This window comes from Ricinus communis, chromosome 2, assembly GCF_019578655.1.
Source record: "Ricinus communis isolate WT05 ecotype wild-type chromosome 2, ASM1957865v1, whole genome shotgun sequence".
In the NCBI taxonomy this organism is placed as follows: Eukaryota; Viridiplantae; Streptophyta; class Magnoliopsida; order Malpighiales; family Euphorbiaceae; genus Ricinus; species Ricinus communis.
In genome coordinates this window covers 13,000,440-13,072,528 of record NC_063257.1, presented here as the reverse complement: position 1 = coordinate 13,072,528, position 72,089 = coordinate 13,000,440, and the positions used below count along the sequence as shown (strand labels likewise).

Sequence of the window (72,089 nt, the reverse complement as noted above, 5' to 3'; positions counted from 1 at the left end):
AAAACTTTAGTTGCATCATTAGCTTAAGTAATTAAAGAAAAAGGAACATTACTGTCTCATTCATTAGATCTATACTTAAGGTTAAAACAGAGGTTTTACTAAGTAATTAGTTATACTAAATACTATTTTTATCATATAGTTTATTTAAATCGTATCATGTATATCTATTTTATTAGTTTATTTTATTTATTTTATGAGCTTCATATTCTCTCAAAATATTGATTTAGAGTATTTAGATTTATTTCTAGTGTTTTTATGTTGATAATTAGTCTATATAATAAGTGACCTCATAGTTCATTGAGAGATTAATTTCAAGGCGAATTTACTGTTTTACTATAAGAATGATTCGTACTCTTGTGAATATTAAGTTTGACACATCATATTTTTTGTGTCGTTGCTGGAGAACTGTGTATAAAATTTATTATATTAATTAATTTTCAAGTTTTATTTTGTGTTTTATATTATGTTTATGTTTTTATATTTTATTTTTAAAAATAAAAAGTTTTATTATGACTCTGAATGAAAACGCAAAAATATGTAGACATAAAAGAAAGTTATTTATAGATACTAAGCGTTGCAAGAACATCGAAATAATCAAAGATATTCAACGACAGTCATCAACTATTAGGACATCAACTAATCAAGAATTGGTAAACGTGGATCAGTTATCCACAAGAAAAAAAAATTATATCGCAGTCTGATTAACATCAAAATCTAGATAAACTATTAACTTAAACTTTCTTTTTATTGCATATTCTATCATTAAAAATATATTTTTATATTATTTATTATTTTCACATAATTCAAAATTTGAACGAACTATGAGAGCTGAAAGAAGAAGAATTCTAAATGAAAAATGAATAACCGGAGATTCCTTGCAAGGTATGTATATAATATTTTTTATTTTTATCATTAATTTTATGCTACAATTTATTAATACCACTTAAGTTATTTTAAATTAAATAAAAATTGCACGATTAGTGAGAGTTAAAAGAAGAAAAATACTGGATGAGAAAAGAAAACAGAATCAAACTACTACTACGGGTATGTTTATTATTATTGTAATTTCAAATCTTAACTGTAATTAGTATTAATTAAATTTTCTATTGAATTATTATAATAATATTAATATTAATGAATTTTACCAATCAAATCGTAATGTAGGTACTTGTTTGATATTTGTTGTTTTTATTATACATACTACAATATAATAGTATTAAATGCAAAAATCAAAGGGACTTCATAAGGGTTGGCTTCGGAAAGGTATGATAAAAGGAAAAATTAAAGTGTTTCACAATCAAGACAAAAAGTTATTTACTAGGATGATAACTATGCCACATAACCACAAAACGCACTATAAAAACTTTGAGATTTATCCCCACATCTTATTTAGCACTAAAAATTTTGGAGAAATAACATGTAACAATTCAATTTAACATATTTGATAAACACTTCTCCAATTATCCTCTATCATGAAAGGAATAAATATCAACATTTTCTTCTCTTTTTTTCAATATTTTCTTCTTTTTTTTTTTGTTTTTTTATATTTTTTCGAATTTCTTTCCATCACTACTTTTTTTTCTTTTTTTCTGTTTCTTTTTATACCATGCAACACTTTCCCTCTTGTCTTGACAAGGGTAGAAAAATAGAGGTAACAAACGAAAGGTCTTGCACTAAAGAATATGTGTTAAAAAAATAAGAAAAAGAATGAAAAATTGGTTCAAAGTGGCTAACTAAAAGGAAAATCAACAAGATAGGTCTTTAAGAGTCTAAGAATTGGTTAATCCTAATTGCCTTTATCATATTAAAGCATCAATCCAAAAATATGGTGTCAATTTACATTCACAAGTAAGTTCTAGAATAAACACATTAAGTTTGATAACACTCAACAAAAATAATTAGAGCAAAATATAACGAACTGCTCTCAGTTTTAGGCTAAAAAGCTCACTTGAATGTTCAAATTTGCATCAAGTCTTGTGCATTTTTCAATCAACAAACCAATAAGATACCATCAAATAATTTCAAAGAAACATTAATCATGTTTATCCCTTTCATGCATTAAAACTCAAACAAAAAATATATCTCTAACTTACATGGTATTCTAAGTTATAAAAAAAAAAACTCAAGGTTGCAAAAAAAAAATTAGCATATATAAATTAAAGCACATATAATTTTAAGCATAAAAAGAACACAATTTTCAAAAAGAAAAGGAAATCATATAATTAACAAATTCCTCCCCCACACCTAAACTATACATTGTCCTCAATGTATCAAAAAGAAAATGGCTCACAAAAGAAATAAAAAGAAATATGAAACTCCCTTACTTTACGAGCAACTCGGACTAAGTAATCTATGGTGATGGTGGGCAAAGAGGTAGAACTCCCTAATGCTCTATCAAGGTGTCCAAATTTTTCTCTATCTTTGAAATTTTATGTTCCACCTTTTCCAAACGAGCTTTAAAATCCAGTTCAATTGAATCATCAAAGGCATGAAAAAAAGGTAGCGGGAAAAAGAGTAGAAAATAATCATAATAAAACATTTTTTTGGTTTTTTATTTTTTTATCATAAATAAAATATCCTAAGAAAATAAAGTAAAGAAGTCAAATTTTTAAGGGCTATTGCTAAAAAAAATCAGAAGGTAGTTTTAGATAAGGCGCGGTCATGACTTATAAAAAATGATTGTCTGAAAAAAAATTGGTTGATGCATCTCGGAGAGCTGTAAAAGGAATAGTCACGCCTTATCAAAATTAATCTCCTGCTCAAAAATTGAACTTCTTCATTAGAAAAAACTAAAAACTAAAAACAAAATAAATTAAGTGAAAGAAAATAAAAAGTATAAATAAAAATAAAGAAAGCATTTGGGTTGCCTCCTAATAGCGCAATTGTTTAATGTCGTTTTGCTCGACGGAATGACGAAACATTTTAGTCATCCAAATAAGTAGGGTAATCCAAAGGAAAACTAATGAGACATGGAGAAATTTCACCCTCTTGGAAGATTTTTAATCTATGACCATTCACTTTGAAAATTTTATCTGAATCCAAGCTTTTAATTTCCACTGCACCATAGGGAAACACATTAGTAATAACAAATGGACTGAACCATCAAGAACGAAACTTATCAGGCATAAGCTTCAATTGAGAATTATATAACAACACTTTTTGACCAATCTCAAATTATTTCCTAATAAGTATGTTATCATAGAATAACTTGGATTTCTCTTCGTAAATTCTCGAATTCTCATAAGCATCCAATCGCAACTCCTCCAATTCTTGCAATTGCAGTAGCCTTGACATCCCAACTTTGTCTATGTCCATATTGCACCGCCGAACTGTCCAATAGGCTTTTAACTACAATTTTGGTGCTTGCACAATTGAAGGTAACATCTTGTTATTAGTATTAGAAATTTCAGCATTGGAATTTATTGGTTCAGGTAATGTTGCTGAAAATATTTTTTCTACACCAATCTCATAACCAATTTCTTCTAAATTGGATTGTGCATCTAATCTTGTTCATCACTAATACTTTCTTTTACAAATACATCATGTACAATTGAATCAATCATATCAATATGACAAAGAGAATGTACATCATTAGAATATTTCACTGCATCAAAAATATTAAATTTAACAATCTCTCCATCAAACTCTACGGAGAGAGTACCCTCATCTACATTAATCTTTGTCTTAGTTGTTTTCATGAATGGTCGTCCTAACAAAATCGAAGCTGATTTTGATGAGGAATTACTATCCATTTTCAGAATGTAAAAGTCAACAGGAAATATGAGCTCATTAACCTGCACCAAAATATCTTTAACAACTCCAAGGGAATGAATATAAGAACGATCAGCTAATTGAATCACTACACCAATCTTTTACAAGTTATTTAATTTCAACTCTTGATAAATAGAAAATGACATGACATTAATAGAAGCTCCTAAATCTAACATGACATGCTCAATTTTTTTATTACCAATAACACAAGGTAATGAAAATATACTTGGATCCTTGCATTTTTCTGGCATATTCTTTTGTAAGATAGCCGACACATTTTTTACTTACCATCACTTTCTCCTTTTCCTTCATCATCATTTTGTTTGTGCACAATTCCTTCAAGAACTTTGCATATTTAGGAATTTGCTTAATAGCATCCAATAATGGGATATTTATTTCCACCTTCCTAAATGTATCCAAGATCTTCTTTTCTTACTCATCTTCTTTTGGCTTAGCTAATCTGCTAGGAAAATAGGTAATGGAGTGTGGGATAAAAGAGATAGAGGATGACCGAATTTTATCCCATGTGATGCTTTAGAGGAAGCTTTTTCTTCCTTTTCCTTGCTCAGTTCACTTTTCTTAAGTGGAACTGATCCTGAAGGAATCTCCTTTCCACTTCTTAGTGCAATTGCATTAACATTCTCCTTTGGATTTACCTCCAGTTGTGAAGGTAGTTTTCAAGAATTTTAAGCCTCTAATTTACTAACCGACATAGCTAATTGAGTAATTTGATTGCCTAAATTTTGAATGCTTGACCTTGTTTTCTATTGAAGTTGAAGAGTACTGTTAGCAAGATTTTTAACAATATCTTCCAAAGACATACCTGAATTTGAAGCTTGAGGTTTTTGGGAAACTTGAGGTGGTCTAATGAAGTTATGGGAATGATACTTTTACTATCCTTCTTGGTTTCCATAGCTCAAATTCAGGTGATTTCTCCATCCATGATTATATTTTAGAATAGGGATCATACTTCCTTTGAGGTTGACCAGTAAACCCGCCTAAAGCATTAGCCTATTGTATCAAGTCTTATTGCAATATAGGGTACATATCAGTGGGATGTCCTTGAACTTAGCATATTCCATAAACTTTTGTTATGTGCAATTGCCCTACAGCCATTTGACGAACCAAAGTAGTTAAATCAGAAATTTGATTTTCAAGATTTTTAGTGCTTACCTCATTAACTCGCCTAATAGCTCCATTATCTCTTATACCAAATTGCTGAGAATTTTCAGCCATTTTTGAAAACAATTTGCTTGGCTTCTTCAGGTATGATATGGACATGGCCAAGCTTAAAGATGGACTTGATGGAGAGGACAACAAGAAAACCAAAGATAAAGCTAAGGATCCATTGAGCATGCTACAAGGCCCAATTACAAGGTCAAGATCCAAGAAGCTACAAGAAGCCTTAATTGGCTATATGCAAGATTGAGCTAGTCAAAGAAGCTCAATTGGTCATGCTAGGATAGGCCCAAGTAAAGACACATCTGAATGGGCTTTATTTAATATTTTGCAAGTCCAAATACATGAAGACTAATGTGGGCTAATATTTGGGCTGAAATCTCTTATTTAAGTTCAGAATAATGTTATTGCCTATTTTTCTTATGTGGCAGCTAGGGTTAATAGTTTTACTAGGGTTTCTTATGTAAGGTGGCTATAAAAACGCCCCTTAAGGTGTGTTTTAAGGAAATCCGAATTTTGATTAAATTATAGTAGTTGTTTCCTTTGCATATTTGCTTGAATTCTTGAATTCTTGTTGAATGCATAAACCACTTATCAAGGAATTGATCTATCCTTGTGGCGTGTTAAGGGTTAGGGTTTAAAGAACTTAGTTTTCTTTAGGTTCTGATCTTGATTAACCATACCTTGCAATCTGATTTAAGCGGTTCTTGGGTTTTGAAACTCAATTTGTTCTTGGGTTTCTAAGATAGTAATTCACGGGTTCATAATCATTAGGGTTCATGGTTCTAATCCTTGGAGGTTCTTAACATTTGGTATCAGAGCTTTGGCTCTTAAATCAGGCTATTTATCCCTTTTCTTTAAGTTATTGTTTGTTTTCCTTGAGTTCTTGATATTGTTCTTGAAGTATTCTTGGTATTCTTGAAACCTACATTGTTTAGTTCTTGATTCTGATTAAAAAAAAAACGAAACAAGAAAAAAATCAGATCTGAATTAGCAAAAAAAAAAGGAATAGGTCTGATTGGTTTGATTGTCTTCGTTAGTGGAAAAACGTGTTTGGTGTTGAAATCATTGTCCTTAGGGTGATTATATAGATATTAGGGTTGTTAAAAGGTTCCTATTACAGCTGGTCTTAAAGGTTTCCTAAAATTAAGAGGAAATTAGGGAGATTTTCACAATCCTACACAAATAAGGATTAGGTGGCTATTTGGGAAGATTCAAAGGGACATTAAATTCCAATGACCTGAGCCCTGTACATACCATCTTATTTGAATTAATTCAACTCTAAATTTGTTTTTGTCCTTCATTTATTCTCCTCTTTGTGTGTCTTTTGAGTTTGGGCAGATTTGACACACATTTAAAGCATAAAGAGGTAACCTCCTTTCTTGATCAACCTTCCTTATGATTTTTGCTTCCTAAATCTGTTCCTTACATGTCTTATACATCAAATTGAAGTTTTAATTCGTTCTTGAGCTTTAAAATCTTGTTTCCAATGCTGTTTGGTTAGAAATTTCCATTCGGATTGAAACTTGATTGCTTGGTTCTTAAACTTAATTTCTTATTTCTTTCACCTTATTTTCATTCCTTTTACATGCCCATTGCTTCTTTTTGAGTTTTTCATTGTTCTTGATTCATTAAACACTTGTTTTTATTACTGTTCCTTCTTTTCCTATTTCAAGCTGAACTGCATCTTTCTTGTTTCTTACATCTAGATTGTTTCTTCATATGTCATTTGTATCCGTTTGAAGTTTTCGCTTGTTTATAGTCCTAATTTTATTGAAAGCATGACTATTTGTTTAATTTTCTTGACTTTTGCATTTTGCCTCAACTAAGCTTTTTATATCATAATTCTCGGTGCATTGCAAGCATAGTGAAATAACTTGATGTGTGGTTATTGATTCACATAAGAATCCTTGAAAACAAGCTGAGTGGTGTGAGTTTTCAGCCTTGTGTGATCATTCTTGATTGTGCGAAACACGAGTGACCATCCCCATTAATTGAGAGTAAACACGTGAGGGAGTGTTGGTGAGGTCCTTAATTTCCTTCGATTTTTTTATTTCATACTAACTTTTATTGCAGCATGTCAAGTCGTTCTAGTAGAGGTAATAATGTGCCAACTACCGGCATACCCGCAGCACAAATGCATGAAAATGAGAGGGTGCAACGAAGCATAAGAAATATGAATGAGCAAATGGAGAGGTTGCAACTTGACATGGCAGCCCAACGAAGGGAAATGGCAACCAATCAACAAGCCATTATAAACCAAATTAATGCACTTTCCCTAGGTCTAGGAAATAGGCTTAATGAAGGGGGGGTGTGCAAGGTAATCATAGGCAGCCAATTGGGGCGAATGAGGATGACTTTGATGAGGGTTTTGAGGAGTATGATAATGCAGCCTATGGTGGGGTTGGTAGAGGCCTGGGTAGAGGAGCTAGGAGATATCAAAATCTTGGTAGAGGTAGAGGACACTTTGGTGGTGAGTTTGGTGGTTATGGGAACTATGATGACGTTGATAGAAACTTGGGTAGTATCAAACTTAGGATTCCTACCTTCTTGGGGAAAACTGATCCGGAGGCATATTTGGAGTGGGAAAAGCGAGTTGACCTTATCTTTGATTGCTATAACTTTTCAGAGGAGAAAAAGGTGAAATTGGTGGTTACCCAATTTAGTGACTATGCTATAGTTTGGTATGATCAGTTGGTGGTTAGTAGGAGGAGGAACATGGAAGAGCCTATTGGTAGTTGGATTGCACTCAAAACTATCATGAGAAGGCATTTTGTACCCAGACATTACCATAGGGAGTTACATCAAAGACTCCAATCTTTGCGGCAAGGTACAAGGAGTGTTGAGGATTATTATAAAGAGATGGAAATGCTCATGACTAGGGCTGATTTGGATGAGGATAGAGAAGCTACCATGGCACGATTCATTGGTAGGCTTAATAAGGAGATTGTTGATAGGGTAGAGTTGCAACATTATGTGGAGCTTGAGGAGTTAGTTCACCTTGAAATTAAGGTGGAAAAGCAACTAAAACCTAGAGGGACAACAAGGTTTGAATATAAGGGCACTTCGAGTGGGAGGCCACATTGGTCTAATTCTTGGAAATGAGGTAAGAAAGGTGATGATAAGGTTATTCCCAATGACAACAAAGGGAAAAGCATTTCAGGCAACAAAGACACATCTAAACCCGAAATTAACAAAAAAAAGAATAGAGACATCAAGTGTTTCAAATGCTTGGGGCGTGGCCATATTGCTTCACAATGTCCAAACAAGCGGGCAATGGTGGCTAGAGACCATGGGGAGATTGAAACAGCAAGTGAAGAGAGTGATAATAATAATGAGATACCACAATTGGAAGACGGCAGTGATGATTGTATTGAGGGTCCTATGGGAGGTGAGCTCTTGGTGGCTAGGCGCACACTAAGTGTTCAAATGAAGGAAGATGATACCTTGGAGCAGCAAAGAGACACCATTTTCCACACAAGATGCCATGTACAAGATAAGACTTGTCTTGTTATTATTGATGGTGGTAGTTGTACAAATGTTGCTAGCACTTTAATGGTTGAAAAATTGGGTTTAAATCTAATTCCACATCCTAGACCTTATAAATTATTATGGTTAAATAATTGTGGTGAGATCAAAGTGAATAAGCAAGTTGTTGTACCTTTCACAATTGGTAGATATTCAGATGAGGCGCTATGTGATGTAGTGCCAATGCATGCTGGCTATATCTTGTTAGGGAGGCCATGGGAATTTGATACAAGGGCCTTCCATGATGGCTTTCTAAATAGGTACTCATTTGTGAAGGATGGGAGAAAAGTTACTTTGACACCTCTTTCTCCTAAGGAAGTGTATGATGACCAATGTAAGTTGGAAAGAGAGAGGCGTGAGGCTGAAAATAATAAAAAGGAGCATAAAAACCTAAAGGGTGAGATTCAGCCTAAAGAGAAAACAAAGGCAAAGGGTAGTTTTTTAGCTAGGGAAAGTAAAGTTAGGCATGCATTTCATTCAAGTCGGATGTTATTTGTTGTTACTTATAAAGATGTATATTTGAACACTACTGAACTTGATCTTTCCTTGCCGAGTGTGTTTGCTAATCTTTTGCAGGAATTTGCTGATGTCTTTCCCGAGGAAATGCCAAGTGGATTACCTCCTCAAAAAGGGATAGAACATCAAATAGACTTCATACCCGGGGCTTCCATACCAAATAGACCAGCCTATAGAAGTAATCCAGAGGAGACAAAGGAGCTTCAAAGGCAAGTGGAAGAACTAATGTCAAAGGGGTATGTGCGTGAGTGCTTAAGTCCTTGTGCGGTTCCAGTGATTTTGGTTCCAAAGAAGGATGGCACATGGAGAATGTGTGTGGACTGCCGTGCAATCAATAAAATAACGATAAAGTATCGTCATCACATTCCTAGGTTAGATGATATGCTTGATGAGTTGCATGGTGCATGTTTGTTTACTAAGATTGATTTACGTTCTGGTTATTATCAAATTTGCATGAAAACTGGTGATGAGTGGAAAACAGCTTTTAAGACTAAATATGGTCTATATGAGTGGTTAGTTGTGCCGTTTGGGCTTACAAATGCACCTAGTACTTTTATGAGGTTGGTGAACCATGTCTTGCGTGAGTGTCTTGGTAAATTTATGGTTGTGTATTTTGATGATATCTTAGTTTATTCCAAGTCCATTGATGATCATATCATGCATGTGCGTAGGGTTCTAGACATTCTTAGGGTAGAAAAATTGTATGCTAATTTGAAAAAGTGTGTTTTTTGCATGGATAAAGTTAATTTCCTTGGTTTTGTTGTTAGTTCAAAGGGGCTCGAGGTTGGTGTGGAGAAAGTGAAAGCAATTAGGGAGTGGCCAACACCTAAAAACATTAGCCAAGTTAGGAGTTTTCATGGCTTGGCTAGTTTCTATAGGAGGTTCATTAAGGACTTTAGTAGTATAGCTGCACCTTTGAATGAAATTGTCAAGAAAAATGTTGGGTTTACTTGGGGTGATGCACAAGAACATGCTTTTAATATGCTTAAAGATAAGTTGTGTGCTGCTTCTTTGTTGGTTTTACCTAACTTTGACAAAACCTTTGAGATTGAGTGTGATGCTAGTGGCATTGGGATTGGGGTTGTTTTAATGCAAGAAGGCAGACTTATATGCTATTTTAGTGAAAAACTAAATGGAGCAGCCCTTCGGTACCCAACCTATGACAAAGAACTCTATGCTTTGGTTCGGGCCTTGCAAACATGGCAACACTATTTATGGCCTAAAGAATTTGTCATCCACACAGATCATGAGAGTTTGAAGCATCTCAAGGGGCAAGACAAACTGAACCGAAGACATGCTAAGTGGATTGAGTTCATTGAGACATTCTCATATGTGATCAAATACAAGAAAGGTAAGGAGAATGTGGTTGCTGATGCACTATCTCGCAGGTATGCTTTACTTACTACTCTTGATTCTAAATTGCTGGGCTTCGAGTTCATAAAAGAGTTGTATGTGAGTGATAATGATTTCAGCGGCATGTTTACAACTTGTGTTAATGGGGTTGTTTCTGCTGATTTTTATGTGTTTGAGGGATTTCTTTTCAAGAAAAATTGTCTTTGTATTCCTAATTGTTCTTTGCGGGCTGTATTGGTTAAGGAAGCACATGGGGGCGGTTTAATGGGTCATTTTGGGGTGCAAAAGACTTATAATATTCTGATTAAGCATTTTTATTGGCCATGCATGAAACATGATGTGCATAAAATTTGTGGTCAATGCATTGTGTGTTTGAAAGCTAAGTCCAAATTGCAACCCCATGGGTTATATACACCTTTACCTATTCCTGATGTTCCTTGGACAGATTTGTCTATGGACTTTGTACTTGGTTTGCCGAGATCTAGGAAAGGTAGAGATAGTATATTTGTTGTTGTGGATAGGTTTAGTAAAATGGCTCACTTTATCCCTTGCCATAAAAGTGATGATGTTGTCCATATTGCTGATTTGTTTCTTAGAGAAGTTGTGCGTTTGCATGGAGTACCTAGGATCATTGTTAGTGATAGAGATGTTAAATTTCTAAGTCACTTTTGGCGTGTGCTATGGGGTAAGTTAGGAACTAAATTGCTTTTTTCTACTACTTGCCATCCACAGACAGATGGACAAACTGAAGTTGTGAATAGGACTTTGGTTCAATTGCTTCGTGCTTTGATTTCTAGGAATTTAAAATCTTGGGAGGATTTGTTGCCATATGTTGAATTTGCATATAATAGAGTTGTTCATAGCACTACACACACTTCACCATTTGAAATTGTATATGGCTTTAATCCTTTAACTCCTATTGATTTGATTCCTTTGCCTCTTAATAAGCTTGTTAGTGTTAAAGGTTCTTCTAAGGCAGATTTGGTTAAAAAGCTACACAAACAGGTTAAAGAGAGAATTGAGAAACAAAATGCAAAAGTAGCCGAGAGGGTTAATAAAGGACGAATTCCAATGGTATTCCAACCTGGAGATTGGGTTTGGGTGCATTTACGCAAGGAAAGGTTCCCAAATCAAAGAAAGTCTAAACTAAGTCCGAGGGGTGATGGTCCATTTCAAGTCCTTGAGAGGATCAATGACAATGCCTATAAGATTGATTTGAAAGGTGAGTATAATATGAGTGGTACATTTAATGTAGCTGATTTGAGTCCTTTTGATGTAAGTGATGAACTTGATTCGAGGACGAATCATCCTAAAGAAGGAGGGAATGATATGGACATGGCCAAGCTTAAAGATGGACTTGATGGAGAGGACAACAAGAAAATCAAAGATAAAGCTAAGGATCCATTGAGCATGCTACAAGGCCCAATTACAAGGTCAAGGTCCAAGAAGCTACAAGAAGCCTTAATTGGCTATATGCAAGATTAGGCTAGTCAAGGAAGCTCAATTGGTCATGCTAGGATAGGCCCAAGTAAAGACACATCTGAATGGGCTTTATTTAATGTTTTGCAAGTCCAAATACATAAAGACTAATGTGGGCTAATATTTAGGCTGAAATCTCTTATTTAAGTTCAGAACAATGTTATTACCTATTTTTCTTATGTGGCGGCTAGGGTTAATAGTTTTACTAGGGTTTCTTATGTAAGGTGGCTATAAAAACGCCCCTTAAGGTGTGTTTTGAGGAAATCCGAATTTTGATTAAATTATAGTAGTTGTTTCCTTTGCATATTTGCTTGAATTCTTGAATTCTTGTTGAATGCATAAACCACTTATCAAGGAATTGATCTATCCTTGTGGCGTGTTAAGGGTTAGGGTTTAAAGAACTTAGTTTTCTTTAGGTTCTGATCTTGATCAACCATACCTTGCAATCTGATTTAAGCGGTTCTTGGGTTTTGAAACTCAATTTGTTCTTGGGTTTCTAAGATAGTAATTCACGGGTTCATAATCATTAGGGTTCGTGGTTCTAATCCTTGGAGGTTCTTAACAAGGTGTCTTGTTTACTAAAACTCCACCACTTGCTGCATCAATTATACTCCTATCCATTAACAACAATCCTTATTTAGAAGTGTTGGATTAAGAGTTGATCAAAAATTTGGCAACTAGCACATAATTGCTTGAACCTTTCCCAATACTCATACAATGTTTCTCTAGTAAACTGTGTTATGCCATAAATTTCTTTTCTGATGTTGGCAGCTCTTGTTGCAGGGAAAAAATTATCTAAGAACAATCTCTTCATCTCATTCCATGTTGTTATTGAACCGGATGGTAAATAATAGAGCCAGTCTTTTGCTTTATCCTTCAAAGAAAAGGAAAAAGCTCTAAAATTTATTTGCTCTTCGGTCACACCATGTGACCTCATTTCGGAGCATACAATATGGAATTCTTTCAAGTGTTTATGAGGATCTTCACCTGCACATCCATGAAAAGAAAAGAGTAAGTGAATTAAGTCAGATTTTAGTTCAAAATCAACTGCAATATTATAAAATGTAATGCATAAAGGTTATTGATTCAAATCCGGCACGGCTAGCTCTTTGAGAGTTCTGTTTGCCATATTTTCTGCAACTTCTTAAAAAATAGACGTGTCACCAATAGCCAAATCTATCTCCAAAGTCAATATCAAATTGAGTCGCCAGTTCAATCAATATCAAAAATTCATAAACAATAAAAATAAGAAATAACCAATATATATGATGTTATATATAAACTATTAAAAAGAACCAAATTAATTTATATATAAAACATGGATGTCGTGTTGTATGCATAGACAACAGTCATGATATTAACTATATGTATGATGTTTGTAGAAGAAAATAATAAAATTGAATTTGTATTCTAAACTGTATATTGCTAGTGTCTATTTATATACATAACTTTAGCTAAAATAGGAAAACTAAAGTAGCGCCTAATTAGGCAATAGGAGAATATACTAGAATATATGAGAATATACTAGAATATACATATCATCATCCCCCCTCAAACTCAAGATGGATGAGAATCAAAAAGCTTGAGTTTAGAAATAAGATCGCGAAACTGATGAGCAGAATGCGCCTTAGTGAATATGTCAGCAGCCTGATTTTGAGAGGAGACAGGAACAAGCTCAATTGTGTGATTTTGAACATGATGACATACAAAGTGGCAATCAATCTCGATGTGCTTTGTCTGTTCGTGAAATACATCATTATGGGCAATCTGCATAGCACTTCAATTATCACAGTGCAAAAGAGTAGCAGATGGAGAAGAAATTCCTATACTCTGAAGTAACCAACGGAGCCATAGAAGCTCAGAAGTTGTATCTGCAAGGGCTCGATACTCTGCTTCAATACTAGAGCGAGAGACAACAGTTTGCTTCTTACAGCGCCAAGAAATTAGTGAATTGCTAAGGAAGAAACAATAACCAGTAGTAGATCATCGATCGGTGGGATCACCTACCTAATTAGCATCTAAATACCCTGGCAATTGAAAAGAGGATGAACTGGAATAATGAAGTCCATGAAATAGAGTCCCTTTAATATAGCAGAGAATACGAAGAACTGCTGCATAATGTATGGTACAAGGAGCTGCCATGAACTGATTAACAATATGGACAACATAAGAAATATCAGGCCGAGTGACATTAAGATAAATAAGATTGCCAACAAGTTGGCGGTACAAAGTACAATCGGGAAGAGTAGAGCCATCTGAAGCAGAGAAATGAGCATTAGCCTCAATAGGAGTGTTGGCAATCTTATCATTAGTAAGTCTAGCATGAGATATAAGATCTGTAGCATACTTAGCTTGAGATAGATAATAACTAGTAGAATTAGAAGCAACCTCAAGACCTAAAAAAAAAGCTCAAGCAACCAAGATCTTTCATTTCAAATTGACGACTGAAAAAGTTCTTAAGATCTTGAATACCCTGTGTATTATCACTAGTAATAATCATGTCATCGACATATAGGGAGCAACAGTATAGTACCATCCTTAGTTGTGCGAAGAAATAAGGCATGATCATGAGGACTGGATTGAAAACCATGCCGACAAATGATGGAACTAAATTTCACAAACCAAGCACAATGAGCCTATTTCAATCCATACAAGGCCTTGCGAAGAATACATACTTTGTTTGGTGGATGATCATAGCCGGGAGGAGGTTACATGTATACTTTCTTAGTAAGATCTCCATTCAAGAAGGCATTTTTGACATCCATTTGAAATAAAGTTCAATGCTTCACAGCGGCAATGGCTACAAGAGTACGAACATAAGTAATACGAGCTGCAGGGGCAACCGTTTCTTCATAATCTATCCTATATTTCTGAGTAAAACCTTTTGATCCATCAGCCTTGGTCTTTATTTTGTAGACCCATTTACAAGCAATCATAGACTTATTTGAGGGTAAATCAACCATATCCCACGTATGAGAGGAAGTAAGTGCCTTGAGTTCTTCTACCATTGCTTGCTGTCATAAAGGGTTAGTACTAGTCTCGTTGTAAGTGCAAGGCTCATATAGAGAAACAAGAGTAGAATAACAATGATAATCACGAAGAGTGACATTTGATTGACTTACACGGTTAGGACGACGAAGTGTGGACTCGTTGGAAGGTTGAATAGTAAAAGAAGTTTGAGGATCCACAGGGGGAAGGTCATCAAGTGCAGGTGGAGGTGCCATAGAATTATTGGAGCTAAGTGAACCTGTAGAAGAATCATCATGAAATAAAGGAATAGTAGGGTCGGATAAAAATGAAGGAGACAATGGGACTTTGAAGGTGGATAATGAAGAGAACGGTTTATGTTCCCAAAAAGTCACATGACGAGATAGGCGAAGACATTGAGAAACGGGATCCCAACATCGATAACCTTTATGTTCAATACCATACCCTAAAAAATAACACAACCTAGCTCGAGACTCCAATTTGGTGTATTCATGAGATTGGAGATGGACAAAACAAGCACAGCCAAAAACATGAAGATTATGATAATCAGGACAATGGCCATGAAGACATTCATAAGGAGAAATATTATTGAGAACAAGAGAAGGAATCTGATTAATAGTGTAAACCGCAGTAAGAGATGCTTCTCCCCGAAAGGATCCAGGACAAGAAGATGACAACAAAAGAGATCGAACAATATCTAAAATATGTCGATGTTTTCTTTCTGCATGACCATTTTGTTAAGAGGTACCAAGACAAGAACATTATACAACTGTGCCACAATTGGCAAAAAATTGACAAAGGGTAGTGTCTTTATATTCCATAGCATTATCTGTATGAAAAACTTTGATATTGCAAGAAAATTGAGTTTTAATCATATTAGCAAACTTGATATAAATTTGAGGCAATTCAGAACGATTTTTCATAAAATAAATCCATGTATAACGAGAGTAATCATCAACAAATATAATAAAATATTTAGAACCACCCATAATAGCAGTAGGAGCAGGTCCTCAAATATTAGAATGAATAAGATTAAATGGTGCAGGAGAAACAGAATTACTAAGATTAAACGGCAAGGCATGATGTTTAGAAAGTTGACATGGGACACAATTAAAATGATCATTTTTAACAGATCCTAAACATCCATTGGAAATTAAAGATCCTAATCTAGAGGAGGAAACATAACCAAGACGTGAATGCCAAATGGAAGAGGTAACGACAGCAACAATGTTAGATGGCAGTTGAAGCGAAACAAGCTCAAACAGTCGTCCAACTTTATGTCCTGTCCCAAGAACCTTCCCCGTCTGTGTATCCTGTACAATACATTCAAGACTCAAAAAAGTTACATCAGCACCAAGTTCACATAGTTGACCAACGGAAATAAGATTAAGTGATAATTTAGGAACATGAAAGGCATCGACTAGAGATAAAGAAGAATTAGAAATATTTTCTACATTCTTAATTTGTAAAATAGAATTATCAGTCATGTGAACAACTGGTGTATGTGAGGGAATAGAAACAGTATGAAACAATGTAGAGTCAAAAGTCATATGATTACAACAGGCAGAATTAAAAAACCAAGAAGATGATTTACCTGGAGTAATAGACAAGACAGGAGAAGCTGAAATATTAGAGTTAGGCTGAAGTTGTTGAAGCAGACCTTGTATCTCTTTTAAAGAGTAACGAGGATAAATATCCTCAGAAGAAGAACCCTCAGTTGCAGCAATTGTAATAAATCAAAGAAAATATGCAGAAATAATAAGATCTTATCCAAACCGGAGACAGGAAGTCTAATTTTGACAAAACATACCTCAAAAAAGGATTTAGAAGGGTCAAAAACCTTAGGAACCATTTCGAGTTGAAAAAAAAAACTGACCAGAAAATGGATGAACCGGACTAACCAAAGTGAAATGGTTCGGTTAACTAGTTTGATTGAACCAGACAACTACAAACAAAGAATCAAAAACTGTAGGCAGCTGAATAAATGGCATAAAATATAACCACCCTTAAAAGGAAGCTCTGATACCATGTAGAAGAGAATAATAAGATTGGATTTGAATTCTAAATTGTATATTACAATGAGAGTGCTAGTGTCTATCTATATACACATCTTTAGCTAAAATAGAAAAAGTAAAATTAGTGCCTAATTAGGCAATAGGAGAATAGTGCCTAATTAGGCAATAAGAGAATATACTAGAATATATGAGAATATACTAGAATATACATATCATCAATGTTAAATATATGGAAGTCTAGATGTGAGGCATAGTAGACATACTTGTATGGGTATATGCACATACATAAGCCACACATCTCATTTAAAAGAACGTTGAAAATCTATAAATAGATACAATAATTACAGCCTGAACCATATTGACAAAAGTGATAATTTTTGCTGAGTAGCAATAACAATTATACCCAAGCTGATTATTACTCAGACTAATTTATAAAATGACAGATGGACGCATGTGGAATTGGTATAGTTTGATCTAAAGGCAAGCGAATGGAAAAACAATTCAAAAAAGTAAGCGTATTAACAATAATTAATATATCTTAAATAATCGACCAATACACTTAAATGAAAGTAAAGAAAATATTCAGTTCTAAAATACATATATCATCAATATGGAGCATAGAATCTGAAATATAAATAGATAATTAGATAAATGGATAACCAATTATGAAAACTCACCTTTAATATTTTAAAATAGGTAATAATACATTCAATTTAAAAAACAACAATAAATGATTAAAACAATTTGAAGAATTTACTATGATTTATATCAATTAGTCATCTAATATAAAATTAGCAAAAGCAAAACACAAATTATGATGACAACAAAAGCAGCCAATAACATGTCACATAGATTCAATTACATTATTATCCATATTAAAGTAATTGACAACTCAACCAAAAAGTATATATCCACCGCTAAGTAACTGTTTCTATTTCCATTATTAAGATTTAGGCTATTAAATTCCAAACTGGTCCAGATGAGAAAACCATACATTAGAGCTTGTCCAACAAATATTAGAAATATAATTTTTTTTCTTTTTAAAAAAATATAAAAATTAAGGAATCGAGAAAATATTTAACAATTTCAGCACGTTTTCATATAAAATAAAACCAACAACATGGTTCAAAAAACTCAAGTACAGTTAGACATGCCAAAGAAAACTATAGATTCAAAGAAATATTTAACACATACATTGAAAAATAGTAAATAGAAATTTTATCATATACTTAGAGAAATACAGAATAAAGCCATTTTGTTTGGATCAACAATTGAATAATTAAGAAAAATAAAAGAAAACCAATTAAATGTTACCATCTCACTGTGAAAGCTAACATGCAAAAGAGAAGCCAACATGCAAATGTGATGGAAAGGAAAAGTATTTCAAACGGACTCGTAAAAGGCACATTTTTGTCTTTTTTACTATAACTGATAGTTCATTTCAAAAATGAACAAATCAATAAAGCAGTCCACAAATTTGCAGATCTAGAAAAAAGAAGACCACCATTTCAAATGCCCAATCTATAAAACAATGGACATGCATTCTAAAACTATGTATGTCGGTGCGACCAAGCAAGCAAACATCCTTTTGGAAAATAAATCCATAAATGTTTCGGAGTAAACGTCTCTGTATGCTTTTCCATAGTTAAAAACAAACATTTGCAGAAGGCAAGTGGGAGTTGTAGATGAAATATTATGGAGTGTAAAAGCGAGTAGGTGTTCCGTAATTTGGCCAATGAACGTGTAATCTAGATACAAGGTGTAAATGGAGCTAATTTTACACAAATGCGATAACGATGGCAGTGAGATTTTAGGGTATTAGAAATCTATGGTTAATGGTTGGTGAAGATGGTGTAAAGAGATAAGATTAGAAGAGTATAGATTAAAGAGGTAAGAGAAGATAAGATAGAATCTTTTTTTATTAACTTTGTATATCAACATGTGTGGCAAAAGACATATAAAGGATAAAACAACGTGTTGTGTTCAATAATGGGGCTAATGTATATGGTGTGTGTTAGTTACTGCAGTGCTTTAGTTCTCTTAGTGGAATGACATTGTTTCTCTATGTGAAGAGCAAGGATGGTAGGATAATTTCGATAGATGGACGATGTCATTTCTTTGAGTGGGGATGGACAATCAAAATTGAATTGCTATTATATATTACAGTAAAGTGGTATTATCAGGTTTATATATATAAATAAATTACATATAAAAATATTTTATGTAAATTTGATCTGAATTTTATAAATTTCTTTAAATAAACACATGAAGATATTGAAAGTCACTATAACTACGACATCCAAAATTTACTTAAATTCTATATAAAAGAAATTTTATTTTTAAACACAAATTGTTACTATAAATTAATATAATCCATTACACATATAATCTTCTCTTACAAGATATAAACTTGATAAGAAATTATTTTATTTAAAGATAAATCTACCATGTTCATGCAAACTTAGTTTTTTCTCATATATATTTTAACTTTTTAATGTGTTATGTATATTGTTATGTAGTATTTATATAACAATAATTATATATTAATTAACTGTCGTTTGCTAAAAGGATTGAATATTAATTAAACTATTATAAATTTTTAAGATCATTACAGTAATTTTGCTTATTCTCCCCTTTTTGCACTTTTATATATTATATATTATATATATGTAAATATTTTATGTAAGTTTGAATAAAATTTTATAAATTTTATTTAAATAAACATATAAAGATATTAAAAATCACTATAATTACACACTCTAGAATTAGTTGATGTTATATTTGGTTGAAATCTATAAAAGGATTCATTGCGTTTTAAAAGAATATGAGAAAAATTAAAAAAGAAATGATTAAGTAGAAGAAACTTTTTAGGACTTATGAATATGAAATTCATTTGGAAATTCTACATATTTTATTAGAATTTAGTTTAATTTTAACCAATTCTACATAAATTTAATTATGTAGAATTTTCACTTTATTCAAAGCATATAAATTTTAGATTTGCAAATGAGATATTGATTTTTCAATCAAACACAATGGAAATTCTATATAGAATAAATTTTATATTTAAACATAAATTGGCACTATAAATTAATACAATCCACTGCACATATAATCTTTTCTCACAAAAAAACAAATTAAACTATGTACACTTAATTAAAATTTATTTCATTTAAAAATAACTCTATTACATTCATACAAAATTAGTTTTTTCTCATATATATCTCACCTTTTTATATATTATGTCTATTGTTAAGTAGTATTTATATAAGAATGCATATATTAATCAACTACCATTTTCTAAAGGGATTGAATATTAGTTAAACTATTATAAACTATTAAATTAACTAATTAATTTAAGGCCATTACAGTAATTTTACCTGTTATCTTTCCTTTCGCATTTTTATTTATATTATGCTATGATTATGATTATGATATATTAAAAATAGAAAAGAAATTGAGTCTTTTTATATAATAATAATAATAATAATAATAATAATGTTTTAATTGATTTATATTAGCCTCATGTTGATCTAATATTAATCCTAATTAAACTACAATTTAAAACTATGTAAACTATTTAATATTAACATTTCAATTAAAATACATAATGCAAATTTATTATTTTAATTCAATCACTTATTTATTTAATTGAATAATATATAATATTTACAATTAATAATTCATTTAGTAAAAATCTAATTTCAAAATCCAACTCTTCAGAATTTTAAATCAACAACAATTCTAATTTTAGATTATGTCATTTTAATTATAATTTTAATATTATATTAAATAATAAATTAGTTTTCTAATTGTACAGTAACTTTTAATCCTAAAGTAGTGTATTAATAATATTTTTTATATTAATTATATCTTTAATCTAATATTAATTTGTTAAATAAATTGTCATATTAATTACTATTTTAAATAATTCTATTTCTTATTATATAAATAATAACGAGACAAATTATTATAACTTATGAGTGATGCATGTGAGTAAAAGAAATAGTTATTACTAAACAAACCTTACTAAGAGCCTATTTAGTTATGTATCTAAAATTATTTAAATTTGAACAATAATGCGTTAAATTATTTAAATTTATAAACAATACATATAAATAAAAATATTTTCTTCATTCAAAAATGTTTAATTATTATTATCTAAAAGTAAATGACTTGAATATATTTTAGATATTAAAACTTAAATAGTATATTAGAATTAAAAGGCTTAGTTTTATAAATTTTTAAAATGTCAGCTATATTTTATCTTAGTAAAATAAAATAAATTATTTGTATATAAGTCTTTAACTTAAATTAATACATTTTTACAATATTTTTGAATCTTAATTTTTTTGTGATATTGTATTAAATTTGTTTATTGCTAACTATAAAATCATTAGTATAGAATATTTGAGGTATAAATATATTAATTTGTAGATAAATGTACTATAACTTAAGGATTTTGTCTTTATCTTAACACTAAACATATTTACGATGATGAGATTAAATATAGATATATATATACTTATATATTAATTATTAATTTTTTTCTATTTATTTTATATTAATTTATTAATTCTTATTAATTTAATTCTTAATTCTATTTAATATTCTTAGAACTATTGATTATTCTTAGAATGGATAATGGCGAATATAAGAATAACAAAATTCTATCGAATCATGCAAACAAAAAAAATTATTTTCTTCATCACAGATATATAGTCCACTTTTAGTTTATATGTGGATTAAATTTATTTATGAAATTAAAATTTTAAGATATTAATTTCTTTTTTAAATAAAAAAATAAAAATGTTACCAATTGAAAATGAGAAAAAATTAATTGATGTTTCTAATTTGTAATATATATAAGCCTCGCATGGTAATAATAAATATGAGTGCTACAAGAATTAATTGATTATGAAATTTTAACCAATAAACTAATTTATTATGAATATATTATTCTTTAATATAAAACTAATTAATTTTATCTTTATGACTTTTTTATTAATTTGATTGTAATAAATTATAAGAGTTATGGATATATGACATTATATTTATATAAATGCATTAAAGGAAACATATGCATATAAATATATTAATATAGAAAGTAAAGTATATTTTAACTTATTACAATATTTTTTGAGATAAAAATATAATCTTATAAAAAAAATAAGGTGGAAAGAAATATTAAAAATTAAAATTAAAATAATGAACATTATGAATTTTAATTATAAAATTTGTAATTTTTAAATAATAAATATTGATTTTTGTTATAATTATTTTAATTTATTAGTATGTGAATATTAACGAATCAAATTACTATAATTAATGTGCAATGCATGTAAGGAAAAAATCTTATATTAAGATTAAAAATATATGTTTTAATAATTTATTATGATTAGAAAAAATATAGTCGGATACTAAATTAGTTAAGAATACTTATTTTATCAAGAATTAGTATTTCTATTAATATTTACAATCTGAAAAATAAGAAAGACATGGAATGTATCTGAAAAATACTAAAGAAAAAGATATATTACTTATTTGATAAAAAGAATTACATTTATTCCTCAAATGTAAAAGCGTCCAATCACATGGTAGTTTTCTAAATTTTATCCTTTCTTTTTATTATAAAAGCATCATTACTAAAAGTCGACAATCCATTAAATAGTCATAAAAATAAAAAATAAAAGAAACATACCATTCTTAATCTATCATACTTTAAAGTCATAATAATTTAATTTAATTTTAAATTTATTTTTCATTGACCAGCTTTTCTAATTATCTAATAATATTAAGAAAATAAGAGATTTTTATTATATGTGAGTTAAATTATATAATTTAAACTAATCTAGAAATTTTTTTAACCATTTAAACTATTGACCAATTATTAAAAAAATAAAGTACAAAATAATTACAAAAAAAAAAAGTGGTGATTACAATCCATAAGGCATCGTTGTAATTCGTGAGGTTATTTCATTTATTCTCCTATCTCCAAAATATGAGCTAAATTACCTCCACTGTCGTTTGACTATAAAGCTAATATCACTAAAATTTCTAATTTTTAATTTATAACATTAATCTTTTTTAAATTTTAATTTTAATATCATAAAAATTCTCAACACCGTCTTTCAACGAAAAAGCTATGAAAATAATATGTGATGCTGATGTGTAAATATATTTAGTTTATAATTATGTTATGTCATTATTAGAGGGATTAAAATAAATTGATTACAAATAAATGGACTAAAATGTTTATTTTATTAACCAATTATAAAATAAACTGATTTTCTTTATTTTCTCGCTATCCAAACAAAAAATAACTTCTTACTACTCTCCATCATTTTCTCACTTGCCAAATATAACAGTAAACTCATTTCTTTATCTTTTTCATTCAATTTCAGATAATTTCCTTGCTTAACAACTAAGCATTAAAAGAAAAAAATCTAATGGTCATTTATTTTCTCACTAATCAAACAAGAAAGAAAAAATTAATCCCATAATACCCAAACGTTACAAATTTTCTCATTTTCTCACTAATCAACCACCAAAGCTTTACCACTAGCAATAAACCCTCCACCACCAACAGTAACTCTACCACCTGCAAATCCATCCATTCATCCTTATTCTTTATGTGGGGCATAAAGCTCATGCAACAGGTTTTCCACCCTGAGTTGTTATCTTTATCCTTTTACCTAAAAATGCAAAAATAAGAAAATCCAATGTAAATGGAAACGAAAGAAAGAAAGAAATGAACAAATAAAATTTTAAAGTAGAAAACACATCATCAATGGCAGAAGGTGGCGGATAATGAGTCAGGCATTGTAACTCTTAGTAGGAGACGAAGTTAAGGCTGACAAATTTATTGCCGGAGGTGGCAACATCAATTGATGACAGATAACGACGAATTTCAAGAAGAACGCAGCGGCTATCGTAAAATTTCGAGCTCGATTCCTCTCTCCTTCGATGTTGATAGTCTTAAAGAATAGTATAAATAAACTCGCATCAACTTGAAGCTTCATTTTTATGTGTCACACCCTAGAGCTCAAATCCAAAAAAAAATTTGTCGAGAGTGCTAGAGTAATGCGGAATTCTCCGGAACAATAAAACTCACGGGACATATGGTGGTGTTTGATAAAAAATAAAATAAAATCGGCGGAGAAGAAGAAAGAACGATGAGGAGAGGGTAAAAGAATGGCAGAGAGAAAACGTTTTATTAATTTTTTTTTGTTAACAAAGTTAGAAATAAATATAAAATTACAGTTTAGTTCATTAATTTTAGTTTTATTTATTTATAATTCATTTAATGATGTAGCATATTTTTAATAAAATTAGAAATTAAATTTTTTTACACGTGTACGTCATTATTTCAGTGGTTTTTTTTTGTCAAAAATATTGTTAAGGACTTTTATGATATTAAAATTAAAATTTAAAGACTTTAATATTACAAATTAAAAATTAAAACTTTGGTAATACTAACTTATGATCTAGAGACAGTGAGAGTAATTTAGTCTCAAAAAACATGCATATATGAGTACAGATTGAAAATAATTAAAAAAAAGTTATCAGACACATTACGATAGGATAAAGAGTCAAATATCCTTTTGAATTTGTAGCTTAGGATTAAATAAGTCTAATTTCAACTATTTTAATAAATAAGCTCATAACTTTAATTTAAATGCCAAATTGATTCAAATTTTGAAAAAATTATGAACATGTCTATCATACTCATGATCTAAATTAGTTAAATAAAATAAAATTTAAACAAGTTATTAATTTTAAATATTTAAAATAAAATTTAAATTAATTGTATATATTTTATTTAAGAAGTTAAATTTAATAATTATTGCTTCTATTTTACTATCACCGCCAATTTTGCCAAATTATCATTAACATAATTTCCATCAATTTCATTAGTTTTAGTTAAAATTTGAATCTATTTGATCTTTAAATAGAAGTTATGGATCTATTTGTTAATATAATTAAAATTAGAATTATTTGATCATAAGCTAAAAATTCATAGAGATATTTGATCTTTTATCCCATAACAATATGTGAAATAACATTTAAAAAAGAAAGAAAAAAAAGTAGAGACGATAAATAATTTATGTGATATGAAAAAGATGGTGACATTTAGATTTTTTGAATACTTGATTTAATTCTACTAAAATATATGAGAAATTCTATAAATATTATTTTTCTTGTAAAATATTTTTTCCAGTACTATGCATTATTAAATAGGAGAACTTAAACCATAAACATTAATAATTATATCTTTAAATTAAGATAATTAATAATTATATCTGTAAATTAAGGTAATTAATAAATGAAGTAAGAGATTATTATAGTTACTTAAAATATTAAATTTTGATAAAAAAATTATAAATATTTGAAAATAATATTTTTTTTATAATTTTTTATTTAAATAATATTTTTGAGAGATTCACTTATTTTCCATCAAATGAATGGAGTTAAATCTTTTTTTATTAAACTTTATTCTTTGAGAAAAAATATTGATGTTTTAGACAAGAAATTTAAATTGAACATCTTTAATATGTATAAATAGGAGTGATCAACAAGGATGGAGTTTTGATATTTTATGGATGCAGTTTTGACTAAATATCAAATAATTAAATTTTCTAATTTTATTAATCGAATTGGACTGAAATATTAAGTATAAATGAACTGATAAAAGAAATTTCAATTTCAATTTAGTTGATCGGTTTGAAGTTTTTGATTTTTTATAACTTAAACTATATTTATATTTAAATAAAATATATATATATAAACATTTGTTCAACATCAACAATAACAAAATATATTGTTATATATATAAATATTTTATAGTTAAATGTATTATTTTTATTTTACATAAATAAATGTAATATTTTAAATATTATAAAAATTTTAGTCAATTCAATTATAACTAAAATTTGTGGACTACTTGATTTAATTCTACTAAATATGTGAGAATTTTTATAAATATTATTTTTCTTGTAAAATATTTTTCCGGCACTATGCATTATTCTCCTATTTATAGGAGAATTTAAACCATAAACATTAATAATTATATTCTTAAATTAAAATAATTAAATAATTATATCTTTAAATTAAGATAATTAATAAATGAAATAAAAGATTATTATAGTTGCTTAAAATATTTAGTTTTTATTGATTTTTTAAAAATAGTCGTGAGGCTTTATATATTATTATGAGACTATGCAAGCTAAAGAAAAGATTTTTTAATTTCCCTTTCAATGTTTAAGCTCCGAGAGAAATTTAGATAATTAGCTAATTTTATTATTGAGTATAAAAAATCATTTATATTTCTAATTTTAAAATTTGATACTTATATTTTGAACAAAAATATCTTTTAAGAAAATATTTATTTATATTTTCTACGTTTGATACGTTCAAATAAACTAGTCAATGAGTCAAAGTAAAATGTAAGAAATGCTAGCCATTAATTGAAAAAAATTTAAAATATTATTTTTATTTAAATATCTTATATTATTATGTTAAAATATTAAATTTTGATAAAAATTTATAAATATTTGAAAATAATATTTTTCTCATAATTCTTCATTTACATAATATTTTTTGAGAGATTCAATTATTTTCCATCAAATGAATGGAGCTAAATCTTTTTTTATTAAATTTTATTCTTTAAGAAAAAATATTGATGTTTTAGACATGAAATTTAAATTGAACATCTTCAATATGTATAAATAGGAGTGACCAATATGGATGGAGTTTTGATATTTCATGGATACAGATTTGACTAAGTATCAGATAACTAAATTTTCTGATTTTATTAACGAATTGGACTGAAATATTAAGTATAATTGAACTGATAAAAGAAATTTTAATTTTAATTTGGTTGATCGGTTTGAAGTTTTTAATATTTTATAATTTAAACTATATTTCTATTTAAATAATATATATATAAATAGTTGTCCAACATTAACAATAAAAAAAAGTATTGTTATATATATAAATATTTTATAGTTAAATGTATTATTTTTCTTTATATAAATAAATGTAAAATTTTAAATATTATAAAAATTTTAGTCAATTCAATTATAACTAAAATTTGTGGACTACTTGATTTAATTCTACTAAAATATGTGAAAATTTTTATAAATGTTATTTTTCTTGTAAAATATTTTTCCGACACTATGCATTATTCTCCTATTTATAGTAGAATTTAAACCATAAACATTAATAATTATATTTTTAAATTAAAATAATTAAATAATTATATCTTTAAATTAAGATAATTAATAAATAAAGTAAAAAATTATTATAGTTGCTTAAAACATTTAGTTTTTATTGATTTTTTTTAAAAAGTCATGAGGCTTTATATATTGCTGTGACACTATGCATGCTAAAGAAAAGATTTTTTAATTTCCCTTTCAATGTTTAAACTCTGAGAGAAATTTAAGTAATTAGCTAATTTTATTATTGAGTATAAAAAGTCATTTATATTTCTAATTTTAAAATTCGATACTTATATTTTGAACAAAATTATCTTTTAAAACAATATTTATTTATATTTTCTACGTTTGATACGTTCAAAAAAACTAGTCAATGAGTTAAAGTAAAATGTAAGAAATGCTGGCCATTAATTGAAAATTTTTTAAAATATTATTTTTATTTAAATATCTTATATTATTATGTTAAAATATTAAATTTTAATAAAAAATTTATAAATATTTGAAAATAATATTTTTCCCATAATTCTTCATTTAAATAATATTTTTGAGAAATTCAGTTATTTTCCATCAAATGTATGGAGCTAAATCTTTCTTTATTAAATTTTATTCTTTGAGAAAAAATATTGATATTTTAGATATGAAATTTAAATTGAATATCTTTAATATGCATAAATAGGAGTGACCAACATGGATGGAGTTTTGATATTTCATGGATGTAGTTTTGACTAAATATCATATAACTAAATTTTCTGATTTTATTAATCGAATTGGACTGAAATATTAAGTATAATTGAATTGATAAAAGAAATTTCAATTTCAATTTGGTTGATCGGTTTGAAGTTTTTGATTTTTTATAATTTAAACTATATTTATATTTAAATAATATATATATATATATATATATATTTATTTATTTATTTATAGTTAAATGCATTATATTTTCTTTACATAAATAAATGTACTTTTTTTAAATATTATAAAAATTTCAGTCAATTCAGATTATAACTAAAATTTTTGGACTACTTGATTTAATTCTACTAAAATATGTGAGAAATTTTATAAATATTGATTTTCTTATAAACTATTTTTCCGGCACTATGCATTATTCACCTATTTATAGTAGAATTTAAACCATAAACATTAATAATTATATTTTTAAATTAAGATAATTAAATAATTATATCTTTAAATTAAGATAATTAATAAATGAAGTAAAAAATTATTATAGTTGCTTAAAATATTTAGTTTTTATCGATTTTTTAAAAAAGTCATGAGGCTTTATATATTTCTATGAGACTATGCAAGCTAAAGAAAAGATTTTTTAATTTCCTTTTCAATGTTTAAGTTTCGAGAGAAATTCAAGTAATTAGCTAATTTTATTATTGAGTATAAAAAGTCATTTATATTTCTAATTTTAAAATTCGGTACTTATATCTTGAACAAAAATATCTTTTAAGAAAATATTTATTTATATTTTCTATCTTTGATACGTTCAAAAAATTAGTTAATGAGTCAAAGTAAAATATAAGAAATGCTTGCCATTAGTTGGAAAACTTAAAATATTATTTTTATTTAAATATCTTATATTAATATGTTAAAATATTAAATTTTGATAAAATTTTTACAAATATTTGGAAATAATATTTTTCTTATAAATCTCATTTAAATAATATTTTTGAGAGATTCAATTATTTTCCATCAAATGAATGGAGCTAAATCTTTTTTTATTAAATTTTATTCTTTGAGAAAAGATATTGATATTTTAGACATGAAATTTAAACTGAACATCTTCAATATGCATAAATAGGAGTGAGCAATATGGATGTAGTTTTAAATATAATTGAACTGATAAAAAAAATTCAAATTTCAATTCGGTTGATCACTTTGAAGTTTTTGATTATTTATAATTTAAACTATAATTATATTTAAATAATATATATATATATATATATATATATATATATATATTTATAGTTAAATGTATTGTTTCTCCTTTACATAAATAAATAAATGTAATATTTTAAATATTATAAAAAATTTAGTCAGTTCAGTTATAACTAAAATTTTCTAGCGTAGACCGAATGAAATTAAAATATTATTTAGTTTGTCTATTTCAAAAACCAAATTAAATTTTAAAAATAACTAAACGAACTTAACTGGTTCAGTGTTGCTCTCCCTTATGCATAAACATTGCGAGCACAATTATAAGAAATGCAAAAGAAAAACCTTGTTGGATTTTTTAAAATTTATTGATGGACACCCATAATAGGCAAATACAACTTACTCCGCTGAATTAACTTTTTTGTTTTTTTATGAGTTGGATTTATAAAATCAAATAAGATTTTTTCTAAAACTTCAATGTTAGAATATTGAAAATACCTCACATTTGTGATGAGACTAAATACACTTTCATAAATTAAATTCTTTAAATTTCAATTCAAATTAACATAAAGTAACTAAACACAATTGATAATTAACCAAAATATAGGCCGACCATGAGAGAATAGACTGACCATGAAAGAATAGGCTGACTAGACAAGAGTAAGTTGATTAGACGAATAGGTCGAGCATGAAAGAATAGGCCTAGCAGACAATAGTAGACGAAATATTGCATGTAGAATTGTCATAATCAAGAAACACAGGGTTGACTAAATCCAAATTCAAGTACAACAAGAAGTCTTGAAGACCAAGTCTTAATCAGACTCTAGTTAGAAATCTGACCCGACCTAGAATTCTGTTGTATTACCAAGAAGACTAATCCTATTAGGACTGAAAGATTTTACATTCACAAAGTCCTACTCCTTGTAGGATTAGGAGACCTTCAATCTCTATATAAAGGACTATAACACAACATGTCAGGGAGATTCATTATTCTACAATTACTATATACGTTATGACTTAAAATCATTACTGACTTAACCATCAGAGTGAGTGGCGAGATAACTCCGTCCGACGCTTTCTAACCATTGTTTCAAGTACATCAGAGCTCGAGTAAGACTTAAAGACTTTATTAACAGTTTACCTTTATTGACCAAGTTATCAAATGGGACCGTCTGTGGGAAAAGAATTGAAAGTCTTTTCTACAAAACAAATCACAAGCTAATGCGACAAGCAAGGACACTCATGTTCTTCACTCACAAGTTCATCCAACATCAATATGCAAGTACTACCATTATCTCACATATTTAATTTTGGCAATGAGCTCCAACAGAAATCATAATACGATACAATAAAGAGGATCAAAACAAGAAAGACGAGCAGATGAACATACGAGGCACCAAACTAAATAAGGAAAGAGATGATCTAAAGATGATATTAGCGGTAAAAGAATTGATTAAAGCTCATGAGAGTGCATGAAAGCACATAAAAAGTGTCAATCTGCGAAGCTCATAAGAGACACCAAAACATTAAAAAAAGTGTCGATCTTCAAAGCTAGTGAGAGAGCACCAAAGCACATAAAAAGTTACCGATCTCCAAAAGCCCATGAGAGAGCATCAAAGCACATAAAAATGTGCCGATTAAATCTAAAGCTCATAAGAGAGCACCGAAGTACATAAAAAAAAATGTCGATCTTTGAAGCTCATGAGAGAGCACCAAAAGCACATAAAAAAGTGCCGATCTTCAAAGCTCATGAGAGAATACCCAAGCACATAAAAAGGTGCCGAGCTCCAAAGCTCATGAAAGAGCACCAAAGCACATAAAAAGAGTTCTGACCTTCAAAGCTCATGATAGAGCACCTAAGCACATAAAAAAAGTGTCGATCTCCAAAAACTCATGAGAGAGCACCAAAGCACATAAAAAAAGTGTCGATCTCCAAAAACTCATGAGAGAGCACCAAAGCACATAACAAATTGCTGATCTTCAAAGCTCATAAGAGAGCACCAAAGCACATAACAAGCTTATTGGAGAGCAACAATATATGAGCTCAAAGGAGAGCATCTCGATAAACAACATCCTTTCGAGCTTGCTAACTAATCTTTTGAATATCAAGATCATTCAAGAAGTTATCAATTACCGAGCATAAATACTCTTCTCACTAAAGGATGGGACTAATGATAATTGACCAAAATATAGGCCGACCATGAGAAAATAGACCGACCGGACAAGAGTAGACCGACTATAAAAGAATAGGTCGATCAGACAATAATAAGTTGAACATGAAAGAGTAGGCCAACCATAAAGATTATGCCCAACATGGAAGAATAGGCTTAGCAGACAAGAGTAGGCCGAGCATTGCATATTGAGTTGTCATAACCAAGAAACATAGAGTTGACTAAGTCCAAAGTACAACAAGAAGTCTTGAAGAGCAAGTCTTAGTCGAACTCTAGTTAGAAATCCGACCTCACCTAGGATTCTGTTATATGACCAATAAGACTAATCCTATTAGGATTGAGAGACTTTACATTCACAAAGTCCTACTCCTTGTAAGATTGAGAGACCTTCAGTATCTATATAAAGGACTGTGACATAATATGTCAAAGACATTCATTATTCTACAATTACTATATACTTTATAACTTAAACCAATACTGACTTAGTCATTAGAGTGAGTGCCTGGACAACCCCGTCCGAAACTTGCTAACCATTATTTCTGATACATCAGAGCTCGGGTCAGACTTGAAGACCTTATTGATAGCTTATCTTTCTTGACCAAATTATCAATAATGGCTGCCACCATTATTCATTAATGCCAACTAAAAATTTATAAATAAAATCAAATATAGTAAGATGTGAAAAATTTAATAGAAAAAGATTTTTTTTCTTTTATCTCTAAATGTTTTAACTGTCAAATAACTTTTATTCTGAAGTTTCTCATCATTATAATATTAAATTTTATTTAAAAACTCATTCTAAATAAATTTGTTTTACTTAACACTAAAACAAACTAAAATTGGCTATTGATTCAGTGTCATATGACATCGGTGTCATAAATATTGTTATTTATAGTAGCAGGTAAAACAGGTAATAGAACAAAATTTTTTTGTTGTTTTAAAATCTTAACTTTGCATGAGATAAATTCTATTTATATATATAATATCATATAAAATTATCAAAAATTTAAATTTGATTAATTACAAAGTGCTTTCCTTTTTTATTTTTTCTATTTCAAAAGATTTTTGTTTAATTTATAAATATTATATATTTTAATCAATTTAAGCCTATTAGCATTGTTTACTTTTTATTTTATTATCGTCTCTAAGCAATAATAAAAAATAAAATCTTAATTTAATCCTTAATCGCATATCTAAAAATGACTTAATATTAATTTTTCAATAATTGTAATTTTATATACATTTTCATTAATTTATATAATATAAGAAAATAATTTTTTTTATCTTTTTATAAATTATGGCTGTATTATTTTTCAAATTCAATTGATTTATTGTCATAAATGATTTGATATAATTTATAAAATAAAATTTTATTATTGAAATTATAAAAATTAATAAAAGTATATAAGAAAATATACTAAATAAAAATAAAATAGTATAAATGTATAATTTATAAAGAAATAATGTGATAAGAAAACTTTAGATGAAATACAAGAAAAAAAACTCATAAATTGAATATTTATCTTTTATATATTTTTATAATTAAAAAATTTAAGTTTAGGATTCAATCATATATCCATTATTTTTTTCTTTTTTTTACTATGAAGAGTTGAAAATTAAAAATCACTTTTATAGTAAAAAATTTATAATGAATAGAAAATATTTGATAAAAATAAATTTATCGATATATACTTAATATGGTATTAAATAATACAAAATAAAATTCTTAATGTTAAACTGTAAAAATTGATAAAATAAAATATAATTTTTTAATTATATAAATAATTAAAATTGATATTTATCTATTATATCTTGTAATATATATTTAGTATTGTTTTAATCAGTTATTTAAATTACTAGTTCTTTGAAGAAATATAATTAGATGATTGAGATCTAAAATAACAGATTTAACTATTAAAATCAAATATGACTAGGTGTCATATTATACTAAATAATAACCCACCAAAATTAGGTTGAGTTCGAAATTTTTTTAAACGGAATAGGAGAAGTTAATATGGTTGGGTAATGACCTCAATAATTTGGTTCTAATTTTTCCAATTCAAAAACCCTACAAAAACCCTAACGCCCGCATACTCCAGCCGGCAACCCTTTGTCACCGGTTCCCATCCCGCTTTCTCTTAATTCTCCATCTCTGTCACCTTCTCTTATAAACGAAATCAAAAGCTACCTAAACTCTCCCTTTTTCAGCTTACAACCATCGTTCAGTGCGTCGTTACAAAGCGAAAAATGGGAATATTCGAACCATTTAGAGCAATTGGATACATAACAACCAGCGTTCCCTTCTCCGTACAACGGCTGGGCACAGAAACATTTGTTACAGTGAGTGTAGGCAAAGCATTTCAAGTCTACAACTGCGCCAAGCTTAATTTAGTCCTAGTCAGCCCTCAACTCCCTCATAAAATTCGCGCTTTGGCCTCTTATCGGGATTTCACGTTTGCAGCCTATGCGAACCACATAGCCGTTTTTAAACGCTCTCAACAGGTAGGTGCTCAGTTTTAGCTCAAATTTAAGCAACTTCAGAAAGAAAAGAACCTAAATGATGTCTTTTGTGTAAATTGATGTTCTTATTATTTTTTCTTTTGCAGGTCGCAACATGGAGTAGACACAGTGCTAAAGTTAATTTGTTGCTGTTATTTGGGGATCATATAATAAGTGTAGATGTTAATGGCAATATGTTTATTTGGGGTTTTAAAGGAATTGAAAACAATCTTGCTCCAATTGGACATATAATGCTAGATAATAATTTTACACCTACATGTTTAATGCATCCGGATACTTATTTAAACAAGGTCAGGTAAAATCTATCTTGTGTTATAAACTTATAATTTGTTGATGTTATTTGTTATAATGTTTTTTTTTTTTTTTTTTAAATTGGGTAAATTGTAAGCAGGTTGTTGTTGGGAGTCAAGAGGGTACTTTGCAGCTTTGGAATATTAGTACTAAGAAAAAGCTTTATGAGTTTAAGGGATGGAATTCAGGTATTACTAGTTGTGTGTCTTCGCCTGCTCTTGATGTTATTGCAGTTGGCTGTGCTGATGGGAAGATTCATGTGCATAATATTCAATGTGATGATGAGTTGGTTACCTTTTCGCATTCTACTAGAGGCGCAGTCACAGCTTTGTGTTTTAGTACTGGTAACCTGTTGCTCAGAGCCTTTAATTTATATTCATTGAAGAACTGTATTTGTAAATAGCAATTTCAAGATTAAATTGTAATAATTCAATGTATAGAGTAAAAGACATCAAATCTGGATTTGGGCCTACGAGCTTGACTAGCTTATTTGTGAAAATTTCATAAATCTTTTAGTCAAAAGTGTCATGTCAATATGCGACTGATGTATGTCAATTTTAAGCGCGACCATCACTAAATTGTTGTATTATTATAGTTTCTATCTTAGTTTGAACTAGGACTACTCCCTCTGTTTTTGTTGTTTGTTCTTTTATTCTTTTTGACCTTTAGATCATACTTCATTCAAGAAATCATTTAGCAATTTGTGTTTTTGGTTTTATACCAATTAATTCTATTCATTATCATTTCTCATGTTTAGATGGGCAACCACTACTAGCATCTGGAAGTTCATCTGGTGTTATAAGTATATGGAATCTTGAGAAAAGACGGCTCCAAACGGTCATAAGGGAGGCTCATGATAACTCAATAATTTCATTGCACTTTTTTGCCAATGAGCCAGTTTTGATGAGTGGATCAGCAGACAACTCAATTAAAGTAAGGAGATTCAGCCTTCGCATAATTGTGGAAAATTTTGTAATGTTACCAAGTACATGAAGTGATTGATGACATACTGTTTCAGCTGATATATATTTCCTTAGCATTAATTCAATTCTCTATTCTTTTACTTGAGTTTGTGGATTTAAAAATAATTCCATCACCATAAGAACTTTTCACTCGCTCTAAAGTAATTCCTCTTTCTCACATTAGGTTTTAATACATCTTGCTTGAATATGAAGCATGCTAAGCCACGCTAATTGACAAGTCGTCTCTAGGATGTAGTATGCTAACCATTCTACACTTTCTGGAGCTTGTCATTCAACTGTGTCTGACCAAGTTTTTGTTCGGTTGCATATTTTCCTTAGGACTGATTTGTGTTTGTATAGTGCCACTTATGTATCTCTGAGGGCCTCACTACATGTAGTTACAGTAGCACATTACTCTTGAGCTGAAGCTGAGCCTTCTTTTTGCTATATTTTTTTCCTGGGACTGTGAATACTTCTTTATTTCCTTGGCATTTGATTTATAATGTGAAAGCAGCTCTCTATTGAGTGACCATTTTCAATTTTATAAACTAACTATTGCACATGATCTGTAGTCTTAGAAAATCCAACATGATTTTATTAGAATTTATGCATAAAGTTTATTTTTTGGATGCTAAACGTATAATAGAACAATAGAGGCCTATCCATAAAGTATGCTAATTTGATTTGTGAACGAAACTTTTTTATCCTATGATTTTATTATGTACATCAATTATTTTTACAATGAACATTGCCTTTTATTTTTTTGTTTAGATGTGGATTTTTGACACAACTGATGGAGATCCTCGCCTGTTGCGCTTTCGAAGTGGGCATAGTGCTCCTCCACATTGCATAAGGTAGTATAAATAACTCGTGATTTTAATTGTTGGAATAAAGTTGTCAACTTCTTCTTCTATATAATTGAGAATGAAACTTTTGCATTCTACTTTTGATGGGTGCATTTTTTTAAAAGTTTTTTCCGATTTTGATGAAGATTGAATTGCTTATCATCTTTTACAATATCTTTGCCAAAGGATTTAAATTGGCTCCTAATGAATTCCACTTTGCTAGAGGAAATATCATTTTTTTTTTCCTTTATTTTTTTTTCTGTTTTATCTACCTCATGATATATATAAAGATTTTGATATTGAAAGTTCTTTGCACTTTCACATGAAATCCTAGTGTAATAAAATTTTTGTTTTTTGTGGGGATGTTCTAAATTATAATTATGGACTGCAGATTCTATGCAAATGGCAGACATATTCTATCTGCTGGTCAAGATCGTGCTTTTCGTCTTTTTTCTATCATTCAGGTTAGACACAGGCCATTCACTCAGTGAAACTTTCTTTTCCCCCTACCTTATAGCTATATACATTTTGCCAGATACCTAAGTTACATACACACTTTCTTTGATTTTCCCCCTTCTAATCTGATCCCAATAATCCAAAGATCTCTTTTTGAAAATGTATGATGATTTTTGTTTTAATCCCAAATCATTACTGCTGCTGTAGTAGTATGAATATATGAATGTGAAAGAGAATAATTGAGTTTTTATACCATTGATATCATTGTAAGTTGATGAAGATCCCCTAATGAGGATTATTTATTTTATTTTATAACTTATTCATTTAAGAAGTGTCCTCATGTGGGCATAAGGTGTTACGAGCACTAGATTGGATTTTGGAATTGAAGAGAGTTGCTGAAATTTTCTCAACTCGATTTCCTTTAGCCCTCCCGTTCTCCTTGTCTATAATGTTTATTCTTTTACATCTGCTCCTATACTGTTCTGCCTTTTCCCTGCCTAGTTGTTTATGAAATTAGTTGTTCTACATCAAGGACTATTGTGATTTGCATGCTGGCTGACTAATTGAAAATGATAGAAATAAAATTAATTTCTATGTTTCATGGTATTCCATTAGAATATTTTATCCATTGTGAGTGTAAATTCTCTTAGAGGTCGTTCATGCATACTGGAACTGGTTGTAGTTGTGCAGGCACCGTGCTTGTTTTTCTTACCCTCTTTTCTTTCCATATATATTCTAATTAGTTATAGTTATCTATTGTTGCTACCAGGATCAGCAAAGTCGAGAACTTTCTCAGCGTCATATATCCAAGCGAGCCAAGAAACTCAGGCTGAAGGTATGATGGAGGGTTCATGGTAGTAATTTTTTTTAATCTCGGCACTCAAGTAAAATGATAATATATTTCATTATGGTTTACCACAATGGAACATGTATTTTATCAAATTCTAGTAATAATTATTTACTTTTAGTCTGACTTATGAAGTGTTCATATTTGGTATTGTAGGCATTAGTTTTGTAAATTGAGATGCATGTATCATTACTTAAATATATGTAGTCCATATAATGATTATCTTAATATTTTGTAATTGAACTTGTTGAATGGTCCATCGGCATGATTCATCTTTTACTTCCATGCTAGGGAATTGCTAGTGATAATTTCTCTATAGGAAAATGCTGTTTCACTAATCAACTAGTAAAAGGTGACTAAAATTATTTATTTTTCCTTTAATTTTCAGGAAGAAGAATTGAAGTTGAAGCCTGTTATTGCTTTTGATTGTGGTATGATCTTTCTCTAGGGGCTATCTCAAAGATTCCTAATCTAATCAGTTCATGATCTTTGGATATGTATGTTTCTTCTGTTAGGATCTTTGTTCTGGATGCAGGGTATATACCTTAGTTATACAGATGCATATTTGGTGATTATGCTAAATTGCTAATCTTAATATTAAAATGGTTATTTTGTGTACAAGTGTTTGTGCACAACTTAACATCCAATGGGGTATCATTGATGATTATCACTTGTTGATTCTGTATCTGCACTAGAAAATCAAGACCAACAGTCATGGGCTTCGACTCCTAAAGCTTCAAATGTTGGGTTATCTCCAAAAATTGAAGCCATTAATGTCTCATTTAGCATTTAAAACTTTTGGAGAAATGTATATTTGAACTCCGACACTTTTTTGACAATTCCCCCTTACACTTTTATTTGTCCACATTAAATTCTTATACTTTTATTTTTTGTTTACATTAGGTCCTTTTTGGACAGGAGGTTAGTGCTTGTATTGCATATCCTGTTAATGAGTGTAAATAAATTTTTAAGTTTTCTCTATCAAACTATTTTAGACAATTGCTCCCTGTAGTTTTATTTTTAGTAACATTAGCTCCTCGAAATTTATTATTTAAATTTTTATAACAATAAATAGTAAAATATTTATTACAATCTAATTTCATTTATTTTTATTAAGAATATTTATAGAATTAGTCATACCATAAATCTATTGATAGAATATACAAATGTATATATATATCATGGAATTTGAATGTTCATTTATATATTTTTTTTCTATAATCTTAATGGTTATATTCTTCTTAATTATTAGTAATATATTAAAGGATAAAGTATGGATATGGTAAGAAAAATTTGGAGGGGACAATATCGCTAATTTTAAAAGTCTAAGGACTTAATTCAAAAAAAAATACAAGAGATAAATATATAAACAAATTTAATACAGAACTCAAAAAATTATTCATATTCATAATTGATAGAGCGTGTGTCAACGCACTAACTTACCGTTACAAAAGGATTTAATGTTAATAAAAATAAAAGCGTAGGGACTGAATGTGTACAAATAAAAGTATAGGGGGTAATTGTCAAAAAATATAAAAGTGCAGGGCAAAATAAGTCTGTTTCGTTAATTTTTCACTCTATGTACATGTCTTGCTGAATATCCTCACTCAAGTAGGTAAACTGCGCATACTTGTAGGTTTTATTCAGTGAAAATCTCAATAAAGGCTTGTAATTCATTTATGTTTTCTTGTTCCAACTAAATCTACTTGGCAAATTGAACTTAATAGGAAGAGGGTTTTAAGATGTTTTATCCCTTTGATGTTAAAAATACCTCCTTGTAATTTGTAGAAGGAATCTGAAGATAAAGACTTCAAAGATACTATGACCTAGAGATTATATTCAAAATGTTAACATAAATGAACTCTACTCCGAGGATTCTAGTAACTATATGTTCTTGACTTCTGAAATGGGAAACTGTTTAAGGGTCTGATATTAAAAAGGTTGTGCAGTGATAACAGCACTGTTGAGAAACCTTTTCATTTTCCATCATATTATGTATCCTCTGATAAGAATTGTTTGGTAGAAATGAAACAACTTGGAATCCTATGCAGGAGCTTTTGTGAGGATGAGTGGAATTTTACTCTACGTTTCTCTGAAATGCCTTATAATAGTGTTAATGGAGGAATATTTGCTATCTCTAATGATTGCGTTTGGTGTCCCAAACATGTATCCTTGGTTATTTTGTTAGATATTGAAATGATTTTGCTATCGTTTGAAGTGACAATCATGCAATGTAATGAGGCATTGTAAATTTGCGATTCTTATTTTGCTCCTATAACTTGATGAAGTGTTTGATTCTTAAGCTGATTAAAAAATGTTAGAGCTTCTGCCAGCCAAGACTTTATGCTATTTGATTTGGGATATTGTGTACATTGTGTCTGTTTCAATATGTTAAGGTCCAGGAGATGCCTGTTTACTTTGATAAACCATTTGAAGTTAATTTTAGCTTTTCTGTATACAATTATCATGAAATTCAGAAATATTAGTATTGCTTTAATAAAATAATATGTAGATCAATTACCATTTATCTTTCTCATTGTTTTACTTTGTATCCGTTGGCAATTTCATCTCAGAATATTTTGATTCTATTTTTGTAAAATATATTTTAGCTGAAATTAGGGAGCGGGATTGGTGCAATGTTGTCACATGTCACATGGATACTGCACAGGCATATGTGTGGAGGCTTCAAAATTTTGTTCTTGGGGAGCATATTCTGAGACCTTGCCCAGAAAATCCAACACCTGTTAAGGTTAGAATCTTCTTCTTTTTAGCAGTTCCATTAGTTGTTTGGGTTGGTTTTAATGGCATGCAATCAATGCATTTCTTTCACCTTATAGAAAATGTTTTCCAGAGACTATCCTTTCTAATCTTTATTAGAAATTTTTCGCATCTAATTTTTTAATCTAAAACCTTTTCATTTGTGGAGTAAATGACATAAATATATTGTCATGACTTTATGTTTTAATATTGTCTATAATACTTCTAATACATCTTTTAGAAATACCAATGTATAAATATATGTATGTATATTCTTTTTATATATATATTTTCCCTTTTGATGAGCCTTTATTCTGCACTAGGCCTGCACTATTAGTGCATGTGGCAATTTTGCTGTTATAGGGACAGCAGGTGGTTGGATAGAGCGTTTCAATCTTCAATCGGGAATTAGCCGAGGCAGTTACGTGGATGTGTCCGAAAAAAGCAGCTGTGCCCATGAGGGAGAAGTGGTTGGAGTTGCTTGTGATTCGACAAATACCCTAATGATTAGTGCAGGATACCATGGAGATGTAAAGGTCAATATTTCTATTTTCAGCACATTATGTTCTGCGTTTTAAATGTACCTGCCAATGTGTCCACTGTTGGTCAATGCTAAAAAAAAAACACAGAGTCAACTAATTGAAGATTACAACTATATGATCCATTACTAATCAACCAAAATCCAGTCTTTCCAGATGGTGCATAATTGCATGTTAGCTCAATGAAATTCATTATGATTGTGCTCCTATAAAATCCAATAAAGATGTAGAAGTTTAAAAATTTAAATTTTTGAATTTTAAGGGAAATGAGCAGAGTCAAAGTAGGCAAAACCTGAGTATGAGGAAAACTAAAATCAAATAGTAAATATTGGCATTATGGCTCAAAGCATTTGTAGCTTGGTTAGAGAGAGAGAGAGAGAGAGTACAAAAGAGAGCAGCCGTGAGGAGAAAAAAGTTAAGAGAGAAATAAAGTATATGAGCCTTGGAGGGAAATGAGAAGATTGAAAGATGACTAAATGAAAGGAGTTGAGAAGGATCTGATGAAGTCTTATCATTATAGAGATTGGCCTCAGGTTAACCGTTGAGGATTGGGGATAGTTATAATGGGGATATGTGCCACTTATGCCCAGTTTCCTATAGCCTTTCCCCACTTGGTTTTGTTTGAACTTTCTTAATGTTTAGTTTAGTTTTCCAGCTTCTAGAACCATGGTTGGGAGAAAACTGGATTTCTAGCTTTCCCCAAGCCCTTAAAAAATGAAAAAGAAAGACCAAACGCAGGTTGAGCAAAAGTTATGCCGAATTAGGCTTTACTTGGGATCATTTTTAAAGCACTCAATTAAACGCTTATAATAAAAAAAAAGAAAAGAAAAGGAGAAGAAAGAATGACCTAGAAAGGGTTCAAAGCCAGTTAAAGAAAAAGGTCCTTTGATTTCAGTATAGATATTTTAATTTTTCTTTTTCCTATTTTTTAGTCACCCATTTCCATTTGTATAATTTTTTTAGGCATAAAAACTTTGGTGGATTATGTTAAGATTGTAATTCAACTCTCCATTCTTATTTTCATGTAAATGTATTTAATGATTTTCTATTTTTAGTAAGAATAAACAGGTCTGGCATAAAATGTTTTCCAATGTAGTTTTATTTGAAATGTATGCCTAATGTAAGCTAGAGGGTAATATAATCTATTAAATTTCAATATGGTTTTGTTACTGAAAGATTTTTACCTTCCTTTCATCAGCTTTGGAAAATTTATCACTGTCTTACTCCACTAATCACTATGATGTTCCCTCTCTCTCTATCTCTCTCAGAGACACAGACACACACCCACACGCTCGCCAGAAGTAGGTGATGACCTCTTTGATCAAGCAGTTTGTGTATAAATTTATATTTTGGAAAATAGAGAAATTAGAACCTTTGCTGACAAAACATCTCGACATATAAATTTTATGGGCAAGAAAGGCTGAAATCAGATGGAAGTTGTCACCTTTTCCTCCTTGTTTTAGAATATGGCGTGGGATTCCGAGGACTATATCAATAGAGGAGAAGTTAAACTGGGTTTGGTGGAGGGTGATAAACAAGGAAATGGAAAAGCCTGTATATGATGATCTGTTTTTTCATTTAACTTGTTTATAATAGTTAAAGTATGATATGCGCAGTGATGAGCCTGATACAAAGGGCCCTTTTACCACCTAAATGCATTTGCAGCGTGCCTTCATCCTATCAAAATTTGGGTTTCTATTTTGTAAATGGAGCAAGAAGGAATCACAGAGCTAAAATAAAGCTGCCAGAGCTCATTCTAAGTATTTGCTGCATCTGTAATTCGTAGATAATCATAACTAAGGAGGATATATGGATAACCAAGCTGTGAAACATAGAACTTGAAAAAGCATTTGTCTTACCAAATATGTTGTTTAGAAATTTGATTGGTATGCATCGTCTGATCATGAAGATCATTGTTATCAGAGTCCCATTTCGGTATGATAAGATGGTCTAGAACTGACCACCATTTCAGTATGGTCCAGGAGGTAGCCCCTTCTGTAAATTCTTGGATACTGTCAATATGTTATCTCCCGTTTGTTTAGGCTATTGGTTGGTATTTTGTTTTTGCTATTTATATATATTGCTTGCGGCTGAATTTTGCTGGAAATTTTCTTTCCTGACTAGAGCTACTATGCAGGTTTGGGATTTCAAGGGACTTGAACTAAAGTCCAGATGGGAAGTTGGTTGTTCTCTGGTTCAGATTGTTTATCATCGCCTTAATGGTAGCATATTATTTAGTTTCATCTTTATTTGGTGAAATTTTTCAATTGTGTTTTCATGTCTCTCTCTCTTCCAATTTTCTAATCAAAATTTTCTTGTCATAACCAGGTCTTTTGGCTACTGTAGCAGATGATTTAGTTATTCGTTTGTTTGATGTTGTGGCATTGAGGATGGTTCGCAAATTTGAAGGTCATACAGACCGTGTTACAGATTTATGTTTTTCCGAGGATGGGAAATGGCTCTTGTCATCCAGTATGGATGGGACTCTTAGAATTTGGGATGTTATCTTAGCCAGACAAATAGATGCAATACATGTTGATGTGCCTATTACAGCATTGTCACTATCACAAAATTTGGATATATTAGCGACTACTCATGTTGATCAAAATGGGGTTTACTTGTGGTGAGTTTATAATTTTGTATCTTGTCTTTGGCTCTATCAGCCACAGTTGCTTGCTATAATTCACCGAGCTCTTATTTTAAAGCTTCTCTTTAAGGTTGCATGAAAGATCTTTACAAGCTAGTGAAGGTTATGGATATAACCTTGCCTGCAAATGATAATCTAATATGAAAGTTACTGTTTCTTGGCATGCAACCTGCAAAATATTTTTACTTATAGCTAGAAACTTTTCTTGCAGATCCTTAAAGAACTTGCTTACTTGTTTTCAGATCAAACTAATATAAATTTCTCTTATGTACTTTCAGTATGTTATTTAAAAGGACAAAGGAAAAAAGAAAACTTCAGATTAAATTTGGTAACTTTTCAGGGTTAATCAGTCAATGTTCTCTGGGGTTTCAAGTGTTGATTCTTATGCAAGTGGGAAAGAAGTTGTGAGTGTCAAAATGCCTTCCGTCTCTTCAGTGGAAGGCTCAGAAGCACAGGACTCTGATAAGCCTACCATGCAGCCCACACAGTATGATGGAGCTTCACATCTGCCAGTTTTCAATCAGCAAATGCCTGAACTTGTTACCCTCTCATTGTTGCCTAGAAGCCAATGGCAGGGCTTGATCAATTTGGACATCATAAAGGTTTTCTCCACCCCTTTAGATACGTCAGCCATCATTCTTTTATACTTTTATTTATATTTCTATTTATGTTTAGTTATTTATTTACATCTTAAAGTTTATCTTAAATCAATGGATCTCAGGTTCGCAACAAACCAATTGAGCCTCCTAAGAAACCTGAAAATGCTCCTTTCTTTTTGCCTTCAATCCCATCACTTTCTGGAGAAATATTATTTAAACCCAGTGAGACGATGAATGAGGAGAAGAACACAAGTGCTGACGTAGAGGAGCACAATCACCGACACGTTGACTTGCCACCATCCCAGTTTCTGCAACTCCTTCAATCTTCTGCCAAGATGGAAAATTGTGTGCATTCTATTCCTTTGTTTACCATCTTCATTTGTGAGTCGAGAAAAGTTCTCTGATAATATATGTGGGAAAATCTTGTAAAATCTTATAATTCTGCTATTGCAATTTTGCAGTTTCAGCATTTACAGATTATATCAAGGGTTTGTCTCCATCAACCCTGGATTTGGAACTTCGAATGCTTCAGATTATAGATGATGATGGTCAGCAAGAGCTAGAGAAGAGACCTGAGTTTCTTGCCATTGAGCTACTGCTTGATTATTTCATTCATGAGATATCTTGCAGAAACAATTTTGAGTTTGTGCAAGCCATCATTAGATTGTTTTTAAAGGTATGGCAGCTTTCTTCTTGTAGTTGTATCTGCAATTTTTCCTTTCTTTTCTTTTTCCTTCATGATTTTTTTTCTAGCTTGAAAAAGAAGTCTCATTCTCTCTGCTGGAAAATTTGTTGCTTCTGAGAAGTGCTAAAGCGAGCTTTTATGGTCCAAGAAGTTGCTCCACTTGAACTCTAGACCAAAATTAAGAATTCTTAGAATTTATCATTATGTTTATCTAAAATTGACGAAGTTGAAGAAGAGAAGGTTACTTAGTTGATATCATCTGAGATTTTGGTTGTTTTCAAAAAGTTATTAAAGCATTGACACCTTGCCAATTCTTCTGGTCAGATACACGGTGAAACTATAAGGTGCCAATCAAAGCTGCAGGACAAGGCTAGGAAGCTTTTAGATGCTCAATGTGCAGTTTGGCAGAGAGTTGATAAACTGTTCCAAAGTACTAGATGCATGGTCACTTTCCTTAGCAATTCTCAGTTTTAAGTGCACCAAAGCATCTACCTTTTTGTATTTGTGAGATGAGGTAAGTTAAAAATTTTGTATGAGTTATTTATTCTTTCTGATTTCTTTTTCAGATATTCTTCTAGAAAGGTTGTCAGTATGTAGGATCCATTAGTTTTGGAATGTAGAGGGCAGTGATTTTTGGATGAGCTGTATACTGATATCAAAGTTTTTCCATAGTAATCATAGATGGGAGTTAATTCTGTTGGCATCTTACTGATTTGCTGAAGTAGTAAAAAACAAGCAAAATCTAATCACCTAAATTATTTCAAAGAAGCAGTGTTCATAGAATCTCAGAATCCTACTGTAACAGTAGAGTGAGGTTTAGTTTAGTGTTTCTGGACTCATCTTCGGTGGTTATGAGGTTTAATACTTTCTATTAAATAATAGATAATTAATTTTTATTTTAACTTGTCTTAGAATATGTGTGTATTTCAATAATACTTTCTAATATATTTTTTAATTATAAAGTAAACACATAGAAATGAATAAGAAAAAATGGAAAAAAGTAAAGGAGTAAAATAATAAAATATATTTAAGAGTCATTATTATATTTTTAAAGAAATTTTTAAACAGAAAATGTGGTTCTTAAATCATTTTAAAAAAAGATGAATTAAATTCCCTTGTAATCTTTTAATTTATGAATTTTCTCCTTAATGATATAACTAGAGGATAGTAATATATGAATGGTTGTACTTTGCGCTTTATTTACTTGTACCTAGTTTTTTAGTGCGAGTAGATTTAGCACCTTCCCTTTGTAAATCTTGACTTGGAATGTTGTGATCTCATGTAAGAAGTCTAAATTGGAGTGACAAGTTAAACAAATGTTAACATATTGCAAAAAAGAAAAAAAAAAACACACTTTACATTAATATGTGAAAAGAGAATATGTGTGAAACTATCTGCTCTGCATAGGACTTGCTAAGTGTCTTTATCTTAGTGGATGATTATTTTAACTAGCCCTATACTAGTGCCATTTTCTTTTGATTTGTTAATTTGATAAGGTATATGTTAATTTTGATAATCTGATAAAGTTATTTTTTTTTTTATTTAGTCAAGAATTTTTTTTTAAAAAAAAAAGCATAGAAAAATACTGGTAATCATTTTATATATTGGGTTCTGAGTAAAGGAATAATATCCTTTTTCTTTTTAGAGATTTCTCTATTTTAAGGATGGATAATAAAGTAAAGGGGTAATTACTATTTATCCTTTGATTTTTTACTCTTAACACTATGCATGGCCATTGGCCATAAAGCAGGGAAGGCAGTTGAAATGAAGGGAAAATAAAATATTTATCCTCTCCTTATTGATTACATAAAAGTAATCATTAAAGGGAGGAAGAGAATATCTGTTAAATTCTTTTGGATGGGTCAGAGGAGAGGGAAAATATTAATTATTAAAAGATACATAAAATCTTTAAATTGATATGTAAAAGGAAAAGAAAATGTAATTTACATCGTCTCAACTTTTATGATAAACTTGAGTTAATATAAAAAGAAATATCAAATTAAAATAATTGATAAATGGGCTTAACAAGTAAATGGGCTTAGAGAAATAGCACAAACTGGAAGTAATAATAAATAAATGATTGCAGGTGAAAAACTAATTAATTAGGAAAGCAAAAAATGGATTTAATGAGACTTAAACGTGACTCTCTTTGGATTTGGATTCATAATGTTAGACTATTAGATCTTTTGAAATTATTTATTTATTCACAAGAAGTCCAATGATTGGAGGTTACATAACAGAGAATGTGGAAATATAAAAACCAAAAATTTATATCAAAATGTTATTTTGGATTATTATTAAAAATAAAGGGATAAAAAGGATTATATGTATATATTCCAATTCTCCTTCATGAGTTGAATCTTATTACACACTCTAAATTAGAGTGCAATCAATTTCATATTTTCTAAGAGGAATTCTCATTCCCCTTATATTCCCTTCTCTTTTTAAAAAAAATTAAAGAGCTAAATATAATAATAAATTATTTTCCATCTATTCCTTTTCCTTTTTTTTTAAATTACCTTTCATTCATGCATAATGTAAATATACGAGTTATCAATTGTTTTATTTTTATTATATTAAGACTTTCTTATATTTTTATAAAACTATTATATTTTGTGTTCATATCAATATAGTTACATGACCAAATTGATGAATAAAATTATAAGTTCTTGAAACTTTTACCAAATATGAAACTCAGTTCAAAATTTTTTTTATTATGTTAGAGTGAAATTATTAATTTTTGGTGGGAATAATAATTTTAGTATTTAATAAAATAATTAATTATTGTTCTTTACCTACTCTGTTTTTTAGCACAAAATAATCTTAAAAGGTTTAAATATTTTAAAAATATTTATATTTAGAGCAATATTATAAAATTATTATATTATTTAACTTGAATTATTTAAATAAAATACTTGTTTATAGTTAGAAATGTGTACTTTTATTATTATTTTGACAAACACTATAGACAAAAATTAATTATGTTAAAAGTAAATATTCCACTCTAATTTAATAAAAATAATTCTAGATAAATTTAATATTTGATGAAAATTTGGAAGATCAAGCTGTAATTTTATTTATCAATTTGATCATTTCAATGCATTGATTTCGAATAAAAAAGGTAAAGAGAATTTAATATAATAAAAATAATATAAGAAACAGCTAATTTATTAGAGAAGCTCTTTTTACTTTACGAAAAATAATTTGTTTCTGGAAAATATTCGTTTGGAAAGTAACTTATTTTACTATGTTTGGTTGTAATGCTGAAAATCATTAGAGAGAATAGTCTGTGTTTGAAGAAGAGTGAAAGAGAGCAGTGTGTAATTTGAAAAAAAAAAGGAAAGAAAGAAAGAAAGAGAAGGGAACCACAGTCAAATGTCAATCAATGTAATTAGGCATTTATCAAACTGACTTTGGTTGAATAAATCTAATGACTGGTCTTTGAGGGTTTGTCTTAGATTCTTGACTCGTGACTCAGGCCACTCTTTGAAAGCAACATTGATAGGGACTTGTTCCCTTTTATCATTTCAACGTGTGTTTTGCTTTTGAGAAATTTCTATGAACCTTCTTCCCTCTCCTTTGTCTTTCCATGCTCCTTCACCTTTTTTAGACTCTTAATCTGTCCTTCTTATCTTCTATGAATAGTTGGAACATTAAGAATTATCCAAAAAGACATTTAGAGAACCGATATGATTCTATCTTATTTGTTCTGTTTGAAAAAAAAAATGTCATAATTTTATGTCTATAAATGTTTGTTGCTATCTTAAATTAATAAAAGTTTGCGAATTGCAATTTGGATCTTTTGGCTATATTTTACCTAATATTTATGAAAGTATTTTGTTTTATCGAGTAATAAGAGATAGTTATTTTTCTTGGAGCGAATAAAAAGTAAAAGAGAAGTCAGACCGGTAGTAGTAACTCCCGCCGGATGTGATTATATAGACTTTTCTCCACTATAAATATTTATAAAACCATAGCTAATTTGTATATTTATTTTCTGTTGTGTAATTTATGAATGTGGATAAACCCATTGTAAAGTTCAGTTTCCTTTTAAATGTTTTCTTTTAAATTTCTGAAAAAGATTTGGGTATTAAATGTCCTAGGCATATTATGAACTCTATTTTTAGAATATGTGAAAATAGAAAATAATTTAGGTTTTAGAAAAATTTACCTCTACATATTAATAATTGTACATATATTTCAAAAGCTTTATGCTAAGCTATATTAGGGTTTAATATAAAATAAATTATTCGGTATAAAAATTCATTTATTTTTTAAAGTTATTACATTTTTGAATTTGCATGTAAATAATAACTTGTTAGTATGGACACTTTATTGATGTATCTTTTTTCATTTCAACATAATAGCTTTATGAGATTATGTACATTTTTTCTCAATATATATACTTAATTTTGGACATATTTTTTAATTAATCATAATAGAAATAATTATTTACCTCTATATCATTTTTCAAAATAATTATTTTTAATACTACTACTACTAGTACAAGTATGATATAGAAAATGGACTACCTTTTGTTGACTTAGTAAGTTATTTGCTTTAGGTCATACCAAACCATTTGTTTGGGAGACACAAGAATACTTATAAAAGTTTTTTGGTTTCCAAGAATTAGACAAATACTAACTTGAACAGTTGCATTTGTTGAAAAGTAAAACATTATATTATCTATCACTCAATTTTAGTATTCTATTCAAACTTTCAGATTGTATTTAATATTTTTATCAATCCACTCAAAATCTTGGTTTCATTAATATAATTATTAATAAAAGGTTTTAAGCAATTCTCTTATGGCCATTTGACTAATTCATAAGAACAAAACTTTAATAAAATATATTGTAGTTTAGCATTCATAGTTTGTTTTTTGTGATTTTGATATCATATTAATATTACTATTAGTAAATAACGATTAAATTGTATAACACCGTTAGTAAATACTGATGTGAGTGTGACATTTAAAAAAATAATGACTATCGTATCACATTAAGATTTATTAACAGTATTATACAGCTTGACCATTATTTGCTAATGATCATCATATTCACAAAATATTAAAAAATAAAAAATTAATCATAAATTCTAAACTAAAAATACATTAAATTACATTATAATTTATTAAAATCTTTTCAAGAATTTAATAATAAATCTATTTTCTTAATATTTTTTTCTTTTCATGAGTGAAAGCAACCAAGACAATTTAGATTTTCATCAACGCTAACATAATAAAATTGTTATACCATATTTGGATGGCGGTTTTATATATTCAAAAATATTATATTTATTGAGAATTTAAAATATTTTTAAATAGTAAAGTAATCTTTCTTTTTTATTTATAAACATTTTCTTAAAAAAAGCTATAATCATAACAATAAATTTTTTAGAAAAATGAATCAAGCCAACTTGGGAGACTTGTTTTTTTTTTCTTTTCTTTTGACATCAAAGAGGGATAACAGCTAAAAAAAAGAGTTAGTCAATATATCATGTACTAAATTATATGCGATAATCAGTTTTTTATATAAATAAAATTTTTCACTCAATAAAAATAAACATTCTTGTCACCTGAGTCAGACCTCAAACATTTAATTTTTTTATAAAATATCAAAAATAAATAATTTTTTTATCTAATTGATTAATTTCTTTCAATTTTCTTATAAATTACTTTTTATAAACTAATTTTTTTTTTTTTTAAAAAGAATAACTTTTTTGGTTGAGAAGTAGTGACATCAGCAGTGCATTTGATGATTTACTTTTTAATATAACAATTAAATAAGTGGGCAGATCCTACATTCTCAAATCTTATGTTTGGTGCAAAGCTGTATCTTTTATTTTTCATATCTTTATTTGTATTAAAATTAGATACCATTACTTATCACATATTCCACATCAATCTTTCTTCTCTTTGATGACTCACTATATATATATGATCACCATTCACATAGCCTTATCATAAAAGGAAGACCATATATTTAAATATTATTTTCATTTAAAAAAAATAAAATTTGTAAATAAAATGCTAGTTTAAATTAAAAATAGATTAAATTAAAAGTAAATAAAATTTAATTTATTATTAAATTTATAAATATACTTATAAGTGGGCTCCTGAATTAATTTAAAGTCAACTATCAGCATCATTTTTATATCTTTTCAATATTATCTATTTAAATTTATTTATTAAAATAAAATTTATTCATGTTATAAAAATTTTAAATAAATAAAAATTATAAATAAAACTGATAATTCATATTTTATTTTATTTTATTCTTATTCAATTGACTAAGGAGGAGACAGAGGGAGTGCACCTTCACATAAAATAAAAAGAAAAAAAGAGAGTTAGGCTGTCCATAGTCAAAGCACGTGGCGGGATATACAACTTTAATAAATTATTTATTTGAAAGCAAATATAATAATTCTTAATAATTGAAATTGGAGTTTTGCTTGTAAAGTACGATAGACAGTGAATACTGAATGTTTGGGTCTTTTCAGGACACACCAAATCCATTGCTCCAATTATTTGTAATTCTCCAAACCATAATTAATTTCTTTTTCTTTTTTTTTTTTTTTAATTTTTGAAAGTGATTGTGTTAGTGTTATTGTATATCTATTTGGCATAGCTTTTTCAAGTAGAATTCTTGTTTCTTCCAATTTTGATTGGTGACATTTAATTTACAAAAAGATTAAAAGTTTTCAGTTTTTTTTTTTTAATTAATACTGTTATTTAAACTATTTTTTCATTAAAAATACCCTTATTAAATTTTTTATTATACAATTACTATATACTAATAAAAACTCCAATGCAAAATCCACTAGTTCTAGTGCGTCCACTTGAAAATTCTTAATTGACCAGATGTAGATAATATAATAATAATTTTAAAATATTTTTATTTATACTTGTAACAAAATAAATATTGTGATTAAAAATAAATATAGATCTTAATAATTTCCATCTTAACTGAAAAACTAAACAAAAGCTAAAACAGTAAATAGAAATTATGTTGGAATTGAATCAACTTAAATAAGAGTAAATTACTATTATAATATGATATTAATTTTTTTTACAAATTGTAATTGAACTGAACTGAATTATTTAAATCGATTCAAAATTGAAACATAAAAGTAATTTATATGAACGGCGAACTCTTCTGAAATCAATATACTTTGTAGATTAAAAAAGTATTAAATATTATAAATACCAAGTTATTAAAATTATGAAGAATGAAAACTATAAAAAATTATAAAATCAATATATTTAAAATAAGTCATATATAAATATAATAAATTACTATATAAAATGTAAAATTTATTTTAAAAATTTAAGTTGAATAATTATTTTTTATATTTAAAAATTGATTGCTATGTTCTAAAATAATTTCATGATTATTATACTTTTTTTTATAAATGATTTAGTTCTTCCTTTATTTTCTTTCATCTGTGGCACATATAGAAATTTTTTTTATTGATAAGATCTGAAATTTTAAATTTATTGTCAAATATAAACATTAAAAAAAACTAGTTTTATATTTTATTAGATTTTATTAAAAGAATTCATTAACTATCTAATGAGAAATAAAGTTGATTTTTGAAAAGATGTATGAATTAATAAAACTACTAATTTATTAAATACTAAATATAGAAAGATTGACTATGTTAATATTCGAGTGTACATATGTTTATTGGACATTTGCTCTAAAGTTTTGTGTGCAAGCTAGTAGTTATTTCTCATTCAACAATTTTATTAAACATGTTTAGTAAAATTTAAAAATTAATATCTAATAATTAATTTAATTTCAATCAGTTGTTAATTTTATTAGTTTTTACAAATTTTTCATATTAGTTAATAGGTTATTTAATTTTTTATTTATTTAAATAATAAAATCTTATTAAATATTAGCAATAATAATTTTTTTCTAATTATTTTAATATAATTAATTTTTATAATTTATAATAAATAATTATTATTCCAAAAATTAATACTTTCTAGATAAATAGTTATAATTATAATATCTAAAAATCAGAATTTTTATTGGTGACATGTAAATTTTAATCCTATTTTTTTATTATAAACTATTTAGTTAACTCATTATTAAAAATAAAATATTTTAGAAATAAATAATATCTCCAACAATAAATAATATTGTACTAAACAAAAATATCAATTACCATCAATCAATCCGCAATTTAGCACCAATTAACAATCAGTTTTCAGCTTAAAACTGAGGAACATAATTGCATATATCTTTAATTAACAAATAGAAGGTTACTCCCCTGTCGCCGCATCTCAAATTTGGAATGACTTTTGTCTGTTGCTACAGGTGAAGTTCTGTAAGGATGAGTAATTTTTATAAAATACATTGTAAATATTTAAATAAATAAATATAAATGAGGAAAAAAAGAAAAGAGGAGGGGAATGTATAGTGGAAGGCGGCTGGGTGGTTTGTCGTATGCATTCGTATCTGATATCTCTGTGTTACTGTCAAATCCGTTTGGCCACCAACCCTATGCCCCACTCAATCTTCTCTCCCTCTTTATTTATTTATTTATTATTATATAAATTTCTATAAAATTTCTAAATTTGTATTTACCCAATTTTTTTTATTCTGAAAAATAATTTAATAAAATAATGAGCCACCATTAATATCGATACATTTCATATTACTAAATGTTTGAGAATTTCTCTATTCAATTCTTTTCTTTTTTTCTTATTGCTGGATATATCATTCGTACATATATTTTTTTTATTTTCCGAGCCTACAGTGAGTTACAAACAAAATTCGAAAGGGTCAAAGTTTTGATAATTTGGTCATATATGATTGAGTTGTGAAAACTTCTGAATAGGTATCATACATTTGAGTTGAATTCCTTCTGATTAAAATAAGTTTTTAATCAAAAAAATTTGAGATACTGTCATTGAACAAAAATTTAAAAATAAGTTAAATTAATAAAAAGGTGGCACGGTTCTTCAATAATTCATGCTATCACTTATTTGGATTGCATCTTTATCACACAGCTCCTCCTTCGTTGGCAATGTGGCTTCATCATGATCTTGTTTTGGTGTTTGTTACTCTACGAGAGTAGCACATGTTTCTTATCCTCTATTTTTCTCTAAAATTGAAATAGATATTTATTTTAAAATTTTAAAATAATTAAAGATAAAATAAAAATCTAAAAATTTAAAATTTAATATTTAATTTAAACTTAGATTTTAAATAATTTAATAATAAAATTAGCGATTTAATTTCTTTTTTATATTATTATCATTAGAGCTCAAAACACAACAACAAATTTAACTGGTAAATTTTATTAAAACTTATAATTAAATGATATTAAAATAAAATTTTAATATTTATAAAAATTAAAAATTATATATTAAAATCGATGATAAATATATAATAATTTTAAAAAATAATAATATTATTATTATTATCATTATGGTTACAGCCGCCGGTAAGCGGTGAAGGATATATGGAGTCAGAGAAGCATGCAAGAGCGGGGTGGACCCTTAGTTATTATTAGCCACTCCCTCACAATTATTAGCCTCTCCTCCTTCCAAATAAATATCTTTATTATTATGTTGTTTTGTATGGCCAAATAATTTTAGCTCCTTTTTGTTTGAAAACACTTATTCCTTTTATAATTTTCTTTTTGTGCCTTTTAAGGAGGAAATAATGATTTTCCTTTTTATTTCTCTTTATAAAAAATGAAACATTGCATTAAGACCCAATTGCAGAAAGCATTATTATTTTCTTGAAGTTAATAATTCTTTTTTCAATAACAAAGGTTATATATATACAAAAATAAAGGGGATATTCACATTTAATTTGATCCTTATAATAATATAATTTCTTATAATCTATTCTCTTACATAATGAATAAAGATTATTATTGCTTACAATAATATTTAAATATTTTATTTGTGATTTTACTTAATAAGTTTATATAATTATGTAAATATTATATAATATTTTTAAGAAATAAAAGAAATTAATTGACCATGCTTATATTGTTTGATACCGTGATCATATAAAATCATTCATAAATTATAGAATGATGTTTAAATATGTAAATAATGGAATGGATTAAATTATTTCTGGAGATTTGTTTGTATATAAAGTTACATTTGAAATGGTCAACTCTCTCCATTTATTTGTTTATGGTAATGTATATTATAATTTCAAATTTTAAATAAATCTTAATTAACATAGTAAAAAAAAGACTGAAAAGGAAAATAGTAGGGGAAATTTACTTTCCTTATAAAAATAAAATAAGCACTAATTAAAGGAAAAATTTTAAAGTTAAATTTTAATTAGAAAGAGTAATTGTGTCAAATAATAAAGAAAAAAAGATGAAAAATACTATATTATCTCTATTAATTCACAAGGGTTAATTTCATCTCTTTTAAGCATTTCTCTTTATCTATATCAGAAGCCATATTGGCTTAGTACCTTCATGAATAAATTACCCAAGTGATCCCAGTAAGGATCAAACTCTAGTTGAAAAGATAAATTAGTACTCTACCTTGCCAATTATACTAACCCTAAGAAACCTTTTCTTTTAGAACAAGACCATACAACTATGCCCCAACTACAGAATATTAAATAACATGGTCAAGTTCATAATTATTATCATTGAGCCTTGCGGTTTAGTGATAAAAAGATGAGGTATATATTTTCTAGTTATTTTTTAATATTTAAAAGTTATAGTTTTTATTAAACAACCATTAACTAGATTTATTTTTAACTATTTGCCCTTTGATATTTGGTATAATATACAAATTATTTCTTATAATTTATTTATTACAGGCTTTGGCAAGAAGCAAACGGCTTTCTATCATAGTTGCAAGGCTTCCAAACCTTAATTAAGTACCAAAGGCTGCTTTCGCTTGCTTTCACTTTCATAAGGGGGCTGTTCACTACAAGCTATCAGCGCTGTCTTAGCTTGAACGGTAATAAGATAAGTCGACGTTCAATCTCTAAGGGCAACCTGGAACCAACAACATTACATATACCATACTGCTATAGAAGACATGAGTACCAGTTAGACTACGGGACGCGTACACCCAAAATTGGTGAGCTACTTACTGCCCCTTAAGTCAAGAGCTAGTAGTATTATCTGCAAAGGATATCGTAACTATGGCGAATACGTTTTTCTTGCTTTTTGTGCAAAATTCAGTTTTAGTATATATATATATATATAAATAATTAACTAGCGTTTTTTAATTATTTTTATTTTTAACATAATTAAATTCTACAAAAATTTAAATATTTTAATTATAATTTAACTTTAAATTATTAAAGTAAAATAGATATTATTCTTATTGTTTTTATAGTTTTTTTTTTATCAATTTAGTTCTTTAATTGCATTGACTTTTAAAACACATAAAAATTTTAATGCAATAAATAAAATATAAAAAGCAATTTACAAAAAATCAAGAGACAAATAGTATAAAATTAAACCTAAATAACTATTCACTAACAGAAATTCCGACGAAAGAAATTTTTAGTATAAGATTATAAAATAAAAAATATAAAAATATAATTTTTAAATGTTAAGTAATTAGTATAATACATAAAAATATAGAAGAAAATAGTAATCATCCTAAAAAGATTTGTTTAACTTGAACATGTTTGATTGGAGATATACCAGTTCAAACCAAATTATAAATAGATTTATGTTTTCAGTGTGAGTTGGCTCCGAAACCATATGCAGAATTAATTACTTTTAGCTTTTCTTGTTAGAAACCGAGCTAGGATAAGATTAGTAAGAAGAAAAAGAAAAAAAGAAGCATAAATTACCTACATGCAACTCTTATTTAGTTATATTTAGATTCTGTTTGTCTATATTGTTACTATTAGTAGCTGTAGCTGATAGCTATTGATAATTGTGTTTGGTAAAATCATTTATAATTGTAATTGTAATTGTTTATGGTTTAATAATTAATATAGATATTAATTTAATTATATATATATATATTGTTTTTATAATTGGTAAAAAAATATATTTAAGAATATGAAAAAATAATCTAGTAAAAAAGTATTTTATAGCATGGTCGTTAATTGAATAAAGAAATAATAATAAATAATAATAATAATAATGATAAAAAGATATGAATAATTATAATAGTTTATTATAAGATGTCTCAGATTAATTTTGTTTTGCATTTTAATAGGCAATCAATAATGTTGTATAATAAAAGATTAGTTTCATGCAGAAAGTGTTTCATATTTGATATATCCTATTGCATTGAAAGAATTAATCAACATAATTCATAAAGAGAAGGGCATGATCTTTTGAGTTTTTAATTCAGAGTTTTAAATAAAGAAAGGAATAATTTAGTTACTGTATTTAAATTAATAGAGAAATTCACAAAAAAATTTAATTTGAAGTCGATACGAAGTTTTAAAAGCTACCAACAACCACTAAAAAGTAATTTATTAAACACATTATTTAAAACTGAACAATTACCGGTTTCTTTTGACAGTTATATTATTTGCTTTCTTTAAAAAAAATAGGCTAACTGGATCGAAACTAACTATGGGCCTATTTGGTTTAGCTGATAGCTAGTAACCGATTTATATAAATACTTCATAAATATTTTTGAGTTATTGCTATTAGTATGTAAAATGACCAATATTGGTAAAATTATATTTAAATTATAATTTATTTTATATTATATAAATAAAATTATAAAAATTAAAATATTACGATTCATAAAAAGAGAAAAAATATTATAAAAATAAATATTTATGTGTATATGTATTGAATATACAATCATAAAAATATTTAGATTATTGTGCAAATATTAAAAATTTTATTAAAATTAAATTTACTAATAATTTAGGTATATACTAAATCCTTTGAATTATCGTCCTGTAAATTCTTACCAAATAGGCTTTGTTGAGTTGTGGAGTGTGAATAGCTAACAACTAGTTTCTAACATCTCGACCAAATACTCTCTCTCTAGTTTAGTTTCACTTTTGATAAATTAAAGCCACTGTTATATATTAAAAAAATAAATCGATGCCACGGTTCAATTGCGAGTTGAAAAGAATGATATAATTTATTAAATTACAGTAGAGGTATTTCAATTATATGTGGTAAAAATAAATTATAATATAAATTGAAGATACATTTGAAACATAAATATATAATTTTTAAAAGTTATCTATATCTACTATTAATTATTGATTGGTTTATTATCATAGAATTTGTTCATAGCTTAATATTTATAAAAAAAGATTTAGTTACATTATATATCATAATAAAATAAGAAAATGATATATATATATATATATATATATATAATTAATTTATTATTTAGATATATAATTGGTTTATCAATTAAATATATAAATAAAGATATAATTTTAAATTTGGAGAAAATTATTTATATTTACATTGATTTTAATAATATTAATTAGAAAATTAGTTGGATTCGGTTTCAAACCAATGTCGCAGCTCTTTGTAAAACATTCAAGAACACTTGAAGATAGGAAAAGAAGCTACGGAGGCCCAACGTCATCATAATGACGAAATGGATTGTTGGTTTAAGACACGTGTCATATGGTTTGAAAATTCAAAATTAAATAATGTTAATGCTGTCCAGTGTATATGAGATAGGATATAGCTAATGCCACTCAAATGTCACTATTGACAGTAGCAACCAAAGAAAAGAATAAAGCAAGACCATGACCAACAAATAAAACAAAATTCAATAAGTGAAGCCCAAATCTTTTAATTTTTATTTTGCTGGTATTTCTATTTTTATGCTAACTATAAATTTAATAAAAGTAATAAGAATACAAAATGTTAATAAAATAAACAGTTTTTTTATTAGTTACAAACAATTGAAATTAAAGTAAATTTTCACTGCTTATAAGTATCTAAATATTATTAAAAAATATAATTTATATAAATAATTAAATTAAACATTAAAATATTAGAATGATTAAATAATTAAATATATATTAAAAAATAATAATAATATAATATAGTATAATATAATGATGTGTTTTACACAAGTGAAAAGATCATTCTAAGTTCAAGGAACCAAAGAAACCATCCCAAGCCATGAAAACTTCCTTTTTATTTTTTTATTTAGAAGTAAATTTCATGTCTCTTTCTTAGAGCAATAATGATTATAATAATTAGTAATTTAAGAAACAAATAAAAATCTGGTTTGCCTTTTCAACTCATTGCGTGATACCCAAGGGAGATCCCATCACTTACCCCACGCACCAGATTAATACCCCATCACATCCACCCTTCTATGTGCCTATCTTTTTTCTTAAATTCATTTCTTGGGTTCTTTTCATTCAAAACTTCGACCCGTGACTTATTGGGGACCCGCCCGCAATGCCCATCCATACTAAGGACCTTATTCACACAGCGAAGAAAGTCCTAGTGGAAAGCGGGCAGTCAGCTGGCTGCTTCTTGGCCACGCCCCCCTGCTTATACGCATGAGATACTTGATCTAAATTCTAATGGTTAAATATATAAATGGCTGCTGAATTTGTTTTATTTTTACAATTGTTCCATCAATTTAATTTTAATTTAATTAGATTAATTCTTATTTTTAAATCATTCAATTACAAATATTAAAATTCACTATTTTTAAAAAATATAGATTGTTATAATACTTTTTTTTTATTTTAATATTATTTCTAATAAATTTATCTATTTAAAAAATATTCTTAACTTTAAACAAAATTTTATTATTTTTATATTTAATTTAAATAATAAAATTTTGAAGATTCATGAATATTAAGTGCGTGAATTTTAAATTCATAAATTTTGATTAAATTCAAGATTCCATGATTCCTCAATGCGATTACTAGTCATTTACTCGTGCGATTACTATTTAAAAATATCTGAATTCGAACCCATACCAAATTCATTTAAAAAATTGTGTTTGTTACCTGTATATGTCCCAAATCTGGATAAAAGTACCTGCATATACTATCCAAACTCAATTAAAATCCATTTAAATTAGAAAAACTAATAAATATATTTATAAATATTTAAATGGGTAGCGGGTACCCTATTATTTATATAAATATTTGAATAATTAAATAGGTACCCGTTTACCAAATCTGTTTACAATAATAAAATTCTAAATATATTAATAAAAATTAATATAAAAATATAAATATAAACTAATCAAATATAAATATTCACATTAAATATTTAATATATTAATACATCCAAGCATAAATTTAGAAAATTTAAAATAATGTTTTAAATTTTTAAAATGTAATAAAATTTAACATAATAGAGTTCGGACAACGGATATCCGCGGATTCAAATCCAAATCCAACCGAACCCGGCACATGTAGTAAAATTAAATTTTGTCCCAAACCTGTTTATTATTATCCTGAATATATCCTATCATGGTTCAGTCGGATTGGATACTTGACTACCATCCTTAAATGCGATGCACGACCATTATTATTATTTTAATTATAAAATTAAATTTATTAATAAAATTTAACAGAAATTTCTATTTATTTATAATATTTTTAAAAATAATAATAAATTAGATATTTTTAAGTATTCTTAATTTCTTTAATATCTTAAGATTTTATTAGTGCAATAATATAAAAATTATTTTAAAAATATTTAATAATTAATTTTAATATTATATGAATTAAAAGTATCAATATGATTGATATTATTATTATTTTTGAATTAGAGATTATTATATAATTTAAAAATTAATTTGTTAATGAATATAATATTAAAAATATAATCTAAAATGTAACTTTTAGAATTAAAACTATTATTTAATTAAAAAATTAATTTATTAGTTATTTATTATTACAAATATAATTAAAATACTAATTTTTAAAATTAGAATAAGTATTTAATTAGAAATATAATTTATTATCAATAAATTAATAAAAATTATAAAATAATATATAAATATAGATTTTATGTGTCAAAAATAAATATATATATCAAAATAAAAATTTTATTTATTAAAATATAAGCACACATGTCAGAAATTTTTTTAAATTTATATAAAATATAAATATATCTTATCCGTAAGGTGTCTTGGGGTATTTTGAGTGATTTTCTTCGGATCCAAGTCCTTAGGAAAGTTTGCACAATTACCATCCCAAGTAGTGAGTTAATCACTTCCTATGTTCCAGGAAATGTGATAAATAACCACACGTATCAGACTTCATATATTTGGCAATTTGCCTATTATTATGGGCGATTTTGTGTCTTTGCCAACTCATAACTTGTTTGAGGTGATATTAATTAGACCATTATGCATCAATTATCAATTTAATAATGTCATATCAACAATTTTAGTACTTGACCAAATTTTAGGTATTTTTAACAGTACCATGTCAACAATTTTAATGCATGATACAACTTTACCGTTACTCATATATTAATATATATATATATATATATATATATAATATAATATAATATAATATATATAAGTTAAGGCATAATTTTATATGAATATTATATACTATATTAGATGGTAAACAATTGAGATAAAATAAATAAAATATTTAATATCTTTTATTGTAAAAACATCAAAATTAAATTGAATTAGATATTTTAACCATTTCACTTATATTTCACGTTCTTATCACTAAAAAATCAAAGTAGATGGACTAACAAATTTTTCTTTTGTAAATAGCAATACTTTAAATTGCTAAATATAGATAAGAGGACAAATTACAAATTAATTTCAATAATTAACAATTTTGTTAATTACACGAGGGTGACAAAATCGCCACATAAGATAATCTTCCATAATCGGATAATACTCCACTTTAATTTGCACTCCGTAGTTTGACTAATCAAACCATCCACCGCGAGGGTAATTCCGTAATTCAGTTAAACTTGGCCCTTACCCCACTACAACGAATAGTATAGCGCTAACTCATCACATTGGAAGGCCAAATTACCAAACACCCACCAAACTTGTCAAAAATTACTAGACGGAAGACATGTGGGTCTTTTGATAATAATAATTATGATATAACGTCGACTAAGAAATCGTCGAGGTCAACGAATTCCTCGCCGCTGAATTGTTTGCCCGACAAAATAAAATCGGCTGGATGTAACGGCATCGGAAGCTCCTCTAATCCAAACGTGTCGTAACCGAAACAATCAAACGGCGTTAACTCATCAAAACGAAGAACTGACGTCGGCGAGGACGTAACAGCGCTTGGTGGAGAGTCGCAGGAGGAGGAATCACAGATATTACTGCTATTGTCTCTTAATAGAACCTTTTCCGTGATGACGGTGTTAGGAAAGTTGGTAACGGCGTTAACACCTTTTAGCTTCACTGCAGCTCTGTCGTAGACAGTAGCAGCTTCTTCAGCAGTATCAAAGGTGCCGAGCCAAACCCGTTTGCGTCGGGCCGGGTCACGAATCTCGGCAGCCCATCTCCCCCAAGGTCTCTGGCGAACGCCTCGGAACTTCTTCTTCCGGTGAGCGACGTCAGAGCCCGGAGCTGTTGGAGGTCTCCTTCTGGTTAAGATTTCTCGGTGTTTGTATTCATCATGAGAGGGTACTGTTGTTGAGACCGAGGGTATTGAATCAAAGGTAAGTTGGGTCACATGCTTCTTCGGTCCCTTTCGTTTGAGTTGTCGTTGATTTTCTGTTTGTATATCTTCATCATGATCATGCTGATCATCATCACGATCATGCTGATCATCATCACTAGAGGAATCAGTAGCATAGGGGTCGCTGAACATGATTCTGACCACTCTTCTTCTTCGGCTATGGGGGGTTGATTGTACGGACATGGAGTATTTGCACAGTGAATAAGTACAGAGCAAAAGAGCGGGTAGAAGAAGATGAAGTGGGTCGTCAACAGAATATAAACAGAGGCTAAAAACGCGTAAACGGGATCATCAATCAATTCAGTTCAGTTCAGTAGAGTAGCTTTTCCTGAACTGAGAAATGAAGAAGAAGAAGAAGAAGAAGAAAGAAAGAAAGAAAAAACGAAAGAAAGAAAGTTGTTAACTGTGTTTCGTTAGCTTTGGATATGAGGTAACTGAGGATTTTATAAAGAAAGTAGGAAAAGAAAAAGAAAAGAAAAAAGGAAAAAGAGGGGCGGGGCAGCAGCACTGAGAGTATAAATCAGAAAGGTGTCGGAATTTTGGCGGGAAAGAAACTGATTTTTTCTTTTCTATTAAGCTCAGAGGATCAGAGAAAAGAAGGATGAAAGAAAATGAGGGGAAGAGTGAGAGAAGAAGAGCGTATTTATAAAGAGAGAAAGTGACTTTGAAAAATCTTTGAATATTTTTGGTTTTTGGCTTTGCTCACTGTTACTTACTTATTTGTTTTGTCGTAGGGAGTGGGTCCGAGTTTTGCACTGTTTTAAGAAGAGGAGGATGGAGGAGGAGGCGTGGGGGGGAAGGGAGCAGAGCAGAGTGAGAGAGCACTTCAAGTTGCCATGGAAAGAATAAAAAAATATCCCCAAGTTGCTGGTTGCCCGTTGACGTGTCAAAAGCAGTACTAAGGTTTTTAACAGTTTTAATGAGTGAGGATAGACTTGACTTTACTTTTAGTTGGTGCACAGCATAGACTTTTGTTTCATCGTTCTACAGCATTAATATTAGGTAAAAGAAGTTTCCACATTTAATGGCTGATGATAGGATTCTCCACCGGTGGGGGCTGTAATCCAACCCAGCGGATATCAATAAATTCAGATTTAGATTGTTTAATTTTAGTAGAGGTTTGTGTTCGGCTTTTATAATAAAATTTGAGTTTGATTTATTTAAAAATAATTAAATTTACAAATAGCTCGAGCTGGTTAAATGAATAGCTTAGCTCGATTTGGATTTAATTTGTTAAATAGTTACGTAATAAAAAAAAGTTTTAGTTTGAGCTCTTTAAGCACAATTCAAGTTCGACCTCAAACTCGGATTAGTTAAATATTTTTTAATAGTTAAATTAATCAACAGCAATATCTAAAAATATAGTAAATAATAATAAAAATATCAAATTTAGTAAAAAAAACTTTAAAAAATAAAATATACAAATCAATGTCTAGAAAATAATAATATATATATAAAAAATATATTATTAAAATAACACGAATGATGAAAGTAAAAACTAACAATGCATAAAAATTGCATGAAGGTTATACAAAACATATCATAAGTATGTGTTAACTTAAAAGAGCATATAAATTAGCTCTATAATTTTCTTTCTAGTGGCATTCACTTTTTAATAAATAAGATTTATGAAATTTAAAATATAAAATAGTCAAAGTGTGATATTGTAAAGTAGCTAAAATTTTTTAATAATAATATATTAACTTATATAAATTCACGGTCTTCATTTATTTTAGCTTAGTTTTCAATTTGATTACTATTTATAAATATAAATATAAATTTAATCTAAAATTTTAATTAAATTAATATTTTTTCAAAGAAATCATATGATCGAACACCGACGTTCTATTCTATTGACTCCAAAATTTGAGTTGGATAAATATAAAATATCTAAGAACTGAAGAGCATGAGATTGGAAAGAAGATACTTTGTATTAATGTTAAGATATATATAAAGCTGACAATATTTATTTAGTCATAATGTTTAATTTTTTTCTGTGCTAGTACTTGATTAGTCATGACCTATTATATACTAATTAAGATTTTAATAATAAATAATTTTTTATTAAATTAATATAATTAGATAATACATTTAGAATATTTCTACTATCGTAAAAATATAATTAAATTTTATAATATATAATATTTTATAAGTTAAATAGAATTTATAATAATGAGTCAACTTTATTTTATTTAATTTGAGAAATACTCATTTTATTAAATTGTTTATAGAATATATTTGTCTATAATTTATTATTTTTGTTGCACTTTTTGTTGTCTAAATTATTCTTACTAATAGCTTCATTTAAATATTGTAGTTATATTATTATTACTATTATTATTTTGAACTCAAGCTCAAGTCTATAAACGAGCTTGCTCATGAGCCTGCATGTCGAGCTTATAAATGAGTATGTTCACGAACTTTATAAACAAGTTAGATTACTAATATGTTTGTGAGCTTTGTAAACAAACCAAGTACGAACTCAAGCCCACGGACCTGTTTGCAAATCTGTTTGCGAGCTAGTAAACGAGCAAGTTCACGAGCTAATGAACCAAACTCTTACAAGCTAGAGCTCGGCTTGATAAAATTATTGAATACGGATTTGAACTCGAACTCGTTTTGTTTAAATTAATGGACGACTACGAATAAATTTTTTATTGATCCGAGCTTTAAATAGCTTGCGACACCTTGATTTAGAACACTACCCACATGGGTTTAACTAGATTGCAATCTAGATCTTCAGTGAAAGTAGACCTGGCCAAGGGCCTCAATTGACAGGTAACCGATTCTAAATTGTCGATTCAAGGTTTATAGAGATGTTGAATATTAAATCCGCCGATATATAAAAAGTTTAGTTTACGATTGAGAGTCAAATTGTTTGAAAGTAATTTATGGTTTCAATTCATTACAATTTTGGTTACGGCCGACATATTTATTGTAGCAACTATGTATTTCATGAAAATTAAAAACTGTAATGTAATAATTTATTAAAAATTATTTATCCTGTTTTAAGATTAAAAGTTATACAATTCTCCTAGTCTTCAAAAATAATATTACATGTTAGATATTATTATAAATAGGATTTTAAAATATTTTAATGAAGTTATTATTATATTAAAGCTCCACAATTAAATAAAAAGAAATAGCTACTCTTGGAGATTAGTAAAATTGTTTAATTTAAAAAGCAATTTACTAATTGATATATTTATTATATTGATAGTAACATCATATGTCATTATCCCATCACAAAACCCTAAACTTTTCTCTTTTAATAATACTATCAATAAATTTAATATATATAACCAAATTTTACATTAGACATATATAAAGAGAGTGAATTCTTTCTCACTAGTAATATGGTAACACCCATTACATCCATCACTTTTGTGGTCAACATTTTCCACATATTTATCAAATCTTTTAAAATACTCAAGTGGAAGTTTACATTTTAGATTTTTTAAAAGAAATATACATATTGAATAAAATGTGTTGATTTTTTTATATTTTATTTGCATGTTATCATGAGAGTCATGATTATGTAAAACTAACATCTTTATTTAGCATTTGCAATGCAATTGCAGTTAGCATGAAGAAATAAATAAATAATACCAACCCCAACAACTTGATGTATCATCACCTGTATAGCTACCTTTTGAATCTCATGTCTATGTGGATCTCCTTTATTAAACATTAAATTTGTGTATTGTTGACACTATATATTATACTACTTCTAGTAAGGAAAGTACACATACTATAATCATCCAATATATTAGCATGTTCAACAACTTTAGAAAAATATTTAATTTGAGAATTAAGACACGCATAAAGAGTTCGATCCTGGCTCAAGATGAACGCTGGCGACAATGCTTAACACATGCAAGTTGGATGGGAAGTGGTGTTTCCAGTGGCAGACGGATGAGTAACGCATAAGAACCTGCTTTTGGAAGAGGAACAATAATTGAAAACGGTTGTTAATACCCCATAGGCTGAGAGGAGGGACTCTCGTCCGATTAGCTAGTTGGTGAGGCAATAGCTCACCAAGGCGATGATCAGTAGCTGGTCCGAGAGCATGATCAGCCACATTGGGACTGAGACACGGTCCAGACTCCTAGTATAAGAACATTATGAGGTTGTTTCATTTCTAACAACTTTAAGTATGAGTTTATTTTAGATAATGAAAATGCAACAAAATTACAAATAATGATAAAAAATTTGAATCGCAATAGTTAATTTATTTTTATTTTAATCAACAATCATTATTATATTACTCGTGTCTAATATAATAATGTAGCATTAAAACTTAATAATTCATAACTTTATTATTTGACTATTGTATTATTAACAGAGGATATAATTGTAAATTCATATGTAATCATATATGACTGCAACTCTACTCTAATATAAATATGGGTGCAACCATATGCTAATGGTTGTCGTGAATCACATTTCTTTATGCTATTAGAGCCTATCATCTAACAAGACAATTTTTCTTTTTCTTTTCCAAGATGTCAACCAATTTTGCTACTTCTTTTGCCTCTTGTTTCTTCAGCTTTTGCTACTCTTTCCACCTTTGAGATATCGGTTCAATCTTCCATCCTACCCTCTTCTCACTCTGTTTTCCATGTTAGTAACATCAAGAATCACATCTCTCTTGTTCTTGACTTCAAAAACTTTCTCCTGTGGCAGACTCTCTTCATTACTATCGCTCATTGTTATGAACTCTATAATTGTATTGATGCTATAATAGATCCACCACCTCCAATTATTGTTTCTGGTGAAACTACTAGATGAATCCAACCTACATTCTTTGATTGCAGATTGATCACACTATCATATTTTGGCTACATGCTAGCATCTCCCCTGATATTTTGAAACACGTTTTACATCCCAGGAGAAGGCTTTCGGCTAGAGACACTTGGGCAGAAATTGAAAAACTCTTCCATGATCATGCCAATGCAAAATATATGCAATTAAAGAGGGTTTTCAATCAAGCCCAAAGGAACTCATTCCATGGCCGAATATCTCCAATTTATCAAATCTACAGTTGACGACGATGATGTTAATTTACACGTTTCATGAGGCTTATTTCTGATTATTCAGATGTTGTGACAGTGGTGACCGTTTGCAAACCTTCGCCTTCCTTCTTGGAACTGCGCTCCTTTCTTTTAGCACATGAATCTCGCCTGCAACAAGATACTAATGGCTCTTTTTCTAATCAAGCTATGACAGTTTCATGATCTCAAGGTCGTGGTGGCTATTCAAATCGATCCTTTCATGGCAATTTCCAAAGGGGCGATCGTTATCAACAACCAAGAGGTAGAAATCCTTATTATAATTCTGGTCACTTCTATAATTCCCAATCTTTTCGAAATTAAGCGCGCCCTCGCCAATATTGCTGAACGCCAAATATGCAGTCTTTCATTCTGGGCATACTGCCTTCTTCTTCGTCTATTAAATGTCAGATTTGTGATAGTTTAAAGTTTTCATTGAATTTGAAGTTGGAAGCTATATGGAATTCAAATATTAGATATTGCTTCTAATTTGTATCTGATCTTTTGATGATTTGGAATATTATTTTAAGAAAATCACATATGTATTGTATTTTTTGGAAAAAAAATCATTTATAATGTATCCTTTTGTTATACATCTATAATTATAAAGTATACCATTTATATTGTGATTTTTCTTTTCATTTTAATGATTTTTTCGGATGATTTTTCATTCACCGTCAAAGAGGCAACACTGGAGGCCAGCTAGCTCAGTTCAGGAGTTTTTTTAGGGTTCAATGACCCATTATCAGCATCAGATCGGTGAGAAGATATCGCAGCTCGGCGAATCAATATTGGCAGTAATGGTGGAAGTTTATCTGCCTTATTTCATCATTAACCAATCGTTTCTAGTGAAATAAATAGCAGCGGAAGGCTTGCGAGTCAAGAAGAGAAATTGGCAAAAGTATGGTAGCATGCAGTGAATAACAAGGGAGGAGCCGTCGCGGAGAGAGAGCGTGGGAGAGGGACCGAAATGACAATTTGACTACAGTAACAAATTGTTGTTAAAGTCATTCTAGATAAATTAAATTTGCTACAGTAACACACTTGTATATAAATTTTTAAGTCTAATTAAACAATAAAATCATATTTTCACAAAATTCATGGGCGCAACCGAAAATAAAATTTTATTGGGTCTAAACATATTTATTTTTAAAGATATATTTTTATTTAATTTTTAAATACAATCTAATAGCATTTATTAATTAAATTATATCAAAATAAACATCAAAACAAATATAAAAATCAAGTTCGAAAAAATAGAACATACATAAATATATTAAAATAATTAGTCAATTTGACACAAATATATATATATATAAGTTTCAGATAATAGTTATATGTTAAATAGATACTAGGATATTGTGAAATTGATACCAAAAATCCAAAATAGATTTTAAAAGTTAATTTCAGATATTAACTATATATCTAATATATATTAACCATATACTCAAATTTTTGAAATAGATACTAAAAATAGTTTTAGATAATAATCATATCCCAAATGTTTACCTACTACATACAAAACATATACTAATACATTAAATGGATACTAAAAAAGTAGTTTTAGATATCATGTATATCGAATTGATACTAAATATATACAAAATATATATTAAACATATATCAAAAAACTAAATACTATAAAAGTTATAAAATGCTTATTAATTTGCTAATAACATATACTATTTTGTAAACAAAAATGATATACTACTATATCTTTAAATTAAATTTTCAATTTACAGTTTTTGTGAAAAAGTTATTTTTGACAATAAAGATGATATCTTTGGCAATTTTAAGGTATTTTTGTAAAATATCCTAATATTTTATGTAAAAAAAAAATTTATACTTGAATTGTATTAAAATGTTGAACTTTTAATTTTAGATATTATTACTTTCGATTTTATAATTTTTTCTTTATTATATTATTTTAATTTCTAATTTTTGTTTTCATTAATATTTCTTAGTTTATTTTCGAGTTTAATTATTATAAATGGGTTTGGTATACAGATACTAGATCGATTGTCCAAGTGTTCATATAATCGAGTGTTAAACACACAGGGTATCTGCTACCTAGCAAAATTTATAAAATTTATTTAAAAACTGTATGTTAGACAGGTTTAAGCGAGTCTGGGTAGTATGTAGGTATCTTTGTTCGGATTTGACACGAGTTTAGATAATAAAGGTAATTTTTAAATGAATTTAAGATGAAATACGTATATCTTAAGCAGATTCAGATCTGGATATCCTTAAATAGACGAGTACCTTACTAGTTATCCTTCCTAGTTGTGCTCCTTTCTATATCCTTTTAAAATCTCTTCTATATGTTTTTCTTTGCCATATTTGTTGTGCGTGTTATGTTTATGGTAACCACTTTTTTTGTTAAATAGATAGAACTTCTATTGATGGAAAATAAGCATTACACTGTAAATAATTAGCTAGCCATAACAAGTGGACATGACTACTGTTACAAAGAACCACATGAACAAGTTGCCTAGCCAACGAATGGGCTGCCCAATTACAAAATCTAGGAGCAAAATTAAAGACCATCAATTGAAACTTATTAGAGATAGCAATAAAGTAATCTACCACTATTTGAACATCACTTGAAATAGAACTAGTACCTATAGCAACTTTAGTAATTCCTTTAGTATCACCCTCCATAATGATTGAATGGAAGCCTTTCCTTAATGTTAGCTGGCATGCTTCCCTCACTGCCATGCCCTCAAGGAGACTTGGATTAGAAATGAAAGGTACTCGGGGAACTGATGAACAAATAACTTTGCCAAGCTCATTTTTACCCACTACTGCAATAGCCCCACGAACATCTTTTGCGCACACATCATCATCAAAACTAACTCTAATTACAATCGAGGGAAGAGCAACCCTCTTATTAGGTGAGGCTACTGATCTCTACACCCATCGACTACCTTCAGTAATATCCAAACGAAATAATAACATATCCATCTCCGCTTGAGCTTGCTCTTTTACTACTATGTTCAATTCCTTACTATTAAATGTCAATGCATTTCACGCTTTTTAAATGGATTACATGACATGGGCTACTAGTAGACTAAATCATTCACCATCTGAATATCATTTTAACCATGACGGAATCTTTTTCATTTATCCAAGAGCAACAACCCTCGCACATTCTCAATTCTCAACCCTAAAAGGGTAAAAAACCACACAACTTTAGCTTTTGGACAATTAAAATGTAAATGAAAATCAAACGCAACCAAACCATAAACTTTGCATAGAGGGAGAGGCTCTTTATTCTTCTATGGATTTCTCATTCTTAGGGAGCCTCTTCCTAAAGCATCTCCAAAGAAACATATTGATCTTCCTCTATCTATTAGAAGCCCAAAATTCCTTGATTATAGCCTGACTATATGAGGCCCCTTCCATATAAAAAAAAGCGTTTATTGACGGATGTTACCGTTGCTAACTCAAAATAGTGACGATGTGATAGATGCTAGCCATTGCTATATGAGGCATCGTTATAATGTAGCAATGAGATAATCATCTATCGATATATATATATAGCGACGAAAGGGGCTGTCGGTAAAATGTAGGACAACCATCGCTAAGATCATAGACAAAATATCATCGTAACTTGACTTGGCGACGGACTGCAGTTGTTGCTAGTTTGTCGGTAAAGCTAGTTATCACTATGTCATCGGTAAGGCTATTCTATTTTTATTAAAATATTAATATCAGTCGCTAATTCATCACTAATAGTTTTAAATTTCTTAAAAATATTTAATAAATATTTGTTGTTAAACCGTCGTTGTTTGGTTTTTAACTTTTAATGTGTCGTCGCTAATCCATGGCTATTTGATTTTTTAAAATATTTAATAAATAACAATCTCTAATCCGTGGGTAAAATGCATAGATTTTTTTAAAATAATTAAAATATAATATTAATGATAATTTAATAATTAAAATTATAAAATACTATATATAAAAATATTTAATAAATATTAATCAATTACAAATAAAAATATTATAATGTAATATAAAAGAAATAAAATCTGTCTAATCAAAGGCAATGGAGGAGGTGGTGTCGCCTTGATCGTTAGCTAGAGGATCGGGGGTACTAGTGGCGAAAGCACTGGTTGGTGAAGCAGGCACAGGTGGTGGAATAATGCCAGCATCAAACAAGCATATTATGTGCTGCATCGTCCGCTTTAGCTCAGCTATACAGGCGTTGTACTCCTAGTCCAACATCGCGTGAAGCTTGCGCTTGAGCACCTCCCACAAATGATCAGATGTCTTGCTGCTGGAGCTGCTAGAGCCATGAGGTTGGGTGAAGGTGTGGGCCTTTGACCTAAGGCCATAGATATGCTGCTTCTTCTCCCCGCTGATGATGTCGACGAACAATTGCGACATGTCAACCGGTGGAGGATCGAAGGAACTCTCACTGGATTGAGATGTAGCAACTAATCATGCCTTCACAATATCTTGTAAGTTGCAAAATAAAATTAATTGTATAAAAATATTACATTAAAATACTAGAAATAATTATTATATATTTATAAGTTATAACTAAGTACAACGATCTGTTAGGAGTTGCAATTGATGAATTGCTCGTCGGTCTTGCTGTGCAATTGCCGGAATAACTTATAAACAGTAGGCTCGTGACCTAACTCCCTGGTCTAAATAAAAGAAAATGGGCATGTTAAAATAATTATAGGTTATAAATATAATTAATACTTATAACTAAATAACTAAAATATGTTAATTCTTACTAATGCCTGTCTATGGTAGATGGCCGATCTCGACCCAGCAATGTGACGAGTAGGGCTCGTATGAAGGCCGATAACCTAACTGAGAAGATTCTTGCTATGGGTCTCAATGGTTGTCTTCACCTCGAAACTTTTTTAATAGTCTGTCTAGTGGGTCCAGGTGTCCTTCCGTACACACCGAGGTCTCTTCTTGTTCCTCTTCTAGCCATATACCATGTCGCGATATCTCTCGGCTATTTGCTTATCACAAGCAGGTCGGAGCTAGTACTCGTCCTTAGGCTCCCATATGAAGAATTTTTATAAAAAAAAGATTGTCAATATTAATAAAAATTTATTATTATAATATTTATTATCTTCCACTTGGTGAAGTACGAGTCCTGCCGCCTTAGGCACAAACCTCCACGCATACCCCTCACACTCTATCGCATTCTTGAAGATCTT

At 28.7% G+C, this 72,089-nt stretch overlaps 2 protein-coding genes and 1 long non-coding RNA gene across 4 annotated transcripts; 2 read left to right on the top strand and 1 right to left on the bottom strand.

Moving 5' to 3' along the window:
• The first annotated feature begins 33,101 nt into the window (after positions 1–33,101).
• LOC8261011 (U3 small nucleolar RNA-associated protein 21 homolog) lies at positions 33,102–44,949 on the top strand. Of its 2 annotated transcripts, none has more exons than XM_015728480.3 (16): positions 33,102–33,600; positions 33,705–33,908; positions 34,010–34,253; positions 34,667–34,842; positions 35,643–35,725; positions 36,108–36,180; positions 36,942–37,007; positions 37,408–37,450; positions 39,629–39,768; positions 40,100–40,312; positions 42,453–42,537; positions 42,644–42,938; positions 43,303–43,564; positions 43,684–43,942; positions 44,023–44,237; positions 44,571–44,949. In XM_015728480.3, the coding sequence occupies exons 1-16, from the start codon at positions 33,346–33,348 to the stop codon at positions 44,718–44,720; spliced, it is 2,763 nt and encodes a 920-aa protein (XP_015583966.2). In that variant the 5' UTR covers positions 33,102–33,345; the 3' UTR covers positions 44,721–44,949. The 2 variants fall into 2 exon arrangements, with proteins under 2 accessions (XP_015583966.2, XP_002534411.2); XM_002534365.4 differs by having other exon boundaries at positions 33,104–33,600; positions 43,684–43,906.
• Positions 44,950–60,956: 16,007 nt separating this feature from the next.
• Positions 60,957–62,630, bottom strand: LOC8284753 (pathogenesis-related genes transcriptional activator PTI6). The gene has a single exon (XM_002533786.4). It carries the CDS (start codon positions 62,033–62,035, stop codon positions 61,256–61,258), a length of 780 nt encoding a protein of 259 aa, XP_002533832.1. The 5' UTR covers positions 62,036–62,630; the 3' UTR covers positions 60,957–61,255.
• A 3,660-nt stretch (positions 62,631–66,290) lies between these two features.
• LOC107262422 lies at positions 66,291–68,000 on the top strand. Its single transcript, XR_001536292.2, has 2 exons — positions 66,291–67,168; positions 67,587–68,000. It is a non-coding gene; the product is annotated as an uncharacterized LOC107262422 (long non-coding RNA).
• Positions 68,001–72,089: the final 4,089 nt, after the last annotated feature.

Coding starts and splice junctions, on each gene's coding strand:
- LOC8284753 (XM_002533786.4), bottom strand. CDS start 62,035: ATGTCCGTACAATCAACCCCCCATAGCCGAAGAAGAAGAGTGGTCAGA.
- LOC8261011 (XM_015728480.3), top strand. CDS start 33,346: ATGGGAATATTCGAACCATTTAGAGCAATTGGATACATAACAACCAGC. Junction 33,601..33,704: donor TTTTTAAACGCTCTCAACAG/GTAGGTGCTCAG, acceptor TTTCTTTTGCAG/GTCGCAACATGGAGTAGACA. Junction 34,843..35,642: donor CAGCAGACAACTCAATTAAA/GTAAGGAGATTC, acceptor TTTTTTGTTTAG/ATGTGGATTTTTGACACAAC.